The sequence below is a fragment of the Zea mays genome, chromosome 4, assembly GCF_902167145.1.
Source record: "Zea mays cultivar B73 chromosome 4, Zm-B73-REFERENCE-NAM-5.0, whole genome shotgun sequence".
In the NCBI taxonomy this organism is placed as follows: Eukaryota; Viridiplantae; Streptophyta; class Magnoliopsida; order Poales; family Poaceae; genus Zea; species Zea mays.
The window spans coordinates 16,253,280-16,325,368 of NC_050099.1; the positions used below are offsets into that span (position 1 = coordinate 16,253,280).

Sequence of the window (72,089 nt, forward strand, 5' to 3'; positions counted from 1 at the left end):
TGTTGCGTGCCGTTTCATCGCGCTGGCGATCTAATCCTACCGGTCGATTGAAGATCGGGCGGTTAGGAGCGAGTCGTACCCCTTCGTGGTTGTAAATATGCGTAAGAGACCCCGCAAAAGACAGAAAACAACCAGTCGTCCCCATCCCCTGTTCGCTGGGTCTGGGAAATCTTGCGTTGTAGCCCCTGTGTTTCCCAGAAATTGACGCGCAGTCCAGGAAATAGAAAATCCAGTAAAAGTAATTAGAAAATGATTTTTAATGTAAAAATAAATGCTAGAACTTGTTTAATTCATATAAAATTCATATGAAGCCCAGATTAATCCATTCTAGTTTCTATAATTTTGTAATATTATTGTTTATCCAATAGTGCCACTGTTTTTGACATGAAAGCCACATTAAAATTTATATCCTAATTAATCTTGTATCAAACACATAAAACCTTTGGAAATTCATAACTTAAAATCCATAACTTCAAAATTAATGATTCATGTTCCTATGATCTTATTTTAATGTGTAGATTATCATTATGTATTTTGTTTACATGTTTGGTGTGCTATTAATTTTTTCTATATATTGTGCTTGTTTGTATTGTGGCGAGTAGAAGAGCCGGTGGCTGAGGATCCTGGTGTTGAGCAGATAGAAGTTGCTGAGCAGGAGCTCATTGAAGGCAAGTTGTGCCCTTGACCACTTTTTACCCAATAATGATCTTTAATATCACTTATTCATGAATATGTTTCATTTTGATGGGACCCAAAAGGTCACCCTAGTCTGATTATCTTTTACCTTGTTTACCCCTGAATCATTTGGGTAGTTTGCTATTGCTTTATATGGTTTTGGGTTAATATTTCATTATATCCATGTTCCAATTATTCTGTTATTTTATTTATGTTCGTGTCAAGATCATTATCTTTAATTAGAACATGGAGCTTAACTTGAGAAACACGTGCCACCACAAGGGTGGAATGGGACACCCTTGGCTAACTAATTAGGAAAGCTAGTGGAAGACTACCTTACCCGAAAGAGGCAAGGGCAGTAGGGGAGTAGACATGTAGGGAGGTTCTCGGGTTGATTTTGCTGCGATGGCGGTCAGACGGGGGATTCCTACAATTGCTCTTCCCATAACTGTAGCGGGTTTTTGGAAGCTAGTGGAACATTGTAAAGGCCTCGTAGTGTTGCCCTGCCTCGCTTCCTTGGTAGAGGTGTATGGGAGTCGCGATCCCTTAGCAGATGGGTAACATGACTTGTGGGTACAGGGTACAACCTCTACAGAGTGTAAAACTGGTATACTAGCCGAGCTCACGGTCATGAGCAGCTCCAGACTCTCGCATGAATAAACTATGAAACTAAATTCAATTTGTCATTTGTATTGCATGAGATTATTTATTAATTTTGTTCTATTATTTTTATTATGGTTTGGTATTTACTTACATCTAGTAATTGCTAATAAAATTTGACCAACTTATTAAAAGCAATGCTCAGCTTTAACCCCTATTATTGATCAGCCTTACACATCACATGAACCTCCACCTTTGGTGAGTTCATGCACATTATTCCCCACAACTTGTTGAGCGATGAACATGTGTGAGCTCACCCTTGCTGTCTCACACCCCCCACAGGAGAAGAACAGGTGGTTCAAGAGGAGCCACACAACGAGGAGTTCGACTTGATTTAGGTGGCGTCTCCCAGTTGACTTTATGGCGCCAAGGATGGACTTTAGTTTGTTTTATATTTATCTTTTATTTTGTAAGACTTCCGCTTGTAATAAGTACTCTGATGATATTGTGACATTTATCTCTATACACTATGTTATTATATGTGTTGTCTTCTTTGGTGCATATATGAGATGCACCCAACTGTGTCCCTTAAATCCGGGTGTGACAGTGAAAGAAAAAAAACTCAGGTATGCATTATGAGTACATCCCTAAACCTAACGAATGGAAGGATGGCAGAGATATATTCTTCTGTGCTTTCTGTTGTTTCTCGCAGTGTGTCGAGGCCTTAAAGCATTGTCGTCCCGTGCTCTCTATTGATGGTCCGTTGGGCAGTATGGAAAATGAAGATTCCAGACCCGAAAACGAAGATTGGAGTTCGTTGGGTGGTATGGAAAATGAAGGAAACGAGGGAGAAGAGGAATGACTAGGGTAGCTCTCTTGAGGGAAGTGGGGTGATAGTCGCCTAGAGGGGGGGTGAATAGGGCGAAACTGAAATTCTCAAAAATAATCACAACTACAAGCCGGGTTAGCGTTAGAGATATAATCAAGTCCGCGAGAGAGGGTGCAAAACAAATCGCAAGCAAATGAAGAGTGTGACACACGGATTTGTTTTACCGAGGTTCGGTTCTCGCAAACCTACTCCCCGTTGAGGTGGTCACAAAGACCGAGTCTCTTTCAACCCTTTCCCTCTCTCAAACGGTCCCTCGGACCGAGTGAGCTTTCTCTTCTCAATCACTTGGAACACAAAGTTCCTACAAGGACCACCACAAGATTGGTGTCTCTTGCCTCAATTACAAGTGAGTTTGATCGCAAGAAAGAATCAAGAAAGAAGAAAGCAATCCAAGCGCAAGAGCTCGAAAGAACACAAGCAAATCTCTCTCACTAGTCACTAAAGCTTTGTGTGGAATTTGGGAGAGGATTTGATCTCTTGAATGTGTCTAGAATTGAATGCCTAGCTCTTGTAAGTGGTTGGAAGTGTGAAAACTTGGATGCAATGAATGGTGGGTGGTTGGGGGTATTTATAGCCCCAACCACCAAACTAGCCGTTTGGTGGGGCTGACTGTCGTATGGTGCACCGGACAGTCCGGTGCACACCGGACATGTCCGGTGCGCCAGCCACGTCACCAAAGCCGTTGGGTTCCGACCGTTGGAGCTCTGTCTTCTGGGCCCGCCTGGATGTCCGGTGGCGCACCGGACATGTACTGTAGAGTGTCCGGTGCGCTAGTATGGGCGTGCCTGACTTCTGCGCGCGCTGGCACGCATTTAATGCGCTGCAGGTAGTCGTTGGCGCCGAAATATCCGTTGCTCCGTTGTCACACCGGACAGTCCGGTGCACACCGGACATGTCCGGTGAATTATAGCGGACTAGCCGTTGCGAATTTCCGAAGCTGGCGAGTTCCTGAGGCGCCGTTCCTTGGAGCACCGGACACTGTCTGGTGTACACCGGACAGTCCGGTGAATTATAGCGGAGCGCCTCTGGATTTTCCCGAAGGTGACGAGTTTGACTGGGAGTCCTCTGGTGCACCGGACACTGTCCGGTGGTGCACCGGACACTGTCCGATGGCACACCGGACAGTCCGGTGCGCCAGACCAGAGGTGCCTTCGGTTGTCCCTTTGCTCTTTTGTTGAACCCAATACTTTATCTTTTTATTGGCTAAGTGTGAACCTTTGGCACCTGTATAACTTATACACTAGAGCAAACTAGTTAGTCCAATTATTTGTGTTGGGTAATTCAACCACCAAAATTATTTAGGAACTAGGTGTAAGCCTAATTCCCTTTCAATCTCCCCCTTTTTGGTGATTGATGCCAACACAAACCAAAGCAAATATGGAAGTACATAATTGAACTAGCTTGCATAATGTAAGTGCAAAGGTTGCTTGGAATTGAGCCAATATAACTACTCATAAGATATGCATGGATTGTTTCTTTTAACATTTTGGACCACGCTTGCACCACATGTTTTGTTTTTGCAAATTCTTTTGTAAATCCTTTTCAAAGTTCTTTTGCAAATAGTCAAAGGTAAATGAATAAGATTTTGCAAAGCATTTTCAAGATTTGAAATTTTCTCCCCCTGTTTCAAATGCTTTTCCTTTGACTAAACAAAACTCCCCCTTAATGAAATCCTCCTCTTAGTGTTCAAGAGGGTTTTGATATCAATTTTGAAGAGGGTATACCAATTTGAAATTATATCATAAGTGAGATACCAATTTGAAAATACTCTTTGAAAAACTAAAATTTTAGAAATTGGTGGTGGTGCGGTCCTTTTGCTTTGGGCTCATACTTTCTCCCCCTTTGGCATGAATCGCCAAAAACGGAATCATTAGAGCCCTTGATAATACTCTCTCCCTCTTTGGTCATAAGTAAATGAGTGAAGATTATACCAAAGATGAAGTCCTTTTGCTTTGGACTCTCCCCAAAAGATGAAGAGATGCGCGGAGCGACGGCGAAGGATGAGTTACGGAGTGGAAGCCTTTGTCTTCGCCGAAGACTCCAATTCCCTTTCAATATACCTATGACTTGGTTTGAAATAGACTTGAAAATACATTAGTCATAGCATATGAAAGAGATATGATCAAAGGTATATAAATGAGCTATGTGTGCAAATCAACAAAAGAAGTTCCTAGAATCAAGAATATTTAGTTCATGCCTAAGTTTGTTAAAAGTTTATTCATCAAGTGGCTTGGTAAAGATATCGGCTAATTGATCTTTAGTATTAATGTAAGAAATCTCGATATCTCCCTTTTGTTGGTGATCCCTTAAAAAGTGATACCAAATGGCTATGTGTTTAGTGCGACTATGCTCAACGGGATTATCCGCCATGCGGATTGCACTCTCATTATCACATAGAAGAGGAACTTTGGTTAATTTGTAACCATAGTCCCTAAGGGTTTGCCTCATCCAAAGTAGTTGCGCGCAACAATGGCCTGCGGCAATGTACTCGGCTTCGGCGGTTGAAAGAGCTACGGAATTTTGCTTCTTTGAAGCCCAAGACACCAAGGATCTTCCCAAGAACTGGCAAGTCCCCGATGTGCTCTTTCTATTAATTTTACAACCCGCCCAATCGGCATCCGAATAACCAATAAAATCAAATGTGGATCCCCTAGGATACCAAAGCCCAAACTTAGGAGTATAAACTAAATATCTCAAGATTCGTTTTACGGCCGTAAGGTGAGCTTCCTTAGGGTCGGCTTGGAATCTTGCACACATGCAGACGGAAAGCATAATATCTGGTCGAGATGCACATAAATATAGCAAAGATCCTATCATCGACCGGTATACCTTTTGATCGACGGATTTACCTCCTTCGTCGAGGTCGAGATGCCCATTGGTTCCCATGGGTGTCTTGATGGGTTTGGCATCCTTCATTCCAAACTTGCTTAGAATATCTTGAGTATACTTCATTTGGCTTAGGAAGGTGCCCTCTTGGAGTTGCTTCACTTGAAATCCTAAGAAATACTTCAACTCCCCCATCATCGACATCTCGAACTTTTGTGTCATGATCCTACTAAATTCTTCACATGTAGACTCGTTAGTAGACCCAAATATAATATCATCAACATAAATTTGGCATACAAACAAGTCATTTTCAAGAGTTTTAGTGAATAAAGTAGGATCGACCTTTCCGACTTTGAATCCATTAGTGATAAGGAAATCCCTAAGGCATTCATACCATGCTCTTGGGGCTTGCTTGAGCCCATAAAGCGCCTTAGAGAGTTTATAAACATGGTTAGGGTACTCACTATCTTCAAAGCTGGGAGGTTGCTCAACATAGATCTCTTCCTTGATTGGTCCATTGAGGAAGGCACTTTTCATGTCCATTTGATAAAGCTTAAAGCCATGGTAAGTAGCATAGGCCAATAATATGCGAATTGACTCAAGCCTAGCTACGGGTGCATATGTTTCACCGAAATCCAAACCTTCGACTTGGGAGTATCCTTTGGCCACAAGTCGAGCTTTGTTCCTTATCACCACACCATGCTCGTCTTGCTTGTTGCGGAAGACCCATTTGGTTCCTACAACATTTTGATTAGGACGTGGAACTAAATGCCATACCTCATTCCTAGTGAAGTTGTTGAGCTCCTCTTGCATCGCCACCACCCAATCCGAATCTTGTAGTGCTTCCTCTACCCTGTGTGGCTCAATAGAGGAAACAAAAGAGTAATGTTCACAAAAATGTGCAACACGAGATCTAGTGGTTACCCCCTTATGAATGTCGCCGAGGATGGTGTCGATGGGGTGATCTCGTTGGATTGCTTGGTGGACTCTTGGGTGTGGCGGCCTTTGTTCTTCATCCTCCTTGTCTTGATCATTTGTATCTCCCCCTTGATCATTGTCGTCATCTTGAGGTGGCTCATTTTCTTGATCTTCTACTTCATCAACTTGAGCTTCATCCTCATTTTGAGTCGGTGGAGATGTTTGCGTGGAGGAGGATGGTTGATCTTGTGCATTTGGAGGCTCCTCGGATTCCTTAGGACACACATCCCCAATGGACATGTTCCTTAGCGCGATGCACGGAGCCTCTTCAATACCTATCTCATCAAGATCAACTTGCTCTACTTGAGAGTCGTTAGTCTCATCAAACACAACGTCACAAGAAACTTCAACTTGTCTAGAGGACTTGTTAAAGACTCTATATGCCCTTGTGTTTGAATCATATCCTAGTAAAAAGCCTTCTATAGTCTTAGGAGCAAATTTAGATTTTCTACCTCTTTTGACAAGAATAAAACATTTGCTACCAAAGACTCTAAAATATGAAATATTGGGCTTTTTACCGGTTAGGAGTTTGTATGATGTCTTCTTGAGGATTCGGTGTAGATATAACCGGTTGATGGCGTAGCAGGCGGTGTTGACCGCCTCGGCCCAAAACCGATCCGAAGTCTTGTACTCATCAAGCATGGTTCTTGCCATGTCCAATAGAGTTCTATTCTTCCTTTCCACTACACCATTTTGTTGTGGCGTGTAGGGAGAGGAGAACTCATGCTTGATGCCCCCCTCCTCAAGGAAGCCTTCAATTTGAGAGTTCTTGAACTCCGTCCCGTTGTCGCTTCTAATTTTCTTGATCCTTAAGCCGAACTCATTTTGAGCCCGTCTCAAGAATCCTTTTAAGGTCTCTTGGGTTTGAGATTTTTCCTGCAAAAAGAATACCCAAGTGAAGCGAGAGTAATCATCCACTATTACAAGACAATACTTACTCCCGCCGATGCTTATGTAAGCAATCGGGCCGAATAAATCCATGTGGAGTAGCTCAAGCGGCCTGTCGGTCGTCATGATGTTCTTGTGTGGATGATGGGCACCAACTTGCTTTCCTGCTTGGCATGCGCTACAAACCCTGTCTTTATCAAAATGAACATTGGTTAGTCCTAAAATGTGTTCTCCCTTTAGAAGCTTGTGAAGATTCTTCATCCCAACATGGGCTAGTCGACGGTGCCAGAGCCAACCCATGTTAGTCTTAGCAATTAAGCAAGTGTCGAGTTCAGCTCTATCAAAATCTACCAAGTATAGCTGACCCTCCAACACTCCCTTAAATGCTATTGAATCATCACTTCTTCTAAAGACAGTGACACCTACATCAGTGAAAAGACAGTTGTAACCCATTTTGCATAATTGAGATACAGAAAGCAAATTGTAATCTAATGAATCTACAAGAAAACATTGGAAATAGAATGGTCAGGAGATATAGCAATTTTACCCAATCCTTTGACCAAACCTTGGTTTCCATCCCCGAATGTGATCGCTCGTTGGGGATCTTGGTTTTTCTCGTAGGAGGAGAACATCTTCTTCTCCCCTGTCATGTGGTTTGTGCACCCGCTGTCGATGATCCAGCTTGAGCCCCCGGATGCATAATCCTACAAAACAAATTTAGTTCTTGACTTTAGGTACCCAAACAGTTTTGGGTCCTTTGGCATTAGAAACAAGAACTTTGGGTACCCAAACACAAGTCTTGGAGCCCTTGTGTTTGCCCCCAACAAACTTGGCAACTATCTTGCCGGATTTGTTAGTTAAAACATATGATGCATCAAAAGTTTTGAATGAAATGTCATGATCATTTGATGCATTAGGAGTTCTCTTCTTAGGCAACTTAGCACGGGTTGGTTGCCTAGAACTAGATGTGTCACCCTTATACATAAAAGCATGATTTGGGCCAGAGTGAGACTTCCTAGAGTGAATTCTCCTAATCTTGCTCTCGGGATAACCGCAGGGTACAAAATGTAACCCTCGTTATCCTGAGGCATGGGAGCCTTGCCCTTTACAAAATTAGACAATCTTTTAGGAGGGACATTAAGTTTGACATTGTCTCCCCTTTGGAAGCCAATGCCATCCTTGATGCCAGGGCGTCTCCCATTATAAAGCATACTACGAGCAAATTTAAATTTTTCATTCTCTAAGTTATGCTCGGCAATTTTAGCATCTAATTTTGCTATGTGATCATTTTGTTTTTTGATTAAAGACATGTGATCATGAATAGCATTAATATCAACATCTCTACATCTAGTACAAATAGATACATGCTCAACGATAGATGTAGAGGGTTTGCAAGATTTTAATTCTACAACCTTAGCATGTAATATATCGTTTTCACTTCTAAGGTTAGAAATAGTAACATTGCAAACATCAAAATCTTTAGCCTTAGCAAGCAATTTCTCATTTTCAATCCTAAGGCTAGCAAGAGAAACATTCAACTCATCAATCCTAGCAAGTAAATCAACATTATCATCTCTAGGATTGGAAGTTGAAACATTACAAACATGAGAATCAACCTTAGCAATTAATTTCGCATTTTCATTTCTAAGGTTGGTAATAGTGTCATGGCATGTGCTTAGCTCACTAGATAATTTCTCACATTTTTCTACCTCTAGAGCATAAGCATTCTTAACCTTAACATGCTTTTTATTTTCCTTAATTAGGAAGTCCTCTTGGGAATCCAAAAGGTCATCCTTCTCATGAATGGCACTAATTAATTCATTTAACTTTTCCTTTTGTTCCATGTTAAGGTTGGCAAAAAGGGTACGCAAATTATCTTCCTCATCACTAGCATTATCATCACTAGAAGATTCATATTTAGTGGAGGATTTTGATTTAACCTTCTTCCTTTTGCCGTCCTTTGCCATGAGACACTTGTGGCCGACGTTGGGGAAGAGGAGGCCCTTGGTGACGGCGATGTTGGCGGCGTCCTCGTCGGAGGAGGAGTCGGTGGAGCTCTCGTCCGAGTCCCACTCCCGGCATACATGGGCATCGCCGCCCTTCTTCTTGTAGTATCTTTTCTTCTCCTTTCTTCTCCCCTTCTTGTCGTCGCCCCTGTCACTATCACTAGATAATGGACATTTTGCAATAAAATGACTGGGCTTACCACATTTGTAGCAAACTTTCTTGGAGCGGGACTTGTAGTCTTTTCCCCTCCTTTGCTTGAGGATTTGACGGAAGCTCTTGATGATGAGCGCCATCTCCTCGTTGTCGAGCTTGGAAGCGTCGATGGGTTGTCTACTTGATGTAGACTCCTCCTTCTTTTCTTCCGTCGCCTTGAATGCGACCGGTTGTGCTTCGGGTGTGGAGGAGGTGCCTTGCTCGATGATTTTCTTTGAGCCTTTAATCATTAGCTCAAAGCTCACAAATTTTCCTATGACTTCCTCGGGAGACATTAGCTTATATCTAGGATCACCTCGAATTAATTGAACTTGTGTAGGGTTAAGAAATACGAGGGATCTAAGAATAACCTTGACCATCTCATGGTCATCCCATTTTTCGCTCCCGAGGTTGCGCACTTGGTTCACCAAGGTCTTCAAGCGGTTGTACATGGCTTGTGGATCCTCCCCTTGGTGAAGCATGAAGCGACCGAGCTCTCCCTCGATCGTTTCCCTCTTGGTGATCTTTGTCACCTCGTCTCCTTCGTGCGCGGTCTTGAGTACGTCCCAGATTTCCTTCGCACTTTTTAACCCTGCACCTTATTATACTCCTCTCGACTTAGAGAGGCGAGGAGTATAGTAGTGGCTTGGGAGTTAAAGTGGTGAATTTGGGCCACCTCGTCCGAGTCGTAGTCTTCATCCCCTACGGATGGTACCTGTACACCAAACTCAACAACATTCCATATGCTTGTGTGGAGTGAGGTTAGATGATGCCTCATTTTGTCACTCCATATATTATAATCTTCACCGTCAAAAACCGGTGGTTTGCCTAATGGAACGGAGAGCAAAGGAGTACGTTTTGAAATATGGGGATAGCGTAGAGGAATCTTACTATACTTCTTGCGCTCTTGGCGCTTGGAAGTAACGGACGGTGCGTCGGAGTCGGAGGTCGATGGTGATGAAGAGTCGGTCTCGTAGTAGACCACTTTCCTCATCCTCTTGTGTTTGTCGCCTCTCCGATCCGACTTGTGGGAAGAGGATTTCTTCCCCTTCCCTTTGGAGGAGTTTTTCTTCTCCTTCCTCTTGTTGCGGGACTCTTCCGATGAAGTCGACCCGTGGCTTGTAGCGGGCTTGTCGCCGGTCTCCATTTCCCTCTTGGCGAGTTCTCCCGACATCACTTCAAGCGGTTAGGCTCTAATGAAGCACCGGGCTCCGATACCAATTGATAGTCGCCTAGAGGGGGGTGAATAGGGCGAAACTGAAATTCTCAAAAATAATCACAACTACAAGCCGGGTTAGCGTTAGAGATATAATCAAGTCCGCGAGAGAGGGTGCAAAACAAATCGCAAGCGAATGAAGAGTGTGACACACGGATTTGTTTTACCGAGGTTCGGTTCTCGCAAACCTACTCCCTGTTGAGGTGGTCACAAAGACCGGGTCTCTTTCAACCCTTTCCCTCTCTCAAACGGTCCCTCGGACCGAGTGAGCTTTCTCTTCTCAATCACTTGGAACACAAAGTTCCTACAAGGACCACCACAAGATTGGTGTCTCTTGCCTCAATTACAAGTGAGTTTGATCGCAAGAAAGAATCAAGAAAGAAGAAAGCAATCCAAGCGCAAGAGCTCGAAAGAACACAAGCAAATCTCTCTCACTAGTCACTAAAGCTTTGTGTGGAATTTGGGAGAGGATTTGATCTCTTGAATGTGTCTAGAATTGAATGCCTAGCTCTTGTAAGTGGTTGGAAGTGTGAAAACTTGGATGCAATGAATGGTGGGTGGTTGGGGGTATTTATAGCCCCAACCACCAAACTAGCCGTTTGGTGGGGCTGACTGTCGTATGGTGCACCGGACAGTCCGGTGCACACCGGACATGTCCGGTGCGCCAGCCACGTCACCAAAGCCGTTGGGTTCCGACCGTTGGAGCTCTGTCTTCTGGGCCCGCCTGGATGTCCGGTGGCGCACCGGACATGTACTGTAGAGTGTCCGGTGCGCCAGCCACGTCACCAAAGCCGTTGGGTTCCGACCGTTGGAGCTATGTCTTCTGGGCCCGCCTGGATGTCCGGTGGCGCACCGGACATGTACTGTAGAGTGTCCGGTGCGCCAGTATGGGCGTGCCTGACTTCTGCGCGCGCTGGCGCGCATTTAATGCGCTGCAGGTAGCCGTTGGCGCCGAAATATCCGTTGCTCCGTTGTCACACCGGACAGTCCGGTGAATTATAGCGGACTAGCCGTTGCGAATTTCCGAAGCTGGCGAGTTCCTGAGGCGCCGTTCCTTGGAGCACCGGACACTGTCCGGTGTACACCGGACAGTCCGGTGAATTATAGCAGAGCGCCTCTGGATTTTCCCGAAGGTGACGAGTTTGACTGGGAGTCCTCTGGTGCACCGGACACTGTCCGGTGGTGCACCGGACACTGTCCGGTGGCACACCGGACAGTCCGGTGCGCCAGACCAGAGGTGCCTTCGGTTGTCCCTTTGCTCTTTTGTTGAACCCAATACTTTGTCTTTTTATTGGCTAAGTGTGAACCTTTGGCACCTGTATAACTTATACACTAGAGCAAACTAGTTAGTCCAATTATTTATGTTGGGTAATTTAACCACCAAAATTATTTAGGAACTAGGTGTAAGCCTAATTCCCTTTCATGGGGGTTTATTAAGGCTGCCTAGCTTAGCTATGTGATCTGTGGCGCCGAGCTTGATGCTAAGATATGTGGCGACAAGCTAGGTCACGTCACTAATTAGCGTGGCCACAGGCGCCAACGCGTCCCTTTGCTCGGCGCCATGGGCTGTAGCACCGAGACGAATATGGCGCCAAGCAAATGATCCAAAAACGAGATTACTTCCTCCGGAGGGGCAAACGTGAATTTCTTTAGAAAAAAAGGATAAAATACAAAAAATTCGGGTGATGTGTCTCAACATCAGTGCGCTGTGCGTGACCACCATACCTTGGCTAGTGTCCAGGGTTAACCATATCAATTAGGTTTTGTTTGATTACTCTAGTATTTATTTCAATACATATGGATTGATGTGTATTGGGGTGTACGTTAGTTTAACTTACACCTTATTCATGTCTATTGAGGTAAATACTAGAACACCCAAACAAACCTTAAGGACTGAAAACCACTGGTTAGCGCTAACGGTTTCCCGCTCAAAAACAACTGTTTTGGGGGGAACCGATCGGTTTGCAAGTTTAAAATAAAAAACGAGTTTTGTTTGAATCTTTGCGAGAAACCGCGTGTCTCGACGAGAAACCGTTTCTTGATTGAGAAATCGGTTTTTGTCAGTTTCGAATTCAAATTAACTGGTTTTCATCGGTTTCTCAGCGAGAAAACGCTATTTCCATTCTTACATTTTTTCTAATTTTGAATTTTAAACGAACTTTAAAAAACCACTGAAAAACCGTTAACGGTCCGGATCGATAACGGGAAATCGGACCGGTTTTCGAGCGGTTCTGTAATGTCAACCAGCAGGAAGATGGGCGTGACGTGGCTGTTGTACTACTGCAGCACGAGCCAGACACGCGGATAGCGTGCATCGGTGACGGGGCGCCACCGACTGAACGTGACCCCACCAATGCATTTGTTGTGCGTGTGCTATCGGCCTATCGCTGTGCCTGTGCGTGCGTTTGTGTGGGCTGCTGCCGCTACCATGTGTGTGCACTTGGGCTACGGCCGTGAGAGGGCGAAACTCGCGCGGCGGTCCCAGGACAAGCAAAAGATCGAGACGGTGGCAGGCATTTGTTGCATGACTTGCGACCTTGGGTGTATTCCCTACGTGAAAAAAAAAGTTACAAAAAATAAGAGTCTAGAGCACGGTCCGAAACGAAGAAAAATGGATCAGGCCGATACGATGGACCGGGTCTTGAACTGTTACACGAATTAGAAAACTAACGTTTAAATAGCCATGCTCCAATAAGTTATATCTCTTCATAAAAATTATAGAAAACATTGATTTCTCTTTCTAATATTATTTGTTTAATCTAGAGCAAAGTTATGAATGCTTTGAAGATGTATTTTTTAGATATATATAAGCTTTTGGACTGTGTCATGTTTGAGCCGACACGGCACGATCGTAGGCCCACCGTGTTTTAGAACTGAGTCGGGTCTAGATTTTAGTATCTGGACACAGCATAACTCAGCCGAAAATTATTTCTTGTCGTGCTGGCTCGAAAATAATTAGCCAGAACCACGATGGGCCCAGGCGGCCCGCCCCAACTTTCAGCTCTAGGGGTTGATTGGTTGGCTGGTTTTACCGCATCCAGGCTCCCCAAGACTTCTTCGTGATTGGTTGGCCAGAGCAGCATCACAACCTGGTTTACGTGATGATGCCTGCGAGCCTGGCCACGGAGATGCAGAAAAGGTTCTTATTTGTTTAGAGTAGATTTGTTCAAACATCGGGTCGGGTCGGGGCGGGTTAAGGTTGGATCGTGGATCATGTCTGGTTGGCCTGTGACTAGTGTCAGGTCAGGTCTGGTTGGCACGTGCCTCCCTGTTTGACGTGTCGGGTTAGGTTTTTCGGGTTGGGTTAGGTTTTTTGGCTTTGGGTCGGATTTCTTTGGGTTGGATGGGTTTTTTCGTGTTGATCGTGTTTTGAGTAAAAAATTATGATCTATACTTAGCCCGTGAATTATTGCAGGTCAAAAATCATATCCCGTATCCACCCATTGTATTAGTCGGGTTTTTTCGGATTGGTGGGATCGAATTGGTCGGGTGGCGTCTACTCGAGAGGCTGGGCGGCGGCGTGCAAGACGAGACCGATCAATCAACCAAAGCCTGGGCGACATGCACTAGCTCAGTTAAACCTAGTTGAGCAAAACCGGCAACCAAAAATAGGCATCCTGCATGGACATAGCCTGGCTGGTGGGAGCATTCTCGTATGATGCAAATGCGAGCCACGTATTACGCTAATGGACGGACAATGTATATCTCAACTGTATGAATCACGTCTCAAATACTGGCGTCAGTACAGTCTGTACACATGTCGCTTGCTAGCCGCCGAGGCTGGACTGGTGGTACGTGCACAACGGCGCCTGGATCTTGACTATTCGTCAGAGAAGAGAAGGGATTCTTCTGCAAGCGCATGGAATTCCACACGGAGCTCAGTAGCTCACAAGGGAAGTGCCTGCCAGCTGCCAACTGACCAAAAGCGCCTAGCTACCTAACTCGCTGTTCTTCCACGCTGATGAAAATGGGCATTAGCAGTCTACTCTATATCCTATCCGGCCGCAGACCATGGAACTAAAAGTACAGGTTTCCTGCTTAATCCACAACTTGTCCAGCCTGTTGGAAATCTAACTGCAGAGAGCATTGCATTCTACACAGCTTTGTGAAAAATAGGCACCTAATTTATCCAATACCGAAAATAGGAACACCTCATTCCTCAAGTCACAAACTCAACTATGAATATTTGCTGTCGAATCGGGTAACATATATATACACAGCTAAGTGAAAGAAAAAGAAAATGAGAATCGGAAGCCAACGACACAGAAATTTAGGAGCAGCTAACTAGACATCACACACCCAGGATTATGAGCAAGCAACGTTTCTGACATCTGCCACTCTAAACGCAACCAAAACAATTTCCCATGCAATGCAAATATGCAATGAAAACCAGTCTCCAGACGGCCTTATTTCATGGTACCATCTAAAAGCCGCTAACCTGTGAAATGAATATCCGAACGACCCAATGTCCATCCATGCATCGCACGAGTCGTTCTAGCGGGTCCTGCGGCTGTTGGCCGGTTTCGACGGGGACGAAGGCTTGGTCTTTGCGAAGTCGACCAGGTCCTTGAAGAGCGAGTCCTCAGGTTTGGCAGGGCGGGACGCTGCCGGCCGTGCCGCGCTCCTCTCGTTCTCGCTGCTCCGCGGGTTCAGCGAGAGACCTTCGGTCTGTGTCGTCAGTCCATTGTAGCCGCCTTCGTTGCTCCCGCCAGAATACACGTTCTGCTCGAAGTACTGCTGTCTCTGGCCGTACCTCGCCGGAGGCGGCGGTAGGGAACCCGCGGCAGCTTGTGCTTCCCATGGAGCCTTTGGAAGGTCCTCGCCAGACTCCTTAGTAGCTGAAGACGACGAGAAACCAGGAAGAGCAGTTGGGTTTATGAAGTCGTCGTCAGGTAGGCTCTCTTGCCGCTTCACGGATGGGCGGGCTGGCTCCTCATTTGTAGGACGAGAAGGCGCCGAGAAGCTAGGTGCAGTTGGGTTTATGAAGTCGTCAGATACTCTGTCTGGCCTGCCACCATAACTCGGAGGTGGATGTGCTTCTGCCTTTGAATGGGATGATGTGGATATGTTAGCTGGAGCAGTTGGGTTGATGAAATCATCTGAAACCTTCTCTGACTTGTAGGAGTCACCACTAAGATAGTCAACACTGCTTGCCTCGGTATAAACAGGCCTCTTAGATGCTGGTGGTGGAGGAAGAAGTGGGCTTGGGTATGACCTCTCATTTCTTGGAGCAGAGGGCACATTGTTCTGTGCTACTGCACCATCCCTCGCAGACCTAGAAGCATATACTGTACATCAGCCAATAAATAAAAGAACCAAAGAAAAACTTGTATTCTATAGTTTGTTTTACTTTTATATAATCTGACATGATATAACAACACTCCCCCAGACTTCAAAAAACAGTAGCATTTATTAAAATAACTTGTATTACGTTAAAAATCAAACAACTTACCTGCGGGAAAGCACAGAGAACTCGTCTTCTGGTTCATCGTCCTCATGTACATTTAGAAGTGGAGAAAATGAAACCGCAGTGGGCCTAGGTGGGGCAGTCCCTTGGTTGACATTTCCAGAAGCAGGTAAAGGTGCTCCAGTACCAGGAGGGATCCCCTTTGCTATGTCATCATGACGCTGAACAACACGCTGTAACTCATCATTTAGTCCTAGAGCCTGAAATAAAAGGCTCTCGTCGCTGCAGAGACAATAAAGAATGTTCTAATACATCATGGGTGTAAAATACAAAGAAAAAGAAACAATAAAATGAAATCATACCCAGTACTGTTAACAAGATCCATGACACGAGATTGATAGGATCGGCACTGGCCAACAAGGTCAACAATGACCTCCTCCCTTACACCCTACAATATGAAGCCCAATCAGATCAATCCACAACAAAGAGCATCATAAAAGATAAAGAAACAACCAAACAAAGAGACAAAACTACTTTGTCCGAACAAATAAAAAAAATAGACTAAGGCGCTTGTTTAAATGCACTCGTGCTGTTGGGATTCACATTTGTCATGGAAGACCAAAAGCATTTCAACAAGGTAGATTTATGCAAAATGAGACCAACTTCTAGAAAAGATTACAGGGCTCAAGTCTCAATTAAATTTCCTGCACCCTGACTCCTTATGGAAAAGATAGATCATTAGGAGCCCGATGGAAAAGTAAGCCATCACACCACTGAGTTAGTTACACGACATTTCTGTTTGAACAAATATGGTGTCGTTTGGTTCCTGAAATGTAACGTAAATAGTAATGGTAACGATTCACACTTGAATACCGACGGTAACAAATTTGAATAAAGCGGTATCCATTTGTAGTGTGGTATCAGTTACGGTTGGACTTAAACAAACCATGGTTTAAAAGGCGGCTAGGCGGAACTAGGCGCCCAGCAACCGCCTGACCGCCTAGGCGACTTAGGCGGGCGCCTAGGCGACTTAGGCGGGCGCCTAGGCGACGCCTTAGTAGCTGTTACAAACAGCTGTTAGCCTATAACAAAATACCAAGCAACTAAAGTACCAAACAGATGTTACAGCTCATAAACTAGAAATCATCACAAATTCACAATAGCACAATAGTGGATCTGAAATAGCCACAAAGTAGTTTCTAAAGGAACAATAGCAAGTCACAAAATTTAAAACAGCACAATACCAAATCTGAAATAGCCACATAGATAGTTTGTAATGGCATAATTAATAGTAACTAGCTGCAGTTAGTAATGCAGCAAATATGCTAATGCAATCTAGCAATAGCTACTCTCCCGTCGCTCAAAAATCATCATCAAACTCTCCTGGGATATTGGGTGCCTCCCCTTCTTCACCATCATTGCCACCATTAGATTCATCTTCACAATCTGTGATTTCTGCATCATCATGTGGAACATCTTCTTCATCTTCATCTTCCTCTTCAGCCTCTGACATATTTTGTGCAGCAACAGAATTTCTTCTTGAATACACATTATGGGCCCTTCTTGGTAAGTTTCGGCCACGAAGTGCTTGTGATGCTCCAATGGCATTATCCACAAGGTCCCATGTAAGGTCACACTCACACCCACGCCCACCTTCAGGGACTACATGCAAAGAATCAGCCCACTCATTGTCCCAGTTGAAGTCCTCATGAACCAATGGATCAAAGTTTTTCCCCTTCTTCTGGCGTAGTTTTTGGAACCTAGCCTTCATCTTTCTGTTGTAGGAAATGAAGACAAAGGAAGTAGCAAAACGAGTGGCGGCAGGCCTCACAAGATCAGCCCCACCAGTTTTCTCTCTCATGGCAGCAAGAATTCTCCCATGTCGGTATATGAAAGTTGTCACACGCCTTGCACGTGCAATTGGTTTCTTGAATTCCTTCAAGTTTCCTATGTCCTCCAACATTAGGTCCAAGCAATGTGCAGCACATGGACTCCAAAATAATGTAGGAATCCTATCCATTAGAAGCTTGCCTGCAGCTTTGTAATTGGCACCATTATCAGTAACAACTTGTACAACCTTGTCTCTCCCAATCTCATCAATTTTTTTCTCAAGCAAATCAGCAAGCATGTATGCATCATGTACTTCACTAGATGCATCAACGGACTCTAAAAAATAAGTGCCCTCTGGGCTGTTCACTAAGAAGTTAATGAGATGGCGTCCCCTCCTATCAGACCATCCATCAGACATGAGTGTGCAACCATAGTGTTTCCATGCACGCTCATGTTCCTCCCTCATTGTAGTTGTTGACTTCACAGCCTCTTGTAGCAATGGCTCGCCTAGTTGGTAAGGTGTTGGAGGCTTATACCCTGAACCAAACTGTGTTGTGGTCTCAATTGCAATCTGAAATTGCCTAGCTGCCGCGGCATTGAAAGGTACACTGCACTCATAGAAGAACAAAGCCCACTGCATGTCCACATAGTGTTTGTCCTCCTTGCTTTTTGCACTAGCCAAGATTGTGGGCTGATAAGAGCCTGAAAGTCTCTCATCCACCACCTCCTCTGGTGTTCTCCGCAACATCTCAACTACGGACTTGGCTGTCTTTGGCTGTGCTTTACTATTTGCCTTAAATTGCAAGGTTGATTGTCTTTTTTTGGCTGCTGTACCAGAACTGGGCTGCACCTTGGATGCTTGAGACTCCACAGCAGATGTATCATTCGCCCCATCTGCTGCTGCCACCTCCACCACTTCATCATCTTCTTCATCTTCATCTAGAAACATTGGTCTTTTTCTCTTGTTTGCCTCCAAATAACTTGTCATCTCCTTCCTTAATGCACTGCTAGCCTTGGGACATAACTTTGCATCTCCATATGCCCCTGCCAAATGTTGCTTTAACCTCTTTATTCCTCCACTAACAACCTGACCACATAGGGTGCATTCCACCTTATCTTTATTTTGAAGATCCGGCCAAAATCCATACTTCCACCCTGGATCAGTAGACTTCCGTGGCTTCCGGGTAGGATCACTCTTCGGGTCGTACTCACCAGCCACAGAAGATGGAGCTTCATTTCGAGAAGACATTAGGTTGTCGGTTGTCGCTGGTCGCTACTCGCTGCAATCTTGAGTCTTGACACTTGACAGAAACTATTCGCTGGCTCGCTGCACGGTCTGCAAACCAGGGGATGAGCAGCAGCAGCGCGCCCAGACCCTAGAGCAGAGAGCAGCAGCAGCGCGCCCAGAGAGCAGAGCAGCAGCAGCAGCAGCGCGCCCAGAGACCGCGCCCAGAGCAGAGCAGCCAGCCGCGCCCAGAGCAGAGACCAGCCAGCCGCGCCCAGAGCAGAGCAGCAGCCGCGCCCAGAGCAGAGAGAGCAGCAGCCGCGCGCCCGCGCGTAGGGAGTAGCCGCGCCCGCGCGTAGGGAGCAGAGAGCGCGCGCAAGGAGAGGGAGCAGACAGATTTGCGGCGCGCAGGGAAGAGTTTGCCGCGCGCAGGGAAGAGGGAGCCAAATTTGCGGCGCCCAGGGAGAGCCGCGCGCGCACAGAAAGCCCAAAACGCGAGGCCCAGTACAAACCCTAGCCCAATACAAACCCTAGATGCTAAGGCGTCGCCCACGGAGGCTAAGGCGTCGCCCGGACGCCTACTACGCCAAGGCGGACGCCTACTGTAACGCCCTGAATTTGGGGGTAGAATTTTTTCTTCTTTTCTTTCACCAAATTCAGGCGTTACCCTTTTCTTTTTCTCATTCCCTCGCTAAACCTTGATCTTTTCCAAAGTTATAACGGAGTTCGGCTTGGAATTCCCGTGTAAAGAAAAACCCTAAAATTACTTTATGTTGTTTGATGCACCATGCCGAACCATGCATTCTTTCGATTGCTTAAAAATGTAAGTGCATTCATCTAGGAAGATCGGATTTCAAAAAGGAGAAGAAAACCTTTTCTTTCTTTTTCTTTCTCTCTCCTCCTCTTTCTCTCTCCCGCGCCGTGGGCCGCCCCGGCCGGCCCAGCCGCCCCCGCGCGCCCCTTTGGGCCCAGTTGGCCCATGCCGCCCCCTCCCTTTATTTTTCCCAAAACCCCTCTCTCTCCCTCCCTTCTCTCATTTTCTCCCTAGCCGCCGCCCCCTGCCCCGTCGCCGGTTCGGCCGCCCCCGCCGCTCGGCCGCCCCGTCCCCGTCCCCGGTGAGGTCCCCCTCCCCCTCTCCTCCCTTCCCTCTCCCCTCCTCTCTCCCCCCCCCGGCCCAACCGCCGCCCGCTCGGCCGCCCCCATGGCCGGCTCGGCCGCCGCCGCCCTTGGCCAGTTCGGCCGCCCCCTGCCCCGCGCCCCCGCCGGCTCGGCCGCCCCCTGCCCCGCCCCGCCGGTTCGGCCGCCCCCTGCCCCGCCCCGCCGGTTCGGCCGCCCCTGCGCGCCCAGCCCGGCCGCCCCCTGCGCGCCCAGCTCGGCCGCCCCCTGCGCGCCCAGCCGCCCCAGCTCGGCCGCCCCCCGCCCCTGCCCCAGGCCGGTTCAACCGCCCCCTGGCCGGTTCAACCGCCCCCCCTGTTTTTTATTTTTATTTTATTTTATTTTATTTTATTTCAGTTTATGTCCTTTTATTTATTTTGTTTTAGGCAGGCTAATCATTGTTCATGATATTGAAATAGGAAATTTAATTTAGAATTCCATTACGCTAGTTGATTCATATAATCAATTGTTTATCCAGTTCAATGTTGATCAACTAAAAATGACTAGGTTTCCATTAGTGCATATAACTGAATTCTTTTGTTAGAACCAATTGTAACTAATCATTAGTGCATAAGCTTTAACCCCTGCGAGACCTTTTCCCGTTTCTTTCTAACCATAATGAATGCGATATCGAATGTCATACTTGATGCATATTCACTTTATTTGTTCCCTTGTATGATGTACTGTTTGTTTCCCAATTTGAATGGATGAATGTATGTATGCTTGCAATCGCATAGAGAACGATCCGGTCGAAGAGCCCGAGGAACTCGCAGGAGAAGCCCCTGAGCAGCAGTCGGTTGGTGGAGGCAAGTGTCCTTTGACCTATCTCTGTCCTATTCATTCTTTAATTCACCTCCCGCTTTACACATTTATACCTAAGGATTGACTAGCTCTTGTTATCCATGTCCTTGATTACCTATTTGGGTTGGATTATTATTACCTAGCTTTATGCTATTGCTTAACTCTAATCAATGAACATGATGAGATTATCTATGATACGCTGTTTTCCCTTCTCTTATTATGATGTTGTACTTGTGGTCTTCAAGGGGGCTCGAGCGGTTTCTCGAGTGCCTCTCCGTAAGGATCTGTTCTATGGATGACCGCCCGGGAAAACAGTGCAACCATGAGGGTAGAATGGGGTGCCCTTAGCTGAATAATTAGAGGATCCGGGATGTAGTTCACTTAGCCGTCGTGCCGTCAATGGGGCTCGGTGTATGCGGCTCGCTCTGCCAAGGTTGATTTGTCCCTTGGGGAGGAGTGCGGTACATTTAGGAAACCTAACGGGTGGCTACAGCCCCGGGGAATCTTTGTAAAGGCTACGTAGTGAAACCCTGCCTATTCACCTTGGTAGTGTTTAAGGGTTTGATCGGCCCGAGGCAAGAGGGAATCACGGCTTGTGGGTAAAGTGCACAACCTCTGCAGAGTGTTATGAAACTGATATATCAGCCGTGCTCGCGGTTATGAGCGGCCAAGGGAGCTCCAGTGATTAGTGGTACTTGATCAGAGACATTATGGTACAGGTGGTTATGAGATCGATGGTTCTGGTTATGACTATGGTGCTGGTAAGTGGTATTCTTTCCGTTTGAAAAGGGTATATCGGGCTAATAACTTGGGTTAATGCTAAAACTTGGCTTTCTCTACTAGTAATAATAATCTGACCAACTAAAAGCAACTGCTTGACTTATCCCCACATAAAGCTAGTCCACTACAGCCAAACAGGATACTTGCTGAGTATGTTGATGTGTACTCACCCTTGCTCTACACACCAAACCCCCCCCCCAGGTTGTCAGCATTGCAACCACTGCTCAGGCGAAGATGAAGCTGTGGAAGGAGACTTCCAGGAGTTCCAAGACTACGACGAGTTCTAGGTGTGAGTTAGCGGCAACCCCCAGTCGGCTGCCTGTGAAGGCCGCGTTTATCTACGTTTCTTTTCCGCACTTTGATTTATTGTAAGAACTATATGGACGTCTCAGACGTATGATGTAATCGACTATTATTTCCCTTTTAGTACTATTTTGAGCACTGTGTGATGATGTCCATGTTATGTAACTGCTGTGTACGTGAATAACTGATCCTGGCACGTACATGGTTCGCATTCGGTTTGCCTTCTAAAACCGGGTGTGACATAAGTGGTATCAAAGCCGTGCTGACTGTAGGACCGCTAACCTAGAGTAGAATGGTCGTTCTAAGGACTATAGACCTCTGTCCTTGCCTTGACTTTGATATCCCTTCAAAAGTTGGTCATACCGACCAAACCTATGTTCTACTATATACTATACCTTGTTGAAAATCATGTTTTATCCTAATCCTTCATTTATTTATGGTTCATTATTTGCTGGTCATATTGATTCTGTTCTCACCCTTTTGCTTGCGATGTCTTTTGTAGATGGCTCGTCTTAGACACACTGCACGAAAGTCCGTCATCCCTTTCTTACCCTCCCGCCTTGCTGAGCGTCCGCTTCGCCGTCCTGTGGCCGGACAGTCCAGCCACTTGGAGAGACTGCACCACCGCCTGCATGAGGAGCAGGAACGTCGACGACAGGAGCAGGAGCAGCAGGACTCTTCCTTCTCGCTCCAACAGGAGATAGAGTCTGTGAGGAGCTGCTCCCCTGTGCTTCCTCTGGAGGCGCCCCCTGCACCACCACAGGGCGCCCCGGCCCCTGGAGTAGCTGCTGGAGGAGACCCAGACGACGGAGATGGCGACGACAGCTCGAGCCACGACACCGACTTCTCTGCTAACCATGAGTTGGAAGGATGGTTTGCTCGATCCATCACTCGCGACGCTGCTCGCGGGTGTCACTTCCACGATGCGCTCGATACCCTGCTACGTCGGGCACTTAACCGGCATACTTGGTCCATCGAGTATCGCTGTGTGGTCTACCAGCACTGTCGCGGGGTCTACCCGGACCGCTGGGAGGCAACCTGCTTGGTGCGCCGTCCGGAGAACAGTCTCCAGGGTGCAGAGGCCTGCTCAGAGCACTATTCTATCTCTGAGCGGGACTCAGCTGAGGCAGCCATGCAAGATGCTGCACGGCGTGCGCTTTCGCACTACTGCTCGGTTTTCGGTGGGGTAGCTGACGGTCTTGACCTGAAGTATTACCCCCGCCGTTCATCTGGCAGCACAGGAGGCGTGATTGTCTCACCTGTCGGTGAGGGCAATCCTAGGTTGAGCAGCACAGTCAACCTAGCCGCCGTGCTAAACACGGAGCTGGACCATGCATTGGATGAGCTGAGTAGGGCTCGTGCTGAGATTGCCCAGCTGCGGGCTGAGCGCGCGGAACGTCGTCACCTGGAGGATGGTTCCCCCGCTCCCGTCGGGACTCAGCACCTGTACCGTTCACCTCGGCGTGGACACCAGTCTTATGGCAACCCCGACTGCAAGACCAAGATAACTCTAGAACCATAGATCGTTAGAGTTGGATCTTGTAATTAATACAAAATATATATACATAGAAGTTTCAGTCTTAGCGTTAGTCTCGGTCTTAGTTAGTCTTAGTTAGACAGGATAGTTTGCTATATCCTGTGCATTTATGTTTGTCATGATGAACTATGTTTGGTTTGGATCTTTGTAATGATTGTCGCCAGAGTGTGGGTATCCCCTGCATTTTGGTTTACCTATTATGTTAATGAAGATAGTTATATAGTTGGGAAACCCTTTATTCTACTTTCCTCTTTATCTGAGAAGTTGTGTGGTCTGTGTTGGAGATCAGTGAAGATGCTCATCTGTTCAGTGATGTTGAAGGATTCTATACTCTTTTCTTATGCTGCAAGATTTGTCAGATCAGTTCTGATGTGTGGTTGCATTCTGCAGATGTCAGAGAACAGGCGCAGAGGAGGAAGGCGTGCTCAGCAGGAGCGAGCCGCTCAACAGGAGGAGGTGCCCCAGCAGCAGCACCTGCCGCCCCCGCCCCCGATGTCGATCGAGCAGATGTTTCTGATGCAGACTCAAGCAGTTCAAGCTATCGGTCAGACTTTGGCCGCCATTCAGCAGCAGCAGCAGCAACAGCAGCAGGCCCCACCTCAGCCTCAGATGCCTCAGATGCCCAGAGACAAGCGTGCTGAATTCATGAGAGGTCATCCACCAACGTTCGCTCATTCTTCTGACCCCATGGATGCTGAAGACTGGCTGCGCACTGTGGAGCGCGAGTTGCATACCGCTCAGTGCGATGACAAGGAGAAAGTCTTGTATGGTCCCCGTCTGTTGAGAGGAGCAGCCCAGTCATGGTGGGAGTCTTACCTCGCCACCCATACCCACCCTGACGCCATCACCTGGGAAGAGTTCAGAGGAAGCTTTCGTCAGTACCATGTTCCTGCAGGTCTGATGATAGTGAAGAAGGAGGAGTTCCTGGCTCTCAAGCAAGGGCCGTTGTCTGTCAGTGAGTACCGGGACAGGTTTCTGCAATTGTCTCGCTATGCTCCTGAAGATGTCAACACTGACGCCAAGCGGCAGTACCGTTTCCTGAGAGGCTTGGTTGACCCTCTGCAGTACCAACTGATGAATCACACCTTCCCCACATTCCAGCACCTGATTGACAGAGCAATCATGACAGAGAGAAAGCGTAAGGAGATGGAGGATCGTAAGCGCAAGATCAGTGGACCCCAGCCTGGAAGCAGCAGCCGTCCTTGTTTCTCAGGCAATCAACCTCAGCAGTTCAGGCAGAACCAGCGTCCAACTCAGCAGCATCAGCAGTTCCAAAGGCAGTATCCTCAGCATCAGTACCAGAACCGTCAGAGCAATCAGTCAGGAGGTCAGTTTCAGAAGCAGAATCAGCAAGCACCTCGTCTTCCTGCCCCAGCAAACCAGCAGAACAGTCAGGCAGCATCAGCTCAGGTTGGAAACAGAGCATGTTTCCACTGTGCAGAGCAAGGCCACTGGGTGATGCAATGTCCGAAGAAGGCAGCCCAGCAGCAGTCAGGCCCCAATGCCCCAGCAAAGTAGAATGTGCCTCAGTCTGGAGCAGGCAATCGCTCTCAGCCGCGCTATAATCATGGAAGGCTGAACCACTTAGAGGCTGAAGCAGTTCAGGAGACCCCCGGCATGATAGTAGGTATGTTCCCAGTCGACTCCCATATTGCAGAAGTGTTATTTGATACTGGAGCAACGCATTCTTTCATTACTGCATCATGGGTAGAAGCACATGATCTTCCAATTACTACCATGTCAACCCCCATTCAAATTGACTCAGCCAGTGGTAGAATTCGAGCCGATAGCATTTGTTTGAATATAAGTGTGGAAATAAGGGGGATAGCGTTTCCCGCTAACCTTATAGTAATGGGTACTCAGGGAATAGATGTCATCCTAGGGATGAATTGGCTAGATAAGTATCAGGCAGTTATCAGCTGTGATAAGCGGACAATCAAGTTGGTGTCTCCACTAGGAGAGGAAGTGGTGACCGAGTTAGTCCCGCCTGAGCCAAAGAAAGGAAGTTGTTATCAGCTTGCTGTCGATAGCAGTGAAGCAGACCCAATTGAGAGTATCAAGGTTGTGTCTGAGTTCCCAGATGTGTTTCCAAAGGACTTACCGGGTATGCCACCAGAGCGGAAAGTCGAGTTTGCCATAGAGCTTCTTCCTGGAACCGCCCCTATCTTTAAGAGAGCTTACAGAATATCTGGACCAGAGTTGGTTGAACTTAAGAAGCAAATTAATGAGCTGTCAGAGAAAGGTTACATTCGGCCAAGCACCTCGCCTTGGGCCGCTCCTGTCTTGTTCGTGGAAAAGAAAGATGGCACCAAAAGGATGTGTATCGATTATCGAGCTTTGAATGAAGTCACGATCAAGAACAAGTATCCCTTGCCCAGAATAGAAGATCTGTTCGACCAGTTGAGAGGAGCCAGTGTGTTCTCCAAGATTGATCTGAGGTCAGGTTATCATCAGCTCAGGATCCGACTTTCGGACATTCCGAAGACGGCATTCATTTCCAAGTATGGGTTGTATGAGTTCACAGTGATGTCTTTTGGTTTGACCAATGCACCAGCCTTTTTCATGAACTTGATGAATAGTGTATTCATGGATTACCTCGATAAGTTTGTGGTGGTATTCATTGATGACATTCTGGTTTATTCTCAAAGCGAAGAAGAGCATGCAGATCATTTGAAGATGGTATTGCAGAGATTGCGAGAGCACCAGTTGTATGCAAAGTTGAGCAAGTGTGAGTTCTGGATCAGTGAAGTCCTGTTCTTGGGTCATATAATCAACAAAGAAGGATTGGCTGTGGATCCGAAGAAAGTGGCAGACATTCTGAACTGGAAAGCGCCAACAGATGCTCGAGGAATCAAGAGTTTCATTGGAATGGCCGGATATTATCGGCGATTCATTGAAGGGTTTTCGAAGATTGCAAAACCGATGACAGCGTTGCTAGGCAACAAAGTTGAGTTCAAGTGGACCCAGAAATGTCAAGAGGCCTTTGAAGCGCTGAAAGAGAAGTTGACTACAGCGCCTGTCCTAGTCTTGTCTGATGTGCACAAGCCCTTCTCGGTGTATTGTGATGCTTGCTACACAGGTTTGGGATGTGTGTTGATGCAAGAGGGAAGAGTTGTGGCTTACTCGTCCCGACAGTTGAAGGTTCATGAGAAGAACTACCCAATCCATGATCTAGAGTTGGCAGCAGTGGTTCACGCACTGAAGACATGGAGGCACTATCTGTATGGACAGAAATGTGTTGTTTACACAGATCACAAGAGTCTGAAGTACATATTCACTCAGTTAGAGTTGAACATGAGGCAACGAAGATGGTTAGAGTTGATCAAAGACTATGAGTTGGAGATTCATTACCATCCAGGCAAAGCAAACGTAGTGGCAGATGCTTTGAGCAGGAAGAGTCAAGTCAATCTGATGGTCGCTCGTCCGATGCCTTATGAGTTGGCCAAGGAGTTTGACAGGTTGAGTCTCGGGTTTCTGAACAATTCGCGAGGAGTCACAGTCGAGTTGGAACCTACTTTGGAGCGCGAAATAAAAGAAGCGCAGAAGAATGATGAAAAGATCAGTGAGATTCGGCGACTGATTCTAGATGGCAGAAGCAAAGATTTTCGAGAAGATGCAGAAGGCGTGATATGGTTCAAAGACCGCTTGTGTGTTCCCAATGTCCAGTCCATTCGGGAGTTGATCCTTAAGGAAGCTCATGAGACAGCTTATTCGATTCACCCTGGCAGTGAGAGGATGTATCAGGATCTGAAGAAGAAATTCTGGTGGTACGGAATGAAGAGAGAAATCGCAGAGCATGTGGCTATGTGCGATAGTTGTCGAAGAATTAAGGCAGAGCACCAGAGACCTGCTGGATTGTTGCAACCGTTGCAGATCCCTCAGTGGAAATGGGATGAAATCGGTATGGATTTCATAGTCGGATTGCCTCGCACTCGAGCCGGCTACGATTCCATTTGGGTAGTAGTGGACCGCTTGACCAAGTCAGCCCACTTCATACCTGTCAAGACCAATTACAGCAGTGCAGTATTGGCAGAATTGTATATGTCTCGGATCGTTTGTCTTCATGGTGTGCCAAAGAAGATAGTATCAGACAGAGGAACGCAGTTCACCTCTCATTTCTGGCAGCAGTTGCATTAAGCCTTGGGCACGCATCTGAATTTCAGTTCAGCTTATCACCCGCAGACAGATGGCCAGACCGAAAGGACCAACCAAGTTCTTGAGGACATGTTGAAAGCCTGGGCGTTGCAAGATCAGTCCGGATGGGACAAGCGATTGCCCTATGCAGAGTTTTCCTATAGCAACAGTTACCAGGCCAGTTTGAAGATGTCACCATTTCAGGCGCTCTATGGAAGGAGTTGCAGAACTCCGTTGCAATGGGATCAGCCTGGAGAGAAGCAAGTGTTTGGGCCAGACATTTTGCTTGAAGCCAAAGAGAACATCAAGATGGTCCGAGAGAATCTGAAGGTAGCGCAATCGAGACAGCGAAGCTATGCAGACACAAGAAGAAGAGAGCTGAGTTTCGAAGTCGGAGAATTTGTCTATCTGAAAGTGTCACCGATCAGAGGAGTCAGAAGGTTTGGAGTGAAAGGCAAGCTAGCACCCCGCTACATTGGTCCGTATCAGATTCTTGCAAGACGTGGAGAAGTGGCCTATCAGCTCAGTCTACCAGAGAATTTGTCTGCTGTGCATGATGTCTTTCATGTCTCTCAGTTGAAGAAGTGCTTGCGTGTGCCAGAAGAGCAGTTGCCAGTGGAATGTCTTGAAGTCCAGGAGGACTTGACCTACGTTGAGAAGCCAGTGCAAATCCTTGAAGTTGCAGACCGAGTCACCCGAAGGAAGACCATCAGAATGTGCAAAGTCAGATGGAATCACCACTCTGAGGAAGAAGCAACCTGGGAGCGTGAAGATGATCTGATGGCTAAGTACCCTGAGCTCTTTGCTAGCCAACCCTGAATCTCGAGGGCGAGATTCTTTTAAGGGGGATAGGTTTGTAACGCCCTGAATTTGGGGGTAGAATTTTTTCTTCTTTTCTTTCACCAAATTCAGGCGTTACCCTTTTCTTTTTCTCATTCCCTCGCTAAACCTTGATCTTTTCCAAAGTTATAACGGAGTTCGGCTTGGAATTCCCGTGTAAAGAAAAACCCTAAAATTACTTTATGTTGTTTGATGCACCATGCCGAACCATGCATTCTTTCGATTGCTTAAAAATGTAAGTGCATTCATCTAGGAAGATCGGATTTCAAAAAGGAGAAGAAAACCTTTTCTTTCTTTTTCTTTCTCTCTCCTCCTCTTTCTCTCTCCCGCGCCGTGGGCCGCCCCGGCCGGCCCAGCCGCCCCCGCGCGCCCCTTTGGGCCCAGTTGGCCCATGCCGCCCCCCTCCCTTTATTTTTCCCAAAACCCCTCTCTCTCCCTCCCTTCTCTCATTTTCTCCCTAGCCGCCGCCCCCTGCCCCGTCGCCGGTTCGGCCGCCCCCGCCGCTCGGCCGCCCCGTCCCCGTCCCCGGTGAGGTCCCCCTCCCCCTCTCCTCCCTTCCCTCTCCCCTCCTCTCTCCCCCCCGGCCCAACCGCCGCCCGCTCGGCCGCCCCCATGGCCGGCTCGGCCGCCGCCGCCCTTGGCCGGTTCGGCCGCCCCCCTGCCCCGCGCCCCCGCCGGCTCGGCCGCCCCCTGCCCCGCCCCGCCGGTTCGGCCGCCCCCTGCCCCGCCCCGCCGGTTCGACCGCCCCTGCGCGCCCAGCCCGGCCGCCCCCTGCGCGCCCAGCCGCCCCAGCTCGGCCGCCCCCCGCCCCTGCCTCAGGCCGGTTCAACCGCCCCCTGGCCGGTTCAACCGCCCCCCCTGTTTTTTTTATTTTTATTTTATTTTATTTTATTTTATTTCAGTTTATGTCCTTTTATTTATTTTGTTTTAGGCAGGCTAATCATTGTTCATGATATTGAAATAGGAAATTTAATTTAGAATTCCATTACGCTAGTTGATTCATATAATCAATTGTTTATTCAGTTCAATGTTGATCAACTAAAAATGACTAGGTTTCCATTAGTGCATATAACTGAATTCTTTTGTTAGAACCAATTGTAACTAATCATTAGTGCATAAGCTTTAACCCCTGCGAGACCTTTTCCCGTTTCTTTCTAACCATAATGAATGCGATATCGAATGTCATACTTGATACATATTCACTTTATTTGTTCCCTTGTATGATGTACTGTTTGTTTCCCAATTTGAATGGATGAATGTATGTATGCTTGCAATCGCATAGAGAACGATCCGGTCGAAGAGCCCGAGGAACTCGCAGGAGAAGCCCCTGAGCAGCAGTCGGTTGGTGGAGGCAAGTGTCCTTTGACCTATCTCTGTCCTATTCATTCTTTAATTCACCTCCCGCTTTACACATTTATACCTAAGGATTGACTAGCTCTTGTTATCCATGTCCTTGATTACCTATTTGGGTTGGATTATTATTACCTAGCTTTATGCTATTGCTTAACTCTAATCAATGAACATGATGAGATTATCTATGATACGCTGTTTTCCCTTCTCTTATTATGATGTTGTACTTGTGGTCTTCAAGGGGGCTCGAGCGGTTTCTCGAGTGCCTCTCTGTAAGGATCTGTTCTATGGATGACCGCCCGGGAAAACAGTGCAACCATGAGGGTAGAATGGGGTGCCCTTAGCTGAATAATTAGAGGATCCGGGATGTAGTTCACTTAGTCGTCGTGCCGTCAATGGGGCTCGGTGTATGCGGCTCGCTCTGCCAAGGTTGATTTGTCCCTTGGGGAGGAGTGCGGTACATTTAGGAAACCTAACGGGTGGCTACAGCCCCGGGGAATCTTTGTAAAGGCTACGTAGTGAAACCCTGCCTATTCACCTTGGTAGTGTTTAAGGGTTTGATCGGCCCGAGGCAAGAGGGAATCACGGCTTGTGGGTAAAGTGCACAACCTCTGCAGAGTGTTATGAAACTGATATATCAGCCGTGCTCGCGGTTATGAGCGGCCAAGGGAGCTCCAGTGATTAGTGGTACTTGATCAGAGACATTATGGTACAGGTGGTTATGAGATCGATGGTTCTGGTTATGACTATGGTGCTGGTAAGTGGTATTCTTTCCGTTTGGAAATGGTATATCGGGCTAATAACTTGGGTTAATGCTAAAACTTGGCTTTCTCTACTAGTAATAATAATCTGACCAACTAAAAGCAACTGCTTGACTTATCCCCACATAAAGCTAGTCCACTACAGCCAAACAGGATACTTGCTGAGTATGTTGATGTGTACTCACCCTTGCTCTACACACCAAACCCCCCCCAGGTTGTCAGCATTGCAACCACTGCTCAGGCGAAGATGAAGCTGTGGAAGGAGACTTCCAGGAGTTCCAAGACTACGACGAGTTCTAGGTGTGAGTTAGCGGCAACCCCCAGTCGGCTGCCTGTGAAGGCCGCGTTTATCTACGTTTCTTTTCCGCACTTTGATTTATTGTAAGAACTATATGGACGTCTCAGACGTATGATGTAATCGACTATTATTTCCCTTTTAGTACTATTTTGAGCACTGTGTGATGATGTCCATGTTATGTAACTGCTGTGTACGTGAATAACTGATCCTGGCACGTACATGGTTCGCATTCGGTTTGCCTTCTAAAACCGGGTGTGACACCTACCTCGCCAAGGCGGACGCCATACGCATTCTAACCTGGGCGGCGCCGACGCCTAGCTCCACTCGTCGCCTGGACGCCTAGGCGACGCCTTTTAAACAGTGAAACAAACATAATTTAACGTTATCGGTTACCCATTACGTTACCAATATGTGAACCAAACGGCACATATGATAAATCACAATGAAATAATATATTTGACTCAAACCACATATAAATCAGACAATGGGTAAAAAAACTTAAAATAAGCAATCCAATGTAACTTGATTAATACTTGCACAGCAACATTGATAATCCTACATACGAAACAATTGGAGTAATAACAGCTATAAACATGACAATATAATAATTGTGACTAATTTTACATAGCATAGCACAAAGATCATTCATAGATCAAATGGTTTATGCCAAAAAAATCTTTAATTGAACAAAAAAAACGGGTATAGTAGAGCTAACATCACTACAAAATAGCTTGTACTGAATGTGACAAAATAAAACTATAGAAGTGATCCAAGGATTGTACTGAAACATTCTAAAACTTAATGCTTTATAAGAAGTCACCTCAGGATGCCGGTGGTCCAGAGCATTTAACATTTCATCTAACACATCCACAATCCCTCGAGCGCTTTGAATCTCACTCAGACTGTAAAAAATAATGACGCAGAAAATAAATAAAACTAATATCACACTGCAAAGATTTTGTGAAATAAAAACTATTAACAGTGAAAAAACTTCCACGGTATGAGTTGTTTGGTAAACTAATCATGTAACTAAGAAGTTTCAGAAAGGAACTAAAGAACATGTTCTTTTTGTATTGATGGTAGAACGTCTTCTAAGTGTTTGGTCAAAGAACTGCCAATGCAGTTATAAGACCTTAAGGATAGTTTGGACCCAGTTTCATGAGCATGTGGCCTGCACAATGGGGGGTTACAGAAAATATAATGATAATCAAGGTACTGCCACATTGCTACTCGCTAGTATCGTTTGATGTTGATTAAAACCAACAAGGGGGTAGCAGCAACAACTGAGATAAAACTAATGGGCTTGAAAATGCATTCATCATCCCAGCTACCTAGAAGTGGCCATCAACAGGCTTTATATCAACAGTTTCAAAACATTTAGGGCCTGTTTGGTTCGATGCATAATTTGCAACACTTTGCCTAACTTTTCTGTCTAAGGTTAGTTCTTCAATTCAAACGACTAAACTTAGGCAAAGTTTAGCGCAGTTAGCCGTGAACCAAACAGGCCCTTAGTCCTGCAAAAATGTTGCGTGCTGAGGCATATTTTGCGGATGCCACGTGTTTGATGTTTTACACGACTGCATATTTTGCAGACCTCAGACATGCTTATTTCAACAACTCTACAATGTTTTGTGTTATCTAAAAATCATGTATTTACAGGAAAGTGCGATAAAATGTGAGAAAACATCCAGAATAGAATTTTTTAGAAATTATTAAGCATGGCCTGCAACAAGGAAAAAATAACAAGACAAGGTACAACCTAGATAGAAGCATAAATATGAAATATCAACATAAGATGATGATACTAGCATAATGGTACTCCTTTCAACACTTGGACATTAAACATAAATGGTGACTCCTCGATACAAAAGAAACTAAATCAGAAAGGCTAGAGCTCAGAAATCACATTGGTAAGCACATAAAAGACAACCTGAGGGCAGATGCAGGAGGGGCAGACTGAAGAGAAGCTTGTATAGCAGCATCTTCATAGCTTTGACCTGGAGGTGTATATAGATGTGGATGTCTTAATGGTTGAGTTTGAGGTGGTGTAAACAACGGGACTGAATTTTCCTCGCGAGGCGGAAAATCAACACCAGCAGCCTGCAAAATTTTTGATAGCAATGTACTAATCAAGATTCAGCTAACTAATAAAAGATGCAGTCAAAACTCAGAAAAGATGGAATCAAACAAACATGAAAATGGGAAACAGTACAAACTAGAAAATTTAGATTCCATGACCACACATATATAAATATAAGAACAGGGCAAAGAAAGAGTTTGGTAACAAAAGCTGATGGTACCCTGAGTTCTTGGTAAGCCGCATGATACTGTCGATATTTTCCAGATGGACCTCCAAAAGCCACTTGCCATGTGTCAATCAAACTCAATATCTTCTCTCGGACGCTCAAGTCTGGCTGAAAAGTAGAAACAAATATCAAACATAGAAGCACATGAATGCAGAAAAAACAGTACATCAAACAGGTATTATCATCACCTTTTTCTTTACTATCTTAACCATTTCACTCAATATGTCGCGCTCAACAATCTGTTGATGAACAATATCCCCACAATTTTTGCTTAGAGTCTCTAGCACCTGATGTAAGGGAACAAGTCGGAATCATCACATCAGCTCAAAGGAAAGAAGCATGAACATCAGCAAAAGCTAAGCTTTATGTTCATAATTTTCCAAAACTCAATAATGGAGGTGCCAATGTAAAACCTAAATGACTAAACTCTGTGTTTATGAAACAAGTCACAATGTGGAAACTAGATCCTAAAAGCTTTTCTTCTTGATGTTAGCAAATGAATCTTGCTAATCATGTACGACCCAAACATTGCTAGTTTAACTCACAGTATGTCAAATTTCTGTTTTTCTAAAAAAAAGAGTAAAGGATAAGTCTAGAACTCACATAAAGTGTTAGAATTTGCACTTTCGTATTCTTGCTTGCAAGACGTTTCTTTAGGAGTTTGAGTGTATCCTTTGCTTGTCTGCACTTCAACAAGCTTCTATCAGCATGTTATGAAGCATATAAAATGATAAATGGTAACTGACATAAAAAAATGCAAACTTCCTATTAGTAACTTTGAAAACTCCACATTCAACAATCCAGCACAACTAACAAACTTGGTGATAAGCATCACCCAACCATGAAAAGGCACACAAAAACAGTACAGAGCAACGCATATTATAGTTACATTCCATATCAAAATATTAGTAATATAGAAAATCCATAAGTTGCCACAGAAACACTCTTCAGAGGGGTATGTTAATCAATTTTGGAGTTTAGGTAATTCAAGGCACCCACAAAGACGACAGAAGCTTAAGTGCACTCTAGACAGGATTAAAAGTGACTAAAAATAATAAATTCTCAATTGGTGTAATTCCAAAAGCCATCACTGTTCACATTTCATCACTGGGGTGTTTGGTTCCCTAACTAAAGTTTAGTCTGTATCACATTGAATGTTTAAATATCAATTATGAGTATTAAATATGATACATAAACATTTGCTAATCATAGATTAATTAGACTTAATAAATTCGTCTTGACGCTTAGTCTTCGTCTATGTAATTAGTTTTGTAATGAGACTATATTTAAACTCGTAACTGGCATTCAAACATCCGATGTGACACGGGCTAAACTTAAGATAGGGAAAGCAACCCCCCCACATGATGTCATACCAAACCAGCACCTCAAGAACAAATGCCATAAAAATGGTGACCCTGCACAGCATCATGACTCAACTAACCAACAACAAACTATTCATGATTAAACAAATATCTCACCCTCCATTCCAACAACCAGAAACCTATGATTCCAGATTCCTAATCAAGCGCAAAGAAAAGTACAGAGAAATCAAAACAGGAAAACACATTCAAAGCAACCAGTAATGAAAACACAGTGGAGCAGATTCCAAGTACCATAGAAGCAATCAAGCAGTAACTGCATCATCGCAGGATGACTGAATTTACACGACTGTTCTAAAGCAATGCAAGGTCGAGATGTTGCAACGAATAATAAAAGGAAATCACAAGTAAATCAACGTGAACAAATCAATGGGTTAAATAATGCCATCAAAACCATTTTTGATATAGCAGGATAAATACTATAGCAAATTAGTATCGCATTTTTTACACTGTTCGGCAACAATACCGACCCAGACATATCAAAGAACAGACAAATTATACATTCACATAGTAGATAGGGGGGGGAGACTTCGGTCAGACCCGGGATCCATGTTGATGATGTCGCAGAGCTCGATGTTGACCGCCCAATCCGGGCCGATCAGCATGTCGTTAGTCGCCCTCTCCGCGCACGCCACAGCCGCCGACATCTCTCCCGGCGGCACAAACCGATCACCAGCACCGCCTCCTAAACCCTAAATCCTGCAGCGCAAGACCAAACGAATCAGCGCCAAGATCCCACCTTCCCAGCGATCCTTGAGAAGGAATCCGCCCGAAGAACCCACTTTGACCCGCGCAAGAACCCGAGTACTCACCAAATCTGAGCGAATCGCCACGAGATTCGCCCTTAGGAACCACCAAAGAGCTTGCCTTCCCGATCCCTGGGCGCGGGGCAGCAGCTGAACGCGCACGAACTGGGCCCACGGCACGCGTGGCGCGAGGTTTCGGGCTGGATTCGAGATGAGCAGCTGGTGGGATTGGTTGGACGATTTTGAGGGGGTGCCGCTGCAGCTACAAGATGGGACGAGTAGACCCGGCCGGCGGCAGGAAAGGCAGAAGAGAAAAACGCGGTCATGGACTTTTTTTTTGGTCGATGTGGACACGAGGGCTAACAATAATTCTTTATTACTTTTCCTGCCGGTTTGAAATTTGGGGCACAAATTTTGAGCATCTAGATGAGGGTTCTTGTATTGCAGGTTTGATTTGATACTTGGATCAATTCGATGTATTTGCTGCAAATAGATGGCCGGGGATTTATTTGTCTTTTTTCGATTGGTTGGTCGGGGAGAGGGTTAGGCACTCATCATGTAGACAGTGATGGCATGTGTTTAATTTTGTTGTCTAGGTTAAGGCCACATTTAAGGCTTGTTCGGTTATTTTCAATTCATATGGATTGCAGTGGATTGATACGGATTCGGAGAGATTTTAACTTACTAAGGATTGAAACCCCATCAATCCCCTTAATCCATATGGATTGGGTAGAACCGAATGGATTGGGTTTGTTCGGTTCTACCCTAATCCATATAGATTGAGGGGGATTGAGGGGTTCAATCCTTAGTAAGTTAAAATCTTTCTCAATCTGTATCAATCCCTTGCAATCCATATGGATTGAAAATAACCGAAAAGCCTTTAGTTTGTTTAGTCGCTAGACTAAAACTTTAGTCACTAAAGTCCTTCGTTTGGTTCAAGAATCTAAGGGTCTGTTTGGAAGTAGAGTTTTTCTATGGTTTTTAAGGAATACTATATTATTTATTAATACTCTAGTGTTCTAGACTAAAAGTTGTTTAGGAGATCGGTGAAAAACATAGTTTTCAATACCGTGATTTTGCTAAAACTGTGGTAATTCAGGAGTATTATCAAGACCAAAGTTTTATGTTCTGCGTGCACTGACGCTCATTTTTTTCTCATCCCGACGTGTGTTTAATGTTCTTTTGTCTCATTAACCATCTTATTAGCAGCAAATAGCAGATGCAAAGAAAAATAAACGCTTTGAATAATACCAGGGTGTGTATTCGCTGAAAAAATGTATTCGCTGGAACCAATTTTATTTGTTTGCCAATGGTTGTAGCGATTTGGTTTGAAGTGTAGTCCGTGAGACCGTGACAGAGTTGTAGTTAGTATTTGAATTTGAACTTGTCTCTAGCCAAAAACTGTGCTACCAAACAGCACTATATATCAAAAAATGCTTCGATTTTACACTGGTTTTGCTGAAACTTTATAATTGCGTTATGTGTCCACGAATGGCTGAAAACGCAAATGATAGGGGTGGGCTCAGCTGGGGTGTGATTGGGCCACGACAAGGGCAAGTGGAATAAAAAAATACACTTTACTCTTTTTTAATCATCTCTTGATGATTAGAAAACTAAAGTTTAGTCATTTTATTTTTACCCTAAACCAAACGAGACTTTAATACTCGTTTGCTTTTTTAGGACTAAAATTAATTAAACTTTAAGCCTAAGTTTTGGTTGGGAATTTATTCATCAGTTGGTTTTGGCTCGGACACCACCTTGATGGCGATGTTTATATATATATACATATGTGACGTGATTGATTTTGGTTTGGCATTGGCGAGGTTGTTACTGTCATAGAAAGTCGAATGCTGTAGCTGCGTGGTTGACATGCGAACGGTGCTGATCATCAACTCTACGTCGGATGTGTCGTTGCTTAAAAATGCTTAGCTTGCAAGTAACTTTAAGTTCCCTGTGTTCCTTACATTTTTTTTACTTAGGCCATGTTTGATTCCTCTAGAATTATATAATCTAGCTTATGGATTACATAAGCACCAATTGCAATTTTTATGAATTATTATAATATAAGTATCTAGATTACATAATATATTCAATAATATATGATTCATTCTTAAATATATGACGTCGTTGACTTTTTTTAAAAAATTTGACTACTCGTCTTATTTAAAATAAATCATGAGTTATCATTTGTTTTATCACTTAAGGTAGTTTGAGTATGGCTTAAAATTTTATATTTTCGAATAAGTATTTTGAATAAGACAAGTGGTCAAAGCTTTTGAAAAAAAGTCAACATCGTCATATATTTAAGAACGGAGGTAGTATTATTTACCTCTCAACTTATTTAAGCTGGATTATATAATCTAGAGGGTAAACAAAGAAGGACTTATTTACCTCTCAACTTATTTAAGCTAGATTATATAATCTAAGGACAAACAAATATGATTTTATTTACCTCTCAACTTATTTAAGTTGGATTATATAATTTAGAGGTAAGTGTTGCTTTGTGTAAATATAGCAGATAAATTTGCCAAAATATTTGAGAGTATCTCATTTTTTGTTAATTTGTTGCTACATTATGATATAAAATGTTGCTAACAAATACAGACCAATTTGTTGTATAATACGCACAGATATTTAAACGACGCAGTAGAAAGCTAGGAACAAAGTCCGCTGGTTGGACGGACTCGTGGTTGGACTCTGGACCATAGCAGATATGTCTCCAGCACTCGATCACTGACACCGCCCGGCGCCCGCTTCCGTCAGCTAGCCGAGAGCTGCGCATTTGACGACGATCGGCAGCGTGAGTGGACCCACTGATAATCAGTTGATGATACAGAAACACAGAAGAAACAAGGTGCTGACACTATGGCCATTGAGATGCTATGCTACCACTCACCACCAGGGCCGGTCCTGAGATTTCAGGGACCCGGAGCGAAACCAAAAATTGGAGCCTTTAAAGCTTTATCTATAACTAGTTGAGTGCCCGTGCGTTGCAACGGTATACAAAATATTCAGCAAAATATTATTACACAACAATTACATAAAAAATACCACATATCTACTTTGACGCCTTCATTTGTTGTGAGCCAGATTTTGCTGCTCCACCATAAGTGTAACCGCTCGATTTGTTTCCAGCTCAATCACTCGTCTTCTGTTTGCAGCAAACTCAGCCCTGAGATGTTCAGTGTAGAGCGTCAACGACTTGTGGAATTCTGCAAAGCACTTGTCATGGACGTATCTGCGGTTGCTCCCAGTCCCAGCAGACGACCCAACGACTGTCCCAGACATGTAAGCCCTGCAAGCGTCGAGGATGGCACGCTCATGCTCGTGGAAGTGCCACAACACAAGGGTCTCAAAATGCTGCAGGGAAGGAGATGAAGCTATATCAATCAATCAATCAATCAAGAGATGAAGTATCCATTCATATATATTCAGTTCACCATTGGAGGCTTCCGGAGTGAATACAGCATCGTCTTGCATGATCTGACGAAGGCCGTCTGATTGTAAGCCAAGGAACACCTCTCACCACCTGTCGTTTCAGCCGAGTTCTTGTATCCTGGCTCATTGAAGTATGGCCTGTCATTCAGCACGAGGCCCTGGATGGAGACCAGAACCTGCAGCATGGTGGAGCTCGACTTGCCACTTGCCCCACTTCTCGCACCCCTTGCCCCACCAGGTGTTCAGAAGGCTCAGGCACACTTTCTCGCTCTCGTACAGGTCCGGGTTCAGCAGAAGTCCGCCACAATGGTAGTATACTTTCTGAACACACGACATCAATCAAGTACTGCTGCTCACTTTGAATGGAAGAAACTATACAAGAGAGGCAGAGACAGGATGATGGAACCTAGTGCTTTATGGAGAGGACTATGAGGAACATGAGGAACCTAGTCTTTTTTTTATATATAGATCATCATCATCCCTACTCTGTGACATCACAAATTCTGTTCGGGGGAAATGAAATGAACATGAGGAACCTAGTGCAAGCTATATCATTTGAGTCCAGCAGAATGTTCGATATCCAGTCCCAATTGCTGGCCATGAATCAAATAAAAACAAAATGCATTCGTGAATCAATTGCCAGCAGAATCAGAGGCTCAAATATATTGCCATATGTTGAATCAAAACATTTGAATGCCAGCAGATTTGTTCGGTTCACTGCTGAAATTTTTTGACAGTTGTAAAATCATTTGTGGATATTTTCGCTCATACATGCAGCATGCAGTAATTTGGAAGATGAGGACACCGCCTAGTTAAGATATTGTAGGGGGCCTCTCCTGTAGCATTTCATTTTGGCACATGCTAATCAACAAATGGAGCATGGAGCACTAATAGGCAAACCGGGGATTGCCCAATGATGAGCGAATGAAGCCCCCTGTACTGTAAGATCGGAGACTACTAACAGTTTTTGTTTTTTCCAACTAAAAGACATGAGAAAGCAAACGGAGAATCTGCGACGCTATTGAAATCTGTCTTTTAACACTGACAATCTGCTCGAGCTTGTAGTCGAGACTCGTGAATGCCCAACCCTACTCTCTCTCGAGCATCTACAGTGTGACGATAGAATCCCTGTACTGTGTGTCGTCTAAGGATCACTGAGCACCGATGGTAAACCTGGAACGATCACTGTTCATCGTCGCAGGACCTGCATATGGCGAAAGACGACAGCATTTGCGGTCGATGCAGTTCTATTGGTTTTCTTTCGAGCGTGGGTTCCTCAGAGCTGTTCCGACCATGAATCACGCTGCGCAGCGGCAGCTACAGTCCCGACCTGTACAACAGATCCAGAACAGTGAAGAAATCGAGAACGCCGACTGCTCAACAAACAGTGGAGACTGGACAAAAGAGCGAAAGAAATTGAAACACCTGCGCAGCAAACTGTGTGATTGGGCAAAAGGGAAATGAATTCAACAAGGGAAGAAAAAAAATCTTTCACAGGAAAGAAGGTGCTGGTGTTCTCCACTGAGAAAATTTTGTGGATTTGAAAGAAGCTGTTGCATGGATCTCATTCTGCCGTCGGTCAGTCTATCAGCACCACACCACACCATACCACTGGTGCCAAGAGCATGCTGCAAAGCCACACTGTGCCTCCAACGTTGCCGCCTGGCATTGCCAAGAATCGGTTCCAAGGGGGAATGATGATCCTGGCAGAAACACCCAATGTGTCCCCAATTTTTTTTGGAAAAGGGGCGACATCTCTCCAACAGGCCCCCAATGTGTCCCCAATTTTTTCGCCCCTCCCGAATTGGCAGACTTCCTCTCGCATATTTGCGCGAACCAAGAATGCCCCCAATCCATCCTCGCAGGAGCCTTCACTCGAACGTATCGGCGCGCAGGAGCCCATCAGAATAATAAACCAAACAATTCAACAAAGGTTTCTGCGGCAAAATGGGGAATGCATGTTTCAACCCACGCATAGTTCATCCGAACAATACATCAAAAGGGAATACAGGAAAATACAAAGAAAGAAACCAACACTAACAATGCTTGGGTTTTAGGGTTAGGGTTTAAGGGCGGCAGGGGACAGGGGAGAACCTGGGGCCGGAGGCGAGCCTTCTTGGAGATGGCGGTGAGAACAGCGGAGACGTCGGGCTCCGTCTCCTGGATAGGCTGGTCCGCGAACTTGCGCGCCACCGCGCGCACCTCGTCGGGAGTGACCTTGGGCGGCGTGGGCAGAGGAACCCCGTAGCGGAGGCGGCCGAAAGCTAGAGGTGCACGACGGCCGAGAAGGGACAACACGAGGCGTGGAAGGCGAGGAGGAAGTGACGGGCGGGCGAGGAGGAGTGGATGGGTGGGCATCGCGCGAGCACAATTCCATCTCCGGGCACGCAGGGTGGCGGCGCGTCGCGGATCTGGAGCTGGTCGATCATGGCGGCCATTTGGAGATTTGGTGGCGCAGGGGATTTGGTGGCGCAGGGGATACGGGGCGTTGCTGGCGCGGAGCTTTGAGGGCGCGGCAGGGAATGCGGACTGCGGGCTTGCTGGCGCGGGGATTGCGGGCGCGGCGGAATTGCGGGAGTAGCTGGCGCGGCGGCGGGGACTGCGGGGCGGCTGCCTGCGGGGCGGCGGCGGGGACTGCGGGCGCGGGGAGGGAGGCGTAGCGCGCGATGGCAGAACACAGTGTGCACGCCTACACTGCTAACATATAGAGTAGTAGAGATTTTTTTTACTTTCTTCTAAGTAGATCGACAAATTTTTTATATGTTAAAAAACTCAAATATATCAAAATAAATTCAAATATGTTTACATATTACCTAAAAAATTTCTTCTAATTATCGTGGTGTCCAGACAGTTGAATTGATATGGGCCTAATTAGATTAGTTTTACCTGGACCTGGCCATAATACATATATACTCTGTATGTATACCTGTGGTGGGGCTCCTGGAATTTTGGGGCCCGGTGCGGCCGCTCCGGTTGCCCGCCCTCAGGACCGGCCCTGCTCACCACATCTTTCACACTCAGGACTGAGTAGTGAGTAGCACCGACCAGTGATTTTCTAGAAAAATGTTGCCACCATATAAAAAAAATTCTGTTTCTCTCTTTTCCCTGTTTCCAGAGGGAACATGCCTTTTTTTCCTTTCAAGAAACAGATATTTTAAATGTCTTTCGTACCTTACTGCCCTACTTGCTGAAGACTAGACATTTTTTTGGTTTGTGATGGATTTGTTTTCAGTTTTATGTGTTTTTGGTCTCCTTAAGGAGTTCTTTGTATCACGTCTCTTTGAGCTTTGTTCTTTTCTTTTTAATATAATGATGTGTAATTCTATCATCCGAATAGAAACAAATATTTTTGAGTAGGTAAAAAAAGACAAATCATTATCTGAATACAAAAGGGATGAAAAGTCATTTGACCATGGCCCAAGTGGCAACAAATTAGGACAGCTTCTCAAGAAAGGCCTAGCAGATTATTCTTTAAGAAAAAAAAATCTTTCTATAAACTTTTACAAAGACCAGTTTTTCCTTCTCAACTAAAAAAAAAACAGACACGGACCCTCCTCTATCTTCCAAATTCGTGCACATGACCCTAATCCTACGGCATCCATTTCCTAAACCCAGCTTGAGCATCTGCAGTAGTTCTCTAAATAGGTTTATTGTAATCTCCAACAGGTCACATAAATAAACAAAAAATTAAACTAGGCCAACCCAAACTCGTTCAAAGGCCAACCATCATTTCCAATCTCCTTGCATCCAAGTACAACTGCACGGTAATATAGTCTTCATACTTGTGCGCCATCGTCTGCTATGCCTGTACGGCCATGGCGTCGCCTGCGCCGACTGCAAGAACTGTGGCGTTGCGAGCGCCGATCTTCAAAACCGTACCTGTACACCGGTGATCTTGCTTGGAGTCAGGTATTGCCATACCTTTCCGGGAAAGGTTTAGCAGCTGTCACACCCGGTTTTATAAGGCAAACCGAATGTGAACCATGTACGTGTCAGGATCAGCAATTCACGTACACAACAGTTATATAACTGGACATCATCACACAGTGCTCAAATAATAGCATGAAAAGGTATAATAGTCGATTACATCATGATGTCCGAGACATCCACATAGTCTTTAACAATAATCAAAGTGCGAAAAATAAACATAGATACACACGGCCTACACAGGCAGCCGACTGGTGGTTTGCCACTAACCCACGCCTAGAACTCATCGTACTCTTAGAACTCCTGGAAGTCCTCCTCCACGACTTCATCTTCACCTGAGTAGTGGTTGCAACGCTGACAACCTGGGGGGTTGGTGTGTAAAGCAAGGGTGAGTACACATCAACATACTCAGCAAAATGTCCCGTTTCGCTGTAGTGGACTAGCTTTATGTGGAGTTAAGTCAAGCAGTTGCTTTTAGTTGGTCAGATTATTATTTACTAGTAGAAAGTCGGGTTTTAGCATTAACCCAAGTCATTAACCCGATGTATCCTTTCCAAACGGAAAGAATACCACTTACCATTACCATAGACATAACCAAAATCATCATCCCCATGACCACCTGTAAACCATACATCTCTGATCAATTATCTCTAATCAATGGAGCTCCCTTGGCCACCCATAACCGCGAGCACGACTGATATATCAGTTTCATAACACTCTGCAGAGGTTGCGTACTTTACCTACAAGTCGTGATTCCCTCTTGCCTCGGGCCGATCAAACCCTTAAACACTACCAAGGTGAATAGATAGGGTCTCACTATGTAGCCTTTACAAAGATTTCCTGGGGCTGTAGCCGCCCGTTAGGTTTCCTAAATGCACCGAACTCCTCCCCAAGGGGCGAACCAACCTTGGCAGAGCGAGCCGCATACACCAAGCCCCATTAACGACACGACGGCGAAGCAAACTACACCCTAGTTCCTCTAATTACTCAGCTAAGGGCGTCCCACTCTACCCTCATGATTGCACTGTTTTCCCGGGCAGTCATCCAACGAACAGGTCCTTACGGAGAGGCACTCGAGAAACAGCTCGAGTCCCCTTAAGGGCCACAAGTACCATCATCATAATCAAAAGAGAAAACAATGTATCATAGATAATCTCATCATGTTCATTGATTAATGTGAAGCGCTAGCATAAAGCTAAACTGAAATAACCCAACCAGAATAGGTAAACAAGGACAAGATAGACAAAAGCTAGTCAATCCTTAGGTATAAATGTGTAAATGCGGGAAGTGAATTATAAGAATTAGTAGGACATAGATGGGTCAAAGGAAACTTGTCTTCACCAACCAGCTGCTGCTCAGGGTTTTCACCTACAACTCCTTCGGACTTCACCAACTGACCGTTATCTATACGAGTTCAAGCATACATTCCACACATTTAATACAAAAGAACAATACACCATACAATGGAATGCAATAAATAAACAGACGTTCGACGCAGGGCTCACACTTACGACTAAGCGAGAAAGAAAAAGTAATGGTTGAGGCTACGGTCGAGAAGCGATCACGTTACACGATTATAAATTAAACTACTCGTTTAAACAGAATGGTATTAATTTGGCCATTGCGTTTAGCATAAGGTAAAGTCATGTTCCACGTTTAACCATTATAAGCAGATAAAGGTGAATTAAAGGAAATGGTCGCGCGGCGAGACGCGCGACACAACATTTAAATTGAATTAAGAAATAAACGACTCGTCGCGCGACGGAGCGCATAACGAGACACTTGCAATAATTATAAAGAGACGTTAGACGTCGCGCGACGAAGCACACGACGGCATACGTCATCCAAACTGAATTTAGAATGGAACGTCGCGCGACGTCATACATTAAACAATCCTGAAATTAAAATGGATCATCGCGCAACGAAGCGCGCGACGCAACACGCTCATTAAACTAAATTTAAAAACTAATTAAACCGAGGTTCGATCGCCACGCGCGCTGAGGCTGCGCGCACGGGAACGCGCTGCGCGCGCCGGGGCACGAGGCCGGGCGAGCCGCCGGGGAGGGCGCGCAAGGGGGCCGCAGGGAGCCGCGCGAGGGGGGGGGGGGTGGCGCAGGGGCTTCGCTGGGGAGGGCGCGCGGGGGGGGGGGGAGCCGCACCGGGGGCCGCACAAGGGGCCGCGGGGAGCGCCGCTGGGGGCCACGCGAGGGCGCCGCGGGGGGGCGCGAGGAGGCCGCGCGGGGGCGCCGTGGATGGGCGCGTAGGGGCGCGCATGGGGGAAGAAGAAGGGGAGGGGGAGGGGAAGAGAGAGAGAGAGGGAGAGGGGAGGGGAGCTCACCTCGAGGTCCAACTCCGGCGATCACCGTCTCCAAAACCTAGGGCACCACGGGGAGAGAGAGCTGGGAGAGAGAGGTTGCTGCGCGGGAGAATTGAATGAGGGAAAGAGAGACAAGGGGAGGACACGGGCGCCAGGGGCGCGCGGGCCGAGCTGGGCCGGGCTGGGCTGGGTCGGGTCAGGCTGGGCTGGGCCGCACCGCGGGTCAAAACCCCGTGGCACGCACAACCACAGATCGGAAATCAATCCGTGAAGCAAAATCCCAAACGGAACTAAGCAACACACACGATTAAGCACGAAATCAGAAAAAGAAATATGATTCGACATGATGCAACACTCATGACCACTTAGGTTTTGTTTACACATGACACGGACACCAGTCGCTATATTGTTTTGAAATTGGGAAGAAGGAGCGAAATGAGAAAAGAAAAGAGAGTAACGCCTGAATTTGGTGAGTAAAAAGAAGAAAAAATTCTACCCCCAAATTTAGGGCGTTACACCAGCCCTGTTTGAGGCTTGATTTTTCCTATTTCCCTCTAATTTTAAGATAGGAGAAGTTTTAAGAGAGCTCTTAGAGATGCTTTTAGTTCACTACTAAAACTTACGTAATGCAAATAATCAGTGCACTTGCCTTTTACAATTCATGATTATTGGTACTATTTTTTTAGTTTGGTTGATAAAACTTACTATGCAAATAATCAGGGCACTTGCCTTTTATACGTTCCTACCTTCTAATAGGTGAGGATAGGTCCTAATCCCACCCACTGTTGTGTAGATAGGGTTAGTTTCTATGCTCTACTCTAATCTGAGACAGAATTTCGGTAGCACCTTCCCACTGTTCTCCGGATACACGTTCTGGCAGGGAGAGTGTTTATCCGGAGAACAACAGGGATGTGACGCTGAAACTCTGTCTCGGACTGGAGTAGAGCATGGAAACTAACCCCATCTACGCACTGCGGGTTGTCCAAAAACGTGGAAAATTTGAAACAGATATATTTGTAGACATGCAAAGATCTGCATATTTACGTCGTATTTCTTTGAAACGGAAGACACCTAACTGGGTTACGTGAACTACGACCATGATACGAAAATCGAGGTTATACCTAGGGTGGCGGTGGTGAAGTTAGGTTAGCGGGACTGTGGCAGGTCGTTGCAGTGGCGACGAGCAGACCTATAGTGGCTAGGAAGACCTCTGCAAAAAATAAAAAATAAACACAAGCCTGTCAACACAAAATTTTGGGAACACCTCCCCTGCATGGGGAGGTTTCCAAAACTTGCAAATAAAAGCAACATCACGATGGTTGACACACACATATACAAACGACACGATGGTTGCCAATCACAGATATATTTTCAATCGATGTCGGAGAATATATCAAATCCACCACATAGATATGTATATCTAATCGACATCGCTATCCACATAATATTAAAACTACCACACAAGATTAAAGTCCAAAGCTAACTAGAGACTAGAGAGCTACGTAGCAAAACTAGGTTACTACTCAACTAAGCAAACAATTAGTTACTACTAACTAACAAACTAGGTTAAAACTGACTAGAGAGCTACCACTACTCAACTAAGCAAGCAACAAGCACTACACAAGCTATTCTTATGCAAAACAAGAGGTTCTCACCTTGGGTTGGGGCTTCAACCACTGCCAGTCTTCTATAATCTATACAGAGAATAGGTCGCAAATCAGGGGTGAGCTCGGGCCAGGACGATGCTGATGGGCTGGACGACAGTGTGACAAAGTCGGGGGCGTGGAGGCGGAGGCGGAGTCGCGACGAGAGAGAGAGAGAGAATGAGCGCCGGTTATGTGAAATGAAGACAACTTTGCCAAGTGCCTTCGATCCGACACTCGGCATTTTTTTTAAAAAAATCAACTTTGCTGAGTGCCCGTGATTCGGCACTTGGCAAAGAATTTTTTAGTTTTTTTTTTAAAAAAAACTTTGCTGAGTGTCCCCTTATGACATTCGATAAAAATATTTTTATTTTTAAAATAAATTCTTTGCCGAGTGTCCCTGTAAGACACTCGGCAAAGTGACTTCTTTATCGAGTGTCTTCTACTTACACTCATCAAGTTTGTTTCCTTTTTTGCCCCCAAACATTTTGTGGTGTGTTCATATTGTATATATACCTACATATTCAATTTTGGCACAACTATCAAAGTGTTATTAGCTTTAGTTTGTTTAATTGAATTTATTCGGTTAATTCAGATTTGAACTGCAAGTCACTCGAAAAATGAAAAACAATGAAAGAAAAAAAATGATATTCATGTTATTTAGCACAAGTTAAGGTCTATTTCAGAAATAAACCAAAATTTTCGAACATCATGCTTACGAAACAAGATTGCGAACTTGCAATCGAGTGGTTTTAAAATTGTTTAAAGCACAAACAAAGTTAGAAAATTATGAAATTTGTCGAGATGTCATGATATCATGAAACTAAGTGTTCGAACCGGTTTTGAGCCGGCGGACTGTCCGGCCCTGAGGCCGGACGGTCCGCGGTCCGGACGGTCCGCGCCTGTGGGCCGGACGGTCCGCGCGTGCGCAGAACAGATTAGGGTTCCGAGTTTTGTGCTACGGTTGTTAGCTATATTCGCGGGATTAGCTCGGAATCAGTTGTGTAAAGGGTCCAGCCCCCCTCCTCTATAAATAGAGAGGTCTACGGCCGATTTGTAATAATCAACAATCGAATCAATACAACTTTTATTCGCATTTTATCCTAGGAGTAGTTCTAGTCTAGTTTAGGTTTAGCCTCCCAATCCCCAAATTCTCCGCCTCTCCTCGACTCTACGTCGATTAGAGGAGTCTAGGTCGGCCTGCCCGAGCCTAGACACCACCTAGGATCTCTACTCCCCGACGGGGTCCCTCCCGGGAGCGAGATCTAGGCGCCGTCGGCGATCTTCCGCCGTCCCTGCGTACGTGCGGACCGTCCGGCCCCAAGGCGCGGACCGTCCGGCCGTCAGGCAGAAGTCCCAGCCGCGCACCAGGCCGCGGACCGTCCGGCCTCAGGCCGCGGACAGTCCGCCCTTGCGCAGAGAGCACCACCGCGCCTCGCACCAGGCCGCGGACCGTCCGGCCCCTGCGCGCGGACCGTCCGCCCCTGTGCAGAGGGCACCGCCACGGTTCTTGTTGAGTGTTTGGCGCTCCGAAAAAGCGTCAACATACTTTTTGGCGACTCCGCTGGGGACAACATATCTAAGCTCATCAAATCGGCCCTCAATGGCCGGTTCAAGGGATAGCTCTGATATTTCTCCAAGCAACATCATAGAGCCGACTTGGGAAACCTTGCCGGCTGACGAGCAGCTCCAGTTCGAGGAGCACAAGGAGCGGATGATCCAGGAGGCAAAAGCAAAGTTCTTGGCCAACTTCAAAGTGGACAGGAACAACAAGGTCGTCCGACATCGGGCGACGGATCCGGCTTCGCTCCAACCCACGCCAGATATCCCCAATGTAAGTAATACCAACGAGCTACAATCTCTTAGAAATTATGTAGAAGAGCAGCGTGAACAAATGCAGAACATCATAGGGGGTATGCAAAGCGATGTTAAAAGACTAGTACGTGCATTCGATAAATCTAACATCGCGAATTTTCCTTCACACGAGGTTGAGTTAGGAGATAACGCGTGTAACACATCGGCTACAGGTTGTCACGACCAGTCACAACCCCTTTATGGGATGCCGATGGACACATACCCTAAGCAACCGCAAATCGGCAGCAAACCAGCCGATCTGCACATGCCCGGACCGTCCGGGCCAGCAACAGTCGGGCCTATTTTTAATGAGTTACCTAGATATGCGCCCGAGCCACCACACACGACACAGAACCCAAACTACCCAGTCGGACGGTCCGCATACAACGACGGACGGTCCGCATATAACCACGGACGGTCCGGGTACGTATCCGGACAGTCCGCGCATGAGTCCTTTGAGGAGGATTATTACATGAATCCTCGCCCGTCCCAACAACACTTCCCATCACACTATGCGATGCACCAGCCCATTAATTCAGGATCCAAAGCCCAGGAAAGCTTTTCGGCCCCACCTAGAAGGCCGGAAAGAAGCGATCGAACCTATGACCCATATAGGGCAAATGAAAATGCACCACGTAACACAAACCAATGGGGGGAAAGACAACATGCTAATGTCCAGCCAACCCCACCTATGTTTGACCAGAGAGCCGGTGGTCTCGCACCGGCTGCCATTGATATAGTAAGGGAAGAAATAGCCGGGGCGTTCCGAGATAAGCTCGGAGTAAGCATGGTCCCTGGGGGGCAATCATATCGGAAACCTTATGACAGTCGATTTGATCACCACCCATACCCACAGGGAACCAGGATACCCGAATTCGCAAAATTTTCGGGTGATCAAGGGAAAAACACACGTGAACATATAGGCCAGTTCTTAGCGCAATTGGGAGAATTGGCCGACACAGAGGCATTTCGCGTACGTTTATTTTCATTATCGCTAACAGGAACCGCGTTTGCATGGTATGCCACTTTACCTCCGAATTCCATTTCATCATGGGGGGATCTAGAACAAAAATTTCATGATCATTTTTTCTCCGGTGATTATGAATTGGATTTGGTAGATTTAGTGTCATTGCGACAGACAAAAGACGAATCGGTTAATGATTACATCCGGAGATTCCGCGATACAAGAAACCGATGCTTTCAAATTCATTTAGCAGAAAAACAGCTAGTAGGATTAGCCTTTAATGGTTTACGATATTATTTAAAAGAGAGATTAGAAGGCATCCAATTTTTTACACTAGCACAGTTACACCAGAGGGCTTTGGCTTGCGAAAGCCGGAGCAAAGAAACTGCTAAAACAATTTGTCACAACGTACATGTAGTAGAATGCGATCAAAGTAGCTCAGAAGACGAATCAGCAGAGGTGTATGCTGCTGAAATGGTTTGGCCAAAGCAGGCCAAATCTTCGGCTTGTGCCTCCTTACAGCCGGTTCAAAAGAAACGGCAAGAGGAGGTTAAGTTTACATTTAATGTTGGTAAGTGTGATAGAATATTTGATGAATTACTTAAAAATGGCAACATTAAAATAAATCACACTGTTCCATCCGCCGACGAGCTAAAACGTCGTGCATATTGCAAGTGGCATAACTCATTTTCTCATGCCACTAATGATTGTAATGTATTCCGTCGACAGATTCAATCGGCCATTAACGAAGGACGATTGAAATTTCAGGAAATGCAGGTGGATACAGAGCCCTTTCCGATGAACATGATTGACTTCGAGGGCAAGAAAGTCCTAGTTCGGCCAAACACAGCCGATAAAGGCAAAGAGACAATCATCGGCAATGCTAAAGAGGCCGATGGGGATCGTAAAGTTTCTTGCAGGAAAGTGGTGGCCGAGAAGACTCCCGATGGAGGGGAGACCCTAAAGGTGACCATCACAGCCTCCAGTACCGGGGGGCAAGCGCAGACAGGGAGACAGATGCAGGAGCCCGTGCTGCGTATCCCGGACGGTCCGGCACGTAGGCGCGGACGGTCCGGGACCCCACCGGACGGTCCGGAGAGCTCCGGCGGACGGTCCGGTCATACTCAGGATCCACAACGTCCACGTACTTTCAAACCACGACGACCAGAGATAGGTACGTGGAAAACAAATACATTTAAAGCAGCTGGTCGGTTGGTTAAAGCCGGCCCAACTTTTGATCAATTATTGTCTAAATACGTAAAAAAGAAGGCCGGCCCCAGTGACCGGCCAGCAAAGCGACCCCGCTCACCCATTCATGAGCAGCGCCAGGTCAGGCCGATTGGACCACCCCACCAATCGGAAGAAATGAAAGGTCATACTATACAAGTGAGACCTAACATGCCTGCATGGACACCTCCACCTCCATATCCACCTATGCCATATCCGTACACATATTTACCTCCGCCATATGTCCCAAATCAAATGTGGGGCATGCCACCATATCCATTTGGGATGCCACAGTATCCCGCCTGGGGGGCACCCCAAACATCTGTTTTCAACAGGTTGACGCCACCAGTACAAGACCGATTGAGCACTGCTCAATCCGGTCACCAGGCACAAACCCAACAGGATTGCCGGACTACTCGGCCTCCTAGGCCGACCAATCCGGCAGGGGGGCATATGCCTGCAACAAAAAAGGACATCATCAAAATAGGCACTGCAGATGTTGTCATACAAGAAGATAATAAAGGGCCGATGATTTTCGGCGAATCGGCCAACACGACCGAAAAGGATACGACTACCATCAAAACAGTCGATCCAAAATACTCCATGCCTCGATGGTGCCCAGCGGGATTGACACGATCCCAAAAGAGAAAATTACAGCGCCTAAGAGCAAAGGAGAGCCAGGAGAAGGAGGCGGAAAAGACATTTAATGACACACATCCACTATACCCGCCACCGCAAAAGAAATGGAGACCGAAGGCCGTTGAGAAAAAACAAACGGCCACAGAAATAGAAAGTCAATCTGCACCAGGCGCGGACCGTCCGGCCCCTGCGCACGGACCGTCCGCCGTTCACCAGGAAGTCTCTGGACAACCTGCACCAGGCGCGGACCGTCCGGCCCCCGCACGCGGACCGTCCGCCGTTCACCAGGAAGCCTCCAACGACACGACAACATCAATGGAAGAGGACGACCTGCTGGGAGAAGACCTGGTCGACTACGAGGCTTCTCCAGAACGCCCAGGTATGGATGTAAATATTATTACATTTTCTGCCGATTGTACTATTATCGGCGACGATGAACCTGTTGTTGCCCAGTTTGATTTTGGTCCTAAAGAAGCCGCCTTTACTAAACCAAAGGAATCGGTAAATCATTTAAAGCCGCTCTTCGTGCGCGGTCACATTGATGGGATACCGATTGCTAAGATGTTGGTAGACGGAGGGGCGGCTGTAAATCTAATGCCTTATTCATTGTACAGAAAGTTAGGTAAACAAGATGACGAACTTGTCAAGACCAACATGACCCTCAGCGGTGTTGGAACTGATAGTTCGATCAAAGCCAGGGGAGTCACGTCCGTTGAATTAACCATCGGGACTAAGACCCTTGCTGCTGCATTCTTCGTCGCTGATGTAGAAGGAAATTACAGTTTAATCCTAGGCAGAGATTGGATTCACGCCAATCAATGTATACCTTCTACATTACATCAGATGCTGATACAATGGGTAGGCGATGACATAGAACAAGTACATGCTGATGTATCGGCCTGCATCGCTGTGGCCGATGCCCCTGTACTCTGGACTTATGAGACTGCTACATGTCTCACAGGAGTAGACTTTTCTGATTATCAATTCATAAGTATAGATAAGAAAGGTTTCATCCCTGTAATGCTAGAGCCGATGGAGAATCGGCTAAATCCTAAATAAAGTTAAATGATGAATACGCACAAAGTTCATGAGTCTTTGGTCACGGACAGTTCGGCCGCCAAGGCCGGATGGTCTGGTCTTTCACAAAAGAGTTCGGACTTTAAGACCGAACATCTACCACAGCGAAAAGACAGTATTACGGATGATCTGGTCCCCGAGACCGGAAAGTCCGCCATCACACAAAGATCATCTGGTTCCTCTGTGGGGGACATGATAGAGGAATTCAGAGATCTTGATAAACTAGGACAGGGGTTTACATCGGCCGATCCTTTGGAGGAGATTGACATAGGAGATGGTAAAACTCCACGGCCGACTTTTGTAAACAAGACCCTGGAGACCGATTCTAGAAATGAGATGATCGGTCTATTGAAGGAATATTCAGATTGCTTTGCTTGGAATTATACTGAGATGCCTGGATTAAGCCGAGAGATCGTAGAGCATCGGTTGCCTATTAAACCTGGTTTCAGACCTTTCAAGCAAAAAGCCAGAACATTTCGTCCGGATCTTCTCCCACGCATCAAGGACGAAATCCACCAGCTACTGGAAGCTGATTTTATCAGACCTTGCAGATACGCAGAGTGGGTCTCCAATATTGTGCCGGTGGAGAAGAAGGAGACAGGTAAACTTAGAGTATGCATTGATTTTCGCAATTTAAATAGAGCAACTCCTAAAGACGAATATCCCATGCCCATAGCCGACACATTAATCAATAATGCATCGGGAAATAGAATTATTAGCTTCCTTGATGGTAATGCCGGATATAATCAGATTTTCATGGCCGAAGAAGATGCGTCTAAAACGGCCTTTATATGTCCAAGCTTCATTGGTTTATTCGAGTGGGTTGTCATGACATTTGGTCTGAAAAATGCTGGTGCTACTTATCAGAGGGCTATGAATTTGATCTTCCATGAATTGTTAGGAAACACCGTGGAAGTTTACATTGATGATATTGTAGTCAAATCGGCTGAGTTTAGTTCTCATATAGCTGATTTGCGCAAAGCCTTTGATAAAATGCGACGGTATGGTTTAAAAATGAACCCACGTAAATGTGCTTTTGGAGTGTCGGCTGGTAAGTTTTTAGGATTTGTCATCCATGAACATGGTATAGAAATAGACCCTGACCGAATCAAGTCTATTCGGAATGTGGGGCCTCCGACGTGTAAGGTCGAAGTGCAGAGGTTTCTCGGCAAGGTGAATTATTTACGAAGGTTTATTTCTAACTTAGCCGGGAAGATTGATGCCTTCACCCCTATCCTTCGGCTTAAGAATGATGCTGAATTCACTTGGGGGGCAGAGCAGCAGGAAGCATTTGATCTCATTAAAAAATACTTGTCTTCGGCTCCCGTGTTAAAAGCACCACAAGTAGGAGCACCATTCAGATTATACATTGCAGCTGAAGACAAGGTTATTGGGGCTGTTCTGACACAAGAAACTGAGGGGAAGGAGCATGTGGTGACATATCTAAGCCGAAGGTTGGTGGATGCTGAAACAAGGTACACTTTTATTGAAAAGTTATGCTTATGCTTGTTTTATGCATGCACCAAATGTAGATGTTATTTACTGTCTAGCCATTGCACTGTTTCTGGTCAAGCCGATGTAATCAAGTACATGTTGCATAACCCAATTATGAGTGGTAGAATTGGTAAGTGGGCTTATGCACTCATAGAGTATGACTTGGCTTATGAACCATTGAAATCTATGAAAGGCCAAGTCGTAGCGGATTTTATTGTAGAACATCGGGTTAATGATTTTCATGAACTAGACATATCATACCTCACTATTACTCCTTGGACTTTATATTTTTATGGATCGGTTTGCAATGAAGGGCAAGGAATTGGCATTGTGCTTGTTTCACCAAGTAATGTCTCCTTTGACTTCTCTAGCCGATTGGAAACGTATTGCACTAATAATCAAGCTGAATATGAGGCCCTCCTATTCGGTTTAGAACTGTTAAATGGTATGGAAGTAAAACATGTGAAGGTATTTGGTGATTCTCAGCTGGTTGTCCAACAAGTGTTAGAAGAATATCAATGTCTTGATGGTACTCTAAATAGTTATCTTGAGAAATGTTGGAGCATAATCCATTCTTTTGATGAATTCAGTATTCAGCATATCTCTAGAGTTGAGAATCATAGGGCTAACAACTTGGCACAAGATGCATCGGGTTATCGGATAAAGAGAGGGAAATTTCACAAAACTGAAAATCTGATAACCAGTGCAGAGCCAAATTCCCAGGTCGCGGACCGTCCGCGTGTTGACGCCGGACCGTCCGAGGTTACCAGAAAGGTTCTCTTAATCGATTCGGCTGACAATGAAGCCGATACAAGTGATTGGAGGACACCTATACTTAATTATTTGCAAAATCCCAATATCAGGACAGATAAGAACATTCGGCGAACAGCTTTCAAGTATGTTTTGATGAGTGATGAGCTTTACCGCCGAACGGTTAATGATGTCCTGCTTAAGTGCTTGGGCCCAGATGATGCTATATTAGCCATGGCCGAAGTACATGAAGGGATTTGTGGTACCCATCAATCAGCTCCAAAGATGAAGTGGTTGTTGCGAAGGTCTGGTTTTTATTGGCCTAGCATGACAGCTGATTGTTTCAAGTACTACAAGGGGTGCCAAGTGTGTCAAAAATTCGGCGACCTACAGTTGGTCCCTGCAGCCGAATTACATCCTATCATCAAGCCTTGGCCATTCAGAGGATGGGGATTAGACTTTATTGGAGAAATTCATCCTTCATCATCAAAGGGGCATCGGTTTGTGTTAGTTGCCACTGACTATTTCACCAAATGGACTGAAGCCGTTGCTCTAAAGAACATGACGCACAAGGAGGTAATTGAGTTCATAACTGAGCATATTATTCATAGATTCGGCATTCCCCAGACCTTGACTACGGATCAAGGTACTTCTTTTATGTCAAAGGAGGTACGTGAATTTGCTGAATTATACAGAATTAAGCTGCTTAATTCGTCTCCATATTATGCTCAGGCCAATGGACAGGCCGAGTCTAGTAATAGGACGTTGATTAATTTGATAAAGAAAAAGGTATCTGATAATCCTAGACATTGGCATAAGATTTTGTCTGAAGCTTTATGGGCTCATAGAATATCTAAGCATAGTGCTACTAAAGTATCTCCTTTTGAGCTTGTCTATGAGCAGGAAGCAGTGTTACCTGTGGAAATAAGTTTGAATGCTGTCAGGTTTGCCAGACAAAATGATCTAACTACTACTGATTATTATAATTCAATGATGGACAATATTGATGAGGTGACCGACAAGAGGATGATAGCTTTGGGAGCAATAGAAAAGGACAAGATCATGGTAGCTAGGGCCTACAACAAGAAGGTCAAAGCAAAATCATTCCAAATAGGAGACTTGGTGTGGAAGACCATTCTGCCTCTAAGGAATAAAGACCGAAAGTTCGGGAAATGGTCGCCAAGCTGGGAGGGTCCTTATAAAGTGAAACAGGTGATGTTTGGTAACGCTTATTTACTACAAACATTACAAGGCAAGGATTTACCTAAGGCTTTGAATGGGCGTTTCCTCAAACAGTACCATCCTAGTATGTGGCAAGATGCCTAAGAAAACCGATGTGATCACATCGAGTTAGTTGCTTTTGGTTCGCCCAGCTCCACCAAAAGGCAGGGGGGCATATGTTCGAACCGGTTTTGAGCCGGCGGACTGTCCGGCCCTGAGGCCGGACGGTCCGCGCCTGTGGGCCGGACGGTCCGCGCGTGCGCAGAACAGATTAGGGTTCCGAGTTTTGTGCTACGATTGTTAGCTATATTCGCGGGATTAGCTCGGAATCAGTTGTGTAAAGGGTCCAGCCCCCCTCCTCTATAAATAGAGAGGTCTACGGCCGATTTGTAATAATCAACAATCGAATCAATACAACTTTTATTCGCATTTTATCCTAGGAGTAGTTCTAGTCTAGTTTAGGTTTAGCCTCCCAATCCCCAAATTCTCCGCCTCTCCTCGACTCTACGTCGATTAGAGGAGTCTAGGTCGGTCTGCCCGAGCCTAGACACCACCTAGGATCTCTACTCCCCGACGGGGTCCCTCCCGGGAGCGAGATCTAGGCGCCGTCGGCGATCTTCCGCCGTCCCTGCGTACGTGCGGACCGTCCGGCCCCAGGGCGCGGACCGTCCGGCCGTCAGGCAGAAGTCCCAGCCGCGCACCAGGCCGCGGACCGTCCGGCCTCAGGCCGCGGACAGTCCGCCCTTGCGCAGAGAGCACCACCGCGCCTCGCACCAGGCCGCGGACCGTCCGGCCCCTGCGCGCGGACCGTCCGCCCCTGTGCAGAGGGCACCGCCACGGTTCTTGTTGAGTGTTTGGCGCTCCGAAAAAGCGTCAACACTAAGATTAACAATATAGCCGGCTGCTCGCAGTAAGGATCCTTGTAGCCTATCTTTCAGCCCATCCGTATAGTAGTTTTAGCTCTTCGCAATTAATATATGGCCTACTTGTTCTTTCACAATATTTCTTAGTTTGTTTCTCTTCTCTCTCGACTTGCAGCCTTTTATTATATTTGCTCTAAGAAATTTGAGGAATACTGGTGTGAGGAACCGGAGGGCAGGAGGACAAGAAGGCAGTGGTGGCGCCCCAACCTGCCAACCGGAGGAAGAGGCATTGACCGGAGCAATAGCTGTCCGGAAAACTGTTGGTGGACGATCTCGTCGGATGAATCGACGGGAAGACCCATGCTGTCGTCGTTTGGCCAGGACACGGCAGCAAGGATGCCATGGCAGCGCAACAAGAGGTGCGATTTGGAGATGCACCCATTCCGCTAGCTAGATGATTCTCATTTCGGCATTGGAACGGTTCAACAGTCGTGTGGCAAGTGGACGTCCATGGCCGTCCTCGTCCACCTGCGACCTGTCCATCTTGAGATTTCAACGATTCAACAACAGTCCCGTCCCAATTTGTTTCCGGAGACTGTTGACCGCGTCTGCACTACTTTTTTCTTTCTACATGTTTTCATTTTTCTGTATTTACGCATGTATTTTGTCATCGTCGATCTATTTTCCAGAGAGCCGTGTTTGCTTCTCTTCTCGTGCCAACTGCCATTCAGCACCGTTTGCTTTGCTTCACCGTTGGAGTAATTATTTTTTTCTCGACAATCGATTAAACCGTTTGCTTTGTGTATTTGTTTGCATAGTAATTATCGGATTGCAGTCATTAATAAACTAGGCGTCTGCCTTCGCCGTTTGCTTCACATTCGCATACACACACCAGTCTCACGCGACGTTGGATCGCCTGCTTTCTAGTAAATTCTAGCGGGTGCGACCAATTGGTAGCTGCTAGTATTTGCCAAATGCACATGCTTTTGAAATTTTCGTTGCAGCCAGGGAAGGAAGTTTCCCTGTGCCGTTGCAAGTCCCTTTCTCGCCATTAATTTATTCAAGGTCCCTTGACTTAGACGTTACTCTTTATTATCAAGAAAGTATACCAGATGACAGGCAAGCACGCACTAGCCATCAGAGTTAGCTGTTGACGCCAATCTAAGCGTCAATCACTGCTATGAGTATCGACGGTGGTGCTCTTTATAGTAGCACAGACGGTCCGCGGCTGATGGCGGTACGGTCCGTGACCTGTTGCAGAGACTAGGGTTTCTGCCGACGAGCCGGATGGTCCGTGCGTGCGCAGAGGCGACGAAGTTCGCCAACAACATCTGGACCTCGCTCGCGGGAGAGACCCCATCGGGGAAGAGAGATCCTAGGATTTGTTTTCGGACCGACAAGTCATCCAAGACGCCTCTATACGACGTAGAGTCAGAGAGAGGTAAAGATTAGAGAAAAAAACTATGTTACTATCTACTCCTAGGAGAACTATGTAAAGAACGGAAGATATATTGATTGTTTGATCTATTGTTGGTGTTTCAATCGGTCATACCCCTTTTCATATATATAAGGAGGTGGTCTAGGTCCGTTTCTAGGCGTCATGCAACAGCTCCTGCGAGATTAGAGGGATAAACACGCGAGAAGATAGGAGTTTCATCGCCCGATCTAATCCTATCACAGACCGTCCACGCCTATAGCCAGACTTTCTGAAGGCCAGACTGTCCGGGCCTCAATGCTGGACTGTCCGGCCATGCACAGTGCCAAAAATGGTGCTCAACACATGCCCCCTGCTTTTTGGGGAAGCTGAGCGAACCAAAAGCACTGGTGCAGGCTAGATTTAACTCGATGTGACGACATCAACTTTCCTATGCGTCTTGCTACATACTAGGATGATATTGCTGTGTGATCTTGTAAGGGCCTTAATCGAAATGTCGACCCCGGCGTCGCTAAGCGTCATATTAGTCCTGATCAGCCCGTCATCATGCTTACCTAATTTTCTGCATGCTTGGGCGAGGCTCCGTAGCCGACCAGATCCTCTCCCAGCAGGTCGTCCTCCTCGATGTTACCTTCGTCCATAGGTGTTGGCGCATCGTCGGAGGTTTCCTGGCGAGGTGCGGACTGTCAGGACTTAGGGGTCAGACGGTCTGCTCTATGCTCGGACGGTCCGACTGTTGGAGCCGGATGGTCCGTCTTATCTATAGAGAGCTATGTAGCTGTTGTTTCATCTTCTGTCTTCGTGGCCGCTTGAGTTGTTTCGATAGCCTTTGATCTCCACCTATTTTCTAGTGGTGGGTACTATGGATGTGTATCATTAAACATTTCCTCTGCTTCTTTTTCTCTACTCTCCTTTGCTCTCAGACGCTGCAGTTTGCGCTTTTGAGACCGTGTTAGACCCGATGGATACCATCGAGTCATGGAGTATTTCAGGTTAACAACTTTGTTGGTTGCTCTCGTGTCTTTCTCCTCATTTATCTTGGCTGATTTATCAAAAATCATCGGCCCTTCATTGTTCCCTTGTATGATGACATCTGCTGTAGCTATATTGATGATATCTCTGCCTGTCATCCTCTTAGCGCTCGTAGATATTTTCTCTCCATGTTCCCCTGTCGAATCGGTCGTCCTTCGTGGCCGAGTAATCCGGCAATCTCGTTGAACTGTGTTTGGTGACCAGATTGAGGTGAACCCAATCGGTCTTGCACTGGTGGTGCCAACCTGTCAAATACAGAAGTTTGGGGTGCCCCCAGGCGGGATATTGTGGCATCCCATATGGATACGGTGGCATGCCCCATATTTTATTGGGTACATAAAGTGTTGGAAGATATGCATATTGATATGACACAAGTGGGTATGGGGGTGGAGATGTCCATGTAGGTACATTGGGTCTTAGATGACTATCATTACGAGCTTACTCTTCTGATTGGTGAGAGGATCTAGTCGGTCTGACCTGTCGTCGCTCGTGGGTAGGTGAGCGATGTTTCTGTGCTGACCGATTCTTGTGACCAGCCATCCTTTTCACATATTTAGATAATAATTGATCAAATGTCGGGTTGTCTTTGACCAGGCAACCAAACATTTTAAAAGTATTCGTCTTTCACGTACCTATTTCTGGTTTGAAAGAATCACGATGCCCAAGAGGGGGGATTGGGCTTTTCTAAAATTCCAACAAAAGTTAAACCCTAATCATGAGCCCAACTTCACCTAAACTACTATCAATAAGTAAATGCTATGAGATAGATAATAACCCTAAGTCATTATTACAAATACTAACTAAGCAAATACACAAAGTAAAATGCTCAAAGTAAATGTGGAATGTAAAGTAAGGGCAAGAAGACTCCTCCATTTTTTTCCTGAGTTATCAAAGAGTCGTCACTCTTCCCTAGTCCTCGTTGGAGCACCCGCGCAAGGGTATCGCTCCCCCGTGGTCCTCGCAAGAACCAAGTGCTCACTATGGGATAATCCTTTGCCTCTCCGACACGGTGTGAAAGGAAATTAGGCTTACACCTTTATTCCTAATTGATTTTGGTGGTTGAATTGCCCAACACAAATAATTGGACTAACTAGTTTGCTCTAGTCTATAAGTTCTACAGGTGCCAAAGGTTCACAATAAGCCAATAAAAAGACCAAGAAAAAGGGTTCAAACAAGAGAGCAAGGGATAACCGAAGTGGGCCCTGGTCTGGCGCACCGGACTGTCCGGTGTGCCACCGGACAGTGTCCGGTGCACCAGGGAACTCCAAGCTGAACTCAACACCTTCGGGAATTCTCAGAGGCGCTCCGGTATAATTCACCGGACTGTCCGGTGCCCCAAGGGAGAGCAACTCTGAACTCGCCAGCTTCGGGAATCCGCTCCGCTATAATTCACCGGACTGACCGGTGTGACAGCGGAGCAACGACTACTTCGCGCGCAACGGTCGACTGCAACGCATTAAATGCGCGCCTGCGCGCGCAGAGGAGCAGTGCACGCGCGGGTGGCACACCGGACAGTCTACAGGACTTGTCCGGTGCGCCACCGGACAGCCAGGCGGGCCCACAAGACAGTGCTCCAACGGTCGGAACCCTACGACCAGGTGACGTGGCTGGCGCACCGGACAGTGTCCGGTGGCGCACCGGACTGTCCGGTGCGCCATGCGACAGCAGCCTCCACCAAACGGCTAGTTTGGTGGTTGGGGTTATAAATACCCCCAACCACCCCACATTCAAGTCATCCAAGTTTTCCACCTTCCAACTACTTACAAGAGCTAGGCATTCAATACAAGACACACCAAAGTGATCAAATCCTCTCCCAATTCCACACAAAGCTTTAGTGATTAGTGAGAGAGATTTGTTGTGTTCTTTTGAGCTCTTGCGCTTGGATTGCTTCTTTCTTTCATTCTTTCTTGCGAACAACTCAATTGTAACCGAGGCAAGAGACACCAATTGTGTGGTGGTCCTTGCGGGGAAGTTTGTTCTTGTTTGATTGAGAAGAAGAAGCTCACTCGGTCCGAGGGACCGTTTGAGAGAGGGAAAGGGTTGAAAGAGACCCGGTCTTTGTGACCACCTCAACGGGGAGTGGGTTTGCGAGAACCGAACCTCAGTAAAACAAATCCGCGTGTCACACTCTTTATTCGCTTGCGATTTGTTTTGCACCCTCTCTCTCGGACTCGATTATATTTCTAACGCTAACCCGGCTTGTAGTTGTGATTAAGTTTGTAAATTTCAGATTCGCCCTATTCACCCCCCTCTAGGCGACTTTCAATTGGTATCAGAGCCCGGTGCTTCATTAGAGCCTAACCGCTCGAAGTGATGTCGGGAGATCACGCCAAGAAGGAGATGGAGACCGGTGACAAGCCCACTACAAGCCACAGGAAGGCTTCATCGGAAGAGTCCCGCAACAAAAAGAAAGGGAAGGAGAAGAAATCTTCTTCCCACAAGTCGCATCGGAGTGGCGACAAGAAAAAGAAGATGAGGAAGGTGGTCTACTACGAGACCGATACTTCATCACCTTCCACCTCCAGCTCCAACGCGCCGTCCGTTACTTCTAAGCGCCATGAGCGCAAGAAGTTTAGTAAGATCCCCCTACGCTATCCTCGCATTCCTAAACATACACCTTTACTTTCCGTCCCATTAGGCAAACCACCAACGTTTGATGGTGAAGATTATGCTAGGTGGAGTGATATGATGCGATATCACCTAACCTCACTCCACAAAAGTATATGGAATATTGTTGAGTTTGGTGTACAGGTACCATCCGTAGGGGATGAAGATTATGATGAGGACGAAGTGGCCCAAATCCTACACTTCAACTCCCAAGCCACAACTATACTCATCGCCTCCCTAAGTCGAGAGGAGTATAACAAGGTGCAAGGGTTGAAAAGTGCTAAGGAGATTTGGGACACGCTAAAGACCGCGCATGAAGGAGACGAGATGACCAAGATCACCAAGCGGGAGACGATCGAGGGGGAGCTCGGTCGCTTCCGACTTCGCCAAGGGGAGGAGCCACAAGACATGTACAACCGGCTCAAAACCTTGGTGAACCAAGTGCGCAACCTCGAGAGTAAAAAATGGGATGACCACGAAATGGTTAAGGTTATTCTAAGATCACTTGTTTTCCTTAACCCTACTCAAGTTCAATTAATTCGTGGCAATCCTAGATATACATTAATGACTCCCGAGGAAGTAATCGGGAATTTTGTGAGCTTCGAATTGATGATTAAAGGCTCAAAGAAGATCAACGAGCTAGATGGCCCCTCCACGCCCGAAGCACAACCGGTGGCATTCAAGGCGACGGAGGAGAAGAAGGAGGAGTCTACATCAAGTAGACAACCCATCGACGCCTCCAAGCTCGACAACGAGGAAATGGCGCTCATCATCAAGAGTTTCCGCCAAATCCTCAAGCAAAGGAGGGGGAAGGATTACAAGCCCCGCTCCAAGAAGGTTTGCTACAAGTGTGGTAAGCCCGGTCACTTTATTGCCAAATGTCCTATTTCTAGTGACAGGGGCGACGACAAGAAGGGGGAAAGAAAGGAAAAGAAGAGGTACCACAAGAAGAAGGGTGGCGATGCCCATGTGTGCCGCGAGTGGGACTCCGACGAGAGCTCCACCGACTCATCCTCCGACGAGGACGCTGCCAACATCGCCGTCACCAAGGGCCTCCTCTTCCCCAACGTCGGCCACAAGTGCCTCATGGCAAAGGACGTCAAAAAGAAAAAGGTAAAATCAAGATCCTCCACTAAATATGAAACCTCTAGTGTTGAGGGTAATGCTAGTGATGAGGAGGATAACTTGCACACCCTTTTGCCAACCTCAACATGCAACAAAAGGAAAAATTGAATGAATTAATTAGTGCTATTCATGAGAAGGATGATCTCTTGGACTCTCAAGAGGACTTCCTAATTAAAGAAAATAAGAAGCATGTTAAGGTTAAAAATGCTTACGCTCTTGAAGTAGAAAAATATGAAAAACTATTTAGTGAGCTAAGCACTTGCCATGAGACTATTAACAACCTTAGAAATGAAAATGCTAATTTGTTAGCTAAGGTTGATTTAAATGCTTGTGATGTTTCAATTCCCAATCTTAAAAATGATAATGATGATTTGCTTGCTAAGATTGAAGAATTAAACATTTCTCTTGCTAGCCTTAGGATTGAGAATGAAAAATTGCTTGCTAAGGCTAAAGATTTTGATGTTTGCAATGCTACCATTTCCGATCTTAGAAGTAAAAATGATATTTTACATGCTAAGATTGTTGAACTAAAAACTTGCAAACCCTCTACATCTACCGTTGAGCATGTTTTTATTTGCACTAGATGTAGAGATGTTGATATTGATGCTATTCATGATCATATGGTCTTAATTAAGCAACAAAATGATCATATAGCAAAATTAGATGCTAAAATTGCCGAGCATGAACTTGAAAATGAAAAATTTAAATTTGCTCGTAGTATGCTTTATAGTGGGAGACGCCCTGGCATCAAGGATGGCATTGGCTTCCAAAAGGGGGACAATGTCAAACTTAGTGCCCCTCCTAAAAGATTGTCTAACTTTGTTAAGGGCAAGGCTCCCAAGCCTCAGGATAACGAGGGCTACATTTTGTACCCTGCCGGTTATCCCGAGAGCAAGATTAGGAGAATTCACTCTAGGAAGTCTCACTCTGGCCCTAATCATGCTTTTATGTATAAGGGTGAGACATCTAGCTCTAGGCAACCAACCCATGCTAAGTTGCCCAAGAAGAAATCTCCTAGTGCATCAAATGAACCTAGCATCTCATTTAAGACTTTTGATGCATCTTATGTTTTAACTAACAAATCCGGCAAGGTAGTTGCCAAGTTTGTTGGGGGCAAACACAAGGGATCAAAGACTTGTGTTTGGGTACCCAAAGTTCTAGTATCTAATGCCAAAGGACCCAAAACAGTTTGGGTACCTAAAACAAAGAACTAAACTTGTTTTGTAGGTTTATGCATCCCGGGGCTCAAGTTGGATCATCGACAGCGGGTGCACAAACCACATGACTGGGGAGAAGAAAATGTTCTCCTCCTACGAGAAAAACCAAGATCCCCAAAGAGCGATCACATTCGGGGATGGAAACCAAGGTTTGGTCAAAGGATTGGGTAAAATTGCTATATCTCCCGACCATTCTATTTCCAATGTTTTTCTTGTAGATTCCTTAGATTACAATTTGCTCTCCGTATCTCAATTATGTCAAATGGGCTACAACTGTCTTTTTACTGATATAGGTGTCACTGTCTTTAGAAGAAGTGATGATTCAATAGCATTTAGGGCTGATTTGGTGATCAGTGATCCCGAGGAGATCCATGGGGGAGAAATTCCCTTGCAATTCAATTTTGAATAACAAGGGGATTCCTCCCCCATGGATCCCCTCGGGATCACTAACCACCAAATCAGCCCTTAAGGGAGTGTTAGAGGGTCAGCTATACTTGGTAGATTTTGATAGAGCTGAACTCGACACTTGCTTAATTGCTAAGACTAACATGGGTTGGCTCTGGCACCGCCGACTAGCCCATGTTGGGATGAAGAATCTTCATAAACTTCTAAAGGGAGAGCACATTTTAGGATTAACAAATGTTCATTTTGAGAAAGACAGGATTTGTAGCGCATGCCAGGCCGGGAAGCAAGTTGGTGCTCATCATCCACACAAGAACCTCATGACAACTGACAGGCCACTGGAGCTCCTACACATGGACCTATTCGGCCCGATAGCTTACATAAGCATCGGCGGGAGTAAGTACTGTCTAGTTATTGTGGATGAATATTCTCGCTTCACTTGGGTATTCTTTTTGCAGGAAAAATCTCATACCCAAGAAACCTTAAAGGGATTCTTGAGACGGGCTCAAAACGAGTTCGGCTTAAGGATCAAGAAAATTAGAAGCGACAACGGGACGGAGTTCAAGAACTCACAAATTGAAGGCTTCCTTGAGGAGGAGGGCATCAAGCATGAGTTCTCTTCTCCCTACACCCCACAACAAAATGGTGTAGTGGAGAGGAAGAATAGAACTCTATTGGACATGGCAAGAACCATGCTTGATGAGTACAAAACTTCGGATCGGTTTTGGGCCGAGGCGGTCAACACCGCCTGCTACGCCATCAACTGGTTGTATCTACATCGAATCCTCAAGAAGACGTCATACGAACTCCTAACCGGTAAAAAGCCCAATATTTCATATTTTAGAGTCTTTGGTAGCAAATGCTTTATTCTTGTTAAAAGAGGTAGAAAATCTAAATTTGCTCCTAAGACTGTAGAAGGCTTTTTACTAGGATATGATTCAACACACAAGGGCATAAAGAGTCTTTAACAAGTTCTCTAGACAAGTTGAAGTTTCTTGTGACGTTGTGTTTGATGAGACTAACGGCTCTCAAGAAGAGCAAGTTGATCTTAATGAGATAGGTGATGAAGAGGCTCCGTGCGTCGCTCTAAGGAACATGTCCATTGGGGATGTGTGTCCTAAGGAATCCGAAGAGCCTCCAAATGCACAAGATCAACCATCCTCCTCCACGCAAGCATCTCCACCAACTCAAAATGAGGATGAGGCTCAAGTTAATGAAGGAGAAGATCAAAGAGATGAGCCACCTCAAGATGAAGACAATGATCAAGGGGGAGATGCAAATGATCAAGACAAGGATGATGAAGAACCAAGACCGCCACACCCAAGAGTCCACCAAGCAATCCAACGAGATCACCCCGTCGACACCATCCTCGGTGACATTCATAAGGGGGTAACCACTAGATCTCGTGTTGCACATTTTTGTGAGCATTACTCTTTTGTTTCCTCTATTGAGCCACACAGGGTAGAGGAAGCACTACAAGATTCGGATTGGGTGGTGGCGATGCAAGAGGAGCTCAACAATTTCACTAGGAACGAGGTATGGCATTTAGTTCCACGTCCTAATCAAAATGTTGTAGGAACCAAGTGGGTCTTCCGCAACAAGCAGGACGAGCATGGTGTGGTGACAAGGAACAAAGCCCGACTTGTGGCCAAGGGATTCTCCCAAGTCGAAGGTTTGGATTTCGGTGAAACCTATGCACCCGTAGCTAGGCTTGAGTCAATTCGTATATTATTAGCCTATGCTACTTACCATGGCTTCAAGCTTTACTAAATGGACGTGAAGAGTGCCTTCCTCAATGGACCGATCAAGGAAGAGGTCTATGTTGAGCAACCTCTCGGCTTCGAAGACAGTGAGTATCCTAACCATGTTTATAGGCTCTCTAAGGCGCTTTATGGGCTCAAGCAAGCCCCAAGAGCATGGTATGAATGCCTAAGAGATTTCCTTATTGCTGATGGCTTCAAAGTCGGAAAAGCCGATCCTACTTTATTTACTAAAACTCTTGACAATGATTTGTTTGTATGCCAAATTTACGTTGATGATATTATATTTGAGTCTACTAACGAATCTACATGTGAGGAATTTAGTAGGATCATGACACAAAAATTCGAGATGTCAATGATGGGGGAGTTGAAGTACTTCTTGGGATTTCAAGTAAAGCAACTCCAAGAGGGCACCTTCATTAGCCAAACAAAGTATATTCAAGATATTCTAAGCAAGTTTGGGATGAAGGATGCCAAGCCCATCAAGACACCCATGGGAACCAATGGGCATCTCGACCTCGACACGGGAGGTAAATCCGTCGATCAAAAGGTATACCGGTCGATGATAGGCTCCTTACTCTATCTATGTGCATCTCGACCGGATATTATGCTTTCCGTATGCATGTGTGCAAGATTCCAAGCCGAACCTATGGAAGCTCACCTTACGGCCGTAAAACGAATCTTGAGATATTTAGTTCATACTCCTAAGTTTGGGCTTTGGTATCTTAGGGGATCCACTTTTGATTTAATTGGTTATTCGAATGCTGATTGGGCGGGGTGTAAAATTAATAGAAAGAGCACATCGGGGACTTGCTAGTTCTTGGGAAGATCCTTGGTGTCTTGGGCTTCAAAGAAACAAAATTCTGTAGCTCTTTCTACCGCCGAAGCCGAGTATATTGCCGCAGGCCATTGTTGCGCGCAATTACTTTGGATGAGGCAAACCCTTAGGGGCTATGGTTACAAATTAACCAAAGTTCCTCTTCTATGTGATAATGAAAGTGCAATCCGCATGGCGGATAATCCCGTTGAGCATAGCTGCACTAAACACATAGCCATTCGGTATCATTTTCTAAGGGATCACAAACAAAAGGGAGATATCGACATTGCATACATTAACACTAAAGATCAATTAGCCGATATCTTTACCAAGCCATTAGATGAACAAACCTTTAACAAACTTAGGCATGAGCTCAATATTCTTGATTCTAGGAATTTCTTTTGATGTCTTGCACACATAGCTCATAAATATACCTTTGATCATGTCTCTTTCATATATGCTATGACTAATGTGTTTTCAAGTGAATTTCAAACCAAGTCATAGGTGTATTGAAAGGGAATTGGAGTCTTCGGCGAAGACAAAAGGCTTCCACTCCACTCCATAACTCATCATTCGCCGTTGCTCCGAGCAACTCTCCGTCTTTGGTATAATCTTCACTCATATGTTCTATTTGCCAAAGGAGGAGAAAGTATTTCTAACGGGCTTATATTTAACTCTAAGTATCCGTTTTTGGCGATTCATGCCAAAGGGGGAGAAAGTATTAGCCCAAAGCAAAAGGACCGCACCACCACCTAATTTTAAAACTAATGATTTTCAAATTGGTATCTTATTATGTTCAAAAGGGGGAGAGAGTAGTATTTTCAAAATTGATATCTTAAAACCCTCTTGAACACTAAGAGGAGAATTTATTAAGGGGGAGTTTTGTTTAGTCAAAAGAAAATGCTTCTCATAATCTTATTCATTTACCTTTGACTGTTTGCAAAAGGACTTTGAAAAGAATTTACAAAAAGAATTTGCAAAAACAAAACATGTGGTGCAAGCGTGGTCCAAATATTAAATTTTTTTAAGAAACAATCCATGCGTATCTTATGAGAATTTCTATTGGCTCAATTCTAAGTAACCTTTGCACTTACATTTATGCAAACTAGTTCAATTATGCACTTCTATACTTGCTTTGGTTTGTGTTGGCACCAATCACCAAAAAGGGGGAGATTGAAAGGAAATTAGGCTTACACCTTTATTCCTAATTGATTTTGGTGGTTGAATTGCCCAACACAAATAATTGGACTAACTAGTTTGCTCTAGTCTATAAGTTCTACAGGTGCCAAAGGTTCACAATAAGCCAATAAAAAGACCAAGAAAAAGGGTTCAAACAAGAGAGCAAGGGATAACCGAAGTGGGCCCTGGTCTGGCGCACCGTACTGTCCGGTGTGCCACCGTTAGGGATGGATCCGGATATTTATTCGGATATCAATTTTTTGGTCTTCTTTCTTCGATTGTGAACGAATAACATATAGAATTTACTATGTAAATTTATATTCTTGTTTTTAGCATTGAGGATATTAATCTTCACAAAAAAGAAACATTAAATTCGTTCTAGATATTTTTAAATAATTGATATAAAATTCGGATGTCTATCCGAATACGGATTCAGATGTTTTTTCACCTTTTTTGTTGTAGGGAGAAAATAATGTACTTAAAAAATATACAAAAATTTATTAAACACTTTATAATATTCTTCATAACATTGCCAAAAATTAGTTTTAAATTATATGTATATCTATGCTAAAATATTAGATTTGTGATACAAGTCGGAAGTTTTAGGAACATCCCTAGCCACCGGACAGTGTCCGGTGCACCAGGGAACTCCAAGCTGAACTCAACACCTTCGGGAATTCTCAGAGGCGCTCCGCTATAATTCACCGGACTGTCCGGTGCACCACCAGACAGTGTCCGGTGCCCTAAGGGCGAGCAACTCTGAACTCGCCAGCTTCGGGAATCTGCTCCGCTATAATTCACCGGACTGTCCGGTGAGTCTCCGGACAGTGTCCGGTGCACAGCGGAGCAATGACTACTTCGCGCGCAACGGTCGACTGCAACGCATTAAATGCGCGCCTGCGCGCGCAGAGGAGCAGTGCACGCGCGGGTGGCACACCGGACAGTCTACAGGACTTGTCCGGTGCGCCACCGGACAGCCAGGCGGGCCCACAAGACAGTGCTCCAACGGTCGGAACCCTACGACCAGGTGACGTGGCTGGCGCACCGGACAGTGTCCGGTGGCGCACCGGACTGTCCGGTGCGCCATGCGACAGCAGCCTCCACCAAACGGCTAGTTTGGTGGTTGGGGTTATAAATACCAACCACCCCACATTCAAGTCATCCAAGTTTTCCACCTTCCAACTACTTACAAGAGCTAGGCATTCAATACAAGACACACCAAAGTGATCAAATCCTCTCCCAATTCCACACAAAGCTTTAGTGATTAGTGAGAGAGATTTGTTGTGTTCTTTTGAGCTCTTGCGCTTGGATTGCTTCTTTCTTTCATTCTTTCTTGCGAACAACTCAATTGTAACCGAGGCAAGAGACACCAATTGTGTGGTGGTCCTTGCGGGGAAGTTTGATCCCGTTTGATTGAGAAGAAGAAGCTCACTCGGTCCGAGGGACCGTTTGAGAGAGGGAAAGGGTTGAAAGAGACCCGGTCTTTGTGACCACCTCAACGGGGAGTAGGTTTGCGAGAACCGAACCTCGGTAAAACAAATCCGCGTGTCACACTCTTTATTCGCTTGCGATTTGTTTTGCACCCTCTCTCTTGGACTCGATTATATTTCTAACGCTAACCCGACTTGTAGTTGTGATTAAGTTTGTAAATTTCAGATTCGCCCTATTCACCCCCCTATAGGCGACTTTCACGGTGGATCCCTCACGACCGCATACAATATCCGAGTCAGGTCACCAACAAGTCCTCTACGGTGATCACCGAACTCCAATTGCCACCAAGTTGTCTAGGTGATGCCGATCACCAAGAGCAACAAGCTATAGACTTTCACTTGACCAAGAGAAGCCTAATGCATGTGGTGTGTGCTCTAGGTGGCTCTCATGCGCACTAATGAGGTCCTAACATGGGATTATGATTTTGCTAATCACCTCACTATGCTTTGTGGGCTTGCAATGCACTAGCAATGAATACAAGTGTATATGGGCAGCAAGACACTTAATGTGGCTGGTAGAGGGGGTATAAATACCCCCACCGACAAAAAACTAGCCGTTATTGTAGGCTACTGCGCATGAGCGCACTGGACAGTCCAGTGTGACACCGGTACGCCAATGGTGCGCATCCAACGACTAGTTCTGACAGCTAGTCGTTGCTCTGACAGTGCATCAGACAATGAACAGTGATTGTCCGGTGTGCACCGGACAGTCCGGTGCCTGGCTAAAATTCGAGCCAGCGAACATCGCACGCTTGGGTTTCTTTGGGAGCAAAGGGTTGCTCCCGGGGCACTCTTGGGCCCACTGTTAGGGGGACACACCTGACAGTCCGGTGCATAGTCCAGTGCCCCTAGGTCACCGAGTCCAAGTTCTTTTCCTTAGTTTTTTCTAAACCGTTTTCGTTCCAACTTGTGAGTGAGTTATAGAGTGACACCTAGCACTAGTTGTGAGTGTGAACATGTACCAACACTATACTAGATTTCTCTTGGTCAAACTACTCATCCACAACCCCTCTTTATAGTACGGCCAAAATAAAAATAGAAGTCATAACTCTATACCAAGTGTCCATAACTCCTTCGACACTTAGAATATGAAGTCCTTCCTCTTTTGATTTGCCTTTTTTAGCTGTCGCTTCAAGTTCTCATCTGAGGGATTGTTTTCACCGTTGAAGAGCAACTTCCTGTAATGTGACCTAACTTACCATTTGCTCTGCAAAACAAACATTAGTCACATATAATCTTACGTTGTCATTAATCACTAAAACCAACTAAGAACCTAGATGCTTCAATGGTCGTCGAGATTTGAAGGTACGTAGTTGTCGTTGTTCCTCGGTGTTGTCGGACTGTCTGCCTGACCCGCCTGGACTGTATGGCGGTGTCCCGGACCGTTCACGTCTGCGTGCCAGACCGTTCGCGGTGCGAAGATTAGGGGGCCACGCCTGGCCGCCTTCCAGTGCCTGCCCCCATCGTTGGAGGCTGTGATGGTGGTCTTTAGTGTTTCCCCTCCATCTAGGATCTTTTCTGCACCACTTTCCTGCATGAAGCTTTTATGTTTTCAACGACCTCTCGTGTATTGCCGATGATGACCTCCTTGCCCTTATCAGCGGCACTAGGCCGAACCTGGATTTTTGTATTATCAAAGTTGATCATATTTATTGGGAAGGGCTCTATGTCTACCTGCATTTCCTAAAATTCCAATCGACCCTCGTTAATGTCCGATTGATCTGTCGTCAAAACACATTACAATCATTAATGACATGAGAGAAAGAATTATGCCACTTACAATAAGCACGATGTTTAAGTTCGTCGGTAGATGGAATAGTATGATTTATTTTAATGTTGACATTTTTGAGTAATTCATCAAATATTTTGTCACACTTGCCAACATTAAATAAATTTATCCTCTTCTTGCTGTTTGTTTTGAACCGGCTGCAAAGAGGAACAACCTGAAGATTTAGCATGTTTCGGCCAAACCAACTCAGCGACGTGCACCTCTTGTGGTTCGTCATTCGAGCTGCTCTGATTACAATCTACTATATGTATGCTGTGATGAACTGCTTTAGTTGTGTCTTTGCATCGGCTTTCGCAAGCCAAAACTTTTTGGTGTAATTAAACTGCATAAAAAATTGAATGCCTTCTAATCTCTCTCTTAAGTAATAAGACATTCCATCAAATGCTAATCCAGCTACAGTTTTTCTTTAAAGTGAATATGGAAACATCAGTTCCTTGTGTCCCAGAATCTCCAGATGTAGTCATTAACCGATTCATCCTTCCCTTGTCGCAGAGCTACTATATCTACCAGGTCTCACTCATAATCTCCAGAGAAAAAGTGATCATGAAATTTTTGTTCTAAACCCCCCATGAATAAATAGAGTTAGGCGACAACGTGGTGTACCAAGCAAATGCATTCCTAGTTACAGACAATGAAAATAAACGGACGTGAAATGCTTCTTTATCGGCCAGTTCTTCAAACTGTGCTAGGAACGAGCCT

General features: G+C 45.8%; 2 protein-coding genes across 2 annotated transcripts; both read right to left on the bottom strand.

Moving 5' to 3' along the window:
• Nucleotides 1-14,413: 14,413 nt before the first annotated feature.
• LOC100281721 (uncharacterized) lies at nt 14,414-35,445 on the bottom strand. Its single transcript, NM_001154641.2, has 10 exons — nt 35,190-35,445; nt 34,918-35,076; nt 33,602-33,680; nt 33,187-33,285; nt 32,993-33,106; nt 32,623-32,792; nt 31,513-31,594; nt 16,041-16,126; nt 15,724-15,960; nt 14,414-15,546 (listed from the first exon to the last, which is right to left on the bottom strand). The coding sequence occupies exons 2-10, from the start codon at nt 35,022-35,024 to the stop codon at nt 14,766-14,768; spliced, it is 1,755 nt and encodes a 584-aa protein (NP_001148113.2). The 5' UTR covers nt 35,025-35,076; nt 35,190-35,445; the 3' UTR covers nt 14,414-14,765.
• A 2,750-nt stretch (nt 35,446-38,195) lies between these two features.
• Nucleotides 38,196-38,877, bottom strand: LOC103655129 (probable ubiquitin-conjugating enzyme E2 26). The gene is made up of 2 exons (XM_008681932.3): nt 38,564-38,877; nt 38,196-38,483 (listed from the first exon to the last, which is right to left on the bottom strand). The coding sequence occupies exons 1-2, from the start codon at nt 38,744-38,746 to the stop codon at nt 38,196-38,198; spliced, it is 471 nt and encodes a 156-aa protein (XP_008680154.1). The 5' UTR covers nt 38,747-38,877.
• Between the last annotated feature and the right edge of the window lie 33,212 nt (nt 38,878-72,089).

What these genes read in the sequence shown, in the direction of transcription:
- LOC100281721 (NM_001154641.2), bottom strand. Translation starts at nt 35,024, where the DNA reads ATGTCGGCGGCTGTGGCGTGCGCGGAGAGGGCGACTAACGACATGCTG. An exon ending in TTAAGATAGTAAAGAAAAAG is followed by an intron (nt 33,107 to 33,186) that starts GTGATGATAATA and finishes TCTACTTTTCAG; the next exon opens with CCAGACTTGAGCGTCCGAGA. An exon ending in GATCTTGTTAACAGTACTGG is followed by an intron (nt 15,961 to 16,040) that starts GTATGATTTCAT and finishes TTGTCTCTGCAG; the next exon opens with CGACGAGAGCCTTTTATTTC.
- LOC103655129 (XM_008681932.3), bottom strand. Translation starts at nt 38,746, where the DNA reads ATGCTGCAGGTTCTGGTCTCCATCCAGGGCCTCGTGCTGAATGACAGG. An exon ending in CACTCCGGAAGCCTCCAATG is followed by an intron (nt 38,484 to 38,563) that starts GTGAACTGAATA and finishes CCTTCCCTGCAG; the next exon opens with CATTTTGAGACCCTTGTGTT.